This window comes from Centroberyx affinis, unplaced genomic scaffold, assembly GCF_046629955.1.
Source record: "Centroberyx affinis isolate AG114_WGS23_722 - 3 ecotype Tasmania unplaced genomic scaffold, CSIRO-AGI_Caff_v1 ptg004438l_1, whole genome shotgun sequence".
Lineage (NCBI taxonomy): Eukaryota > Metazoa > Chordata > Actinopteri > Beryciformes > Berycidae > Centroberyx > Centroberyx affinis.
The window spans coordinates 113,274-171,576 of NW_027282110.1; the positions used below are offsets into that span (position 1 = coordinate 113,274).

The 58,303-nt window shown below is 42.3% G+C and overlaps 2 protein-coding genes across 2 annotated transcripts; one reads left to right on the forward strand and one right to left on the reverse strand.

The window, feature by feature from the left end:
- Window positions 1-15,049: 15,049 nt before the first annotated feature.
- On the forward strand, window positions 15,050-49,520 carry myo7ab (myosin VIIAb). Its single transcript, XM_071544037.1, has 49 exons — window positions 15,050-15,067; window positions 18,636-18,749; window positions 19,125-19,277; window positions 20,839-20,856; window positions 21,545-21,729; window positions 22,135-22,256; window positions 22,830-22,972; window positions 23,418-23,531; window positions 23,918-24,071; window positions 24,980-25,056; window positions 25,529-25,648; window positions 26,240-26,382; window positions 26,700-26,910; window positions 27,326-27,461; window positions 28,332-28,438; window positions 28,723-28,764; window positions 29,415-29,552; window positions 30,466-30,624; window positions 30,883-30,975; window positions 31,428-31,522; window positions 31,711-31,795; window positions 31,917-32,135; window positions 33,151-33,468; window positions 34,627-34,836; window positions 35,568-35,744; window positions 36,162-36,254; window positions 36,585-36,712; window positions 37,347-37,473; window positions 37,791-37,910; window positions 38,848-39,021; window positions 39,519-39,746; window positions 40,306-40,476; window positions 40,712-40,829; window positions 40,961-41,087; window positions 41,682-41,851; window positions 41,959-42,149; window positions 42,898-43,022; window positions 43,247-43,404; window positions 43,574-43,727; window positions 44,978-45,133; window positions 45,301-45,406; window positions 45,549-45,662; window positions 46,201-46,288; window positions 46,399-46,505; window positions 47,393-47,578; window positions 48,141-48,257; window positions 48,412-48,495; window positions 49,114-49,233; window positions 49,428-49,520. Exons 1-49 carry the CDS (start codon window positions 15,050-15,052, stop codon window positions 49,518-49,520), a joined length of 6,606 nt encoding a protein of 2,201 aa, XP_071400138.1.
- Window positions 49,521-54,167: 4,647 nt separating this feature from the next.
- Window positions 54,168-57,404, reverse strand: LOC139665073 (glycerophosphodiester phosphodiesterase domain-containing protein 5-like; the record flags this gene model as incomplete). Its single annotated transcript, XM_071544033.1, has 5 exons — window positions 54,168-54,318; window positions 54,837-54,916; window positions 55,236-55,318; window positions 55,496-55,643; window positions 57,247-57,404. Coding segments are annotated over 5 exons (570 nt in total), but the record flags the coding sequence as incomplete, so codon positions are not given.
- Between the last annotated feature and the right edge of the window lie 899 nt (window positions 57,405-58,303).

Below are 58,303 nucleotides of genomic sequence, written 5' to 3' on the forward strand. Positions count from 1 at the left end.
CCCGTATTGCACATCTTTCCACTCGTAGCTTAGCAGCCGGTGCTTTCGATAGTGCTCCCCCTTTCCCTCTCGACCCCCCCCTCCCTTCCCAATCCAGTGGAGTGCAAAGTTTCACCCCTGACATAATCAAGTGCTTTACGGGACCAAAGATGAGCCAGGCCCTCCCCTCTCCTAGTCCAGCTTGGACCGGCCTGGCCTGGCCCAAGCCTAGCTACGAACCGCCACCCCCTGTGCCACATCATCTCTTAACGGCAACACCACTGCCTGACGCTTCCTCTGACTTGAGTCACTTGGCCCGGGCCAAAGACTCATGCCACGTGACCCCCAAGAGATAGCAGCTGTGCTTCTGTTGTTGGCATAGAACAGATGTGTGTTTGTGTGTGCGCGTGCGTTCATGTGTGTGTATGTGCGCGTGTGTCTGCGTGTGTCATGCTAGTGCTGGTGCTGCTCTGAATGGGAGCACCTGGGAGTGCTCGGGTGAATGTATATCTGTTAATACGCGTGTCTGCAAGAAAGTGATTATCTGTGAGGAGAGGTGTGAATACTAATGGACAGAAACGAGTCCTTTTGGGGAACACACACCTTTGCACTTTACTTAGTTTCGATGGGAACGAGCGACCCACAACGATGGGAGGAGGATGAGAGCGAGCAGAGGAGAAGCCCTGCCAAACAACCTGTGCCATCGCCTTGGTCCTGGCTTTGCCTCCACAGCAGGAACTCTAGAAAACGACGTTGAACACGGGATGTACTGTTTAGTGCTTTCAGAGGTATTTCAAATGGCTTTTGCATATCGAACCATCACTGGTACAACACAATCTCTGCTGAACCGTTGACAATTCTTGCGTAGATCATGTGGCCATCCTGTTTGACCTTCTGGCAACTGCAGGCTTTTGAGATAGAAGCCCTGACAGTATACATCACACATTTTTTTCTTCAGAAGTGCAATATGATTGCAGAGACTTTTCATTCCAGGTTTTATTGAATATTGGGTGTGTCTTAGTGTCTTTTTTTGTTTTTTAAGTAACTATTGTTTCTGTGTTTAATAAGAATTGGGGAAAAAAACAAAAGTTACAATCATTCTCAAGACATTTCTTTTGAATGTAACACAAAGTGTCAGCAGACTAATTTCTCAATCAAACCATCAAGTCCTTTTTACTCTTCTTAATTTTCAGCGCCTTTTTCCATTACTTGAACTGTCACATATGGCATTTAATTGTCACATTCCTTTGTGTACAGCATCTTTATAAATGTGTCTTGCATGGGTTATTTTCCAATATGTCCATGGCCTTGTATTGTACTGTTCTATTGTTACTATATATTTATTCTTTCTATCTCGGAGTCTTGGAAATGCTAGTTTTAAGCAATCAGCATGTCTACACTAATGCACCTCATATCAGTCTAATCATATCAACAGGTTTGAAACGGTTATGTCTAGTAAAATACAGTGATACATTCATAATGCCTTTAGCATTGGCGATCATTGTTAGCAGCAGTTGTTGACTACTATTTAGGTGCTATTTTAAATACCTGTCTTCTCTGTGCTCTTTTTATGTTGCATTCAGTCTGATAGAGGGACTGAAAATGAGGGAGAGTTATATGTAAGAGATAAAGAGACTGAATTTGAAAATAACGAGTTTAAGGTTAGAGATGGAAGCGTGTGCCTGGAAGGCTGCTGGTTCTAACGTCCAGACCAGGTGGGAAAAGAAAGAAGCACTTTTCCGTCCCTCAGTAACTACCATTGAAGTGTCCTTGTGCAAGGCACTGAACTCCCAACTGCTCCAGTGGAGCCTCTCACTGGCCAACACTACAAGACTGTTGTACTGGGCAGCTCCCAGTTATGAGTGTACATATTTGTGTAATTCTGCCTCTCCAACTTCTCCAACTCCCCCAGGTCATTACTGTGAATAAGAATGTGTTCTTAATCAGCTTGCCTGGTTAAATGAGGGTTGAATTAAAGTGTCAAGGTGACAGAAAAGAGTGGTTGATGGTGCCAAAGGCATGTACGCCACTACATGGACGATGTAAGACTAATAGTATGCAGACCGGGGGGGGGTGACACTGGCATCAACTACAGACTAGCGGTTTAGGCTAGTCATAAACTCAACAAATACCCTCTCTTATCCTGCTTAATGACTGAGCTACCACAGAATTTTGCCTTTCAGCTATGTTATTGCAAGGCCCTGAGACAGTTCAGTCTGTAACAGTATCCATCAACTGTCAACCATAGAAAAAACAAGAGAAATGTATATTTGTACCCATAATCTACAATGCTACGCTAATATACAGCTGCATAGAGAATGAATTGGTAAAGAGACTTTGACTGAATTTAGGATGGTTCTCAGGGTTAGAGGTAATTTTTTGGTTTGGAACTGATAGAGTTATGATTCAACATTGTGTTCACAGTCAGTTTCCCTTTGATTGTCGATGGAGTAGCTCCATGCTGTACATCAGCGTCACAAATACAGTCTCTTTTCTTGTTCATGTACATAAATACTGATTGGACTGTCATAGGCCCTATTAATAACATGGTAACACCTTATTTGAGCTCACAGTTATTAACACATTCATAATACTAAAACAAGAATTTACTGATAGCTACATGGCACTTACATGAATACTGCTTCAATCTTTATGTCAACTTGCACTCAGTGTTCAAGTAATATTCATGCCAGCTCGACAATTAACAATTTGTGTAATGTCTCATCATCTACCAAAATGAGGTACATAGTCAGATCATAGAAAGAAATAACATACACCACAGTAAAAAATAAATCTTGCTGAAGTTAGATTCACTATAGCCAAGGAGAGCAAATATAATGTTAGCGTTAACTAGTCCGGTATAAGAAGCTAGCTTCCCAGTTATGTCCTATTTGAAAGTCTTGGGAATTAGCTATCTGGTTAATTTAATTAACATGCTTCATGAGCTATCAAACTAGTGTTTGCTTAATTTCTTTTTAATGACTGTAATTATTAAGTTATATATACAGTATATAGTGAGCTAACTGCAGTAACGGGAGAACAATTAACAGCTAGTCAAGCAGAAGCTAGCGAGCTAGAAGCCTAGAAGCTAATTGGTTGAACTTGGACTATGAGCACAATACCCACAAAACAGATTCATAACACCGGTTTTAATTGTCACATCTTAAGGTATGTTTTGTTTTTGTTTTTTTAATGTATGTATCAATACATTGACACTGACACTACATCACAGATGGCATACTATTACATGAAAACTTAATTAAGGCTGATGAGGAGGGAATCGTGTTCATGAGTGTGCCATGTAGCTGTTAGCTGTAGCTATAAAGCTCTTGTTCAGTCATTATGAATGTTGTAATCCAGAGTTCTACTAAAGTGCTGCCAGTAACATACATTGAGCTCCACAAGGATTTGGACGGGACTCCTTACTTTTATTACTTTGGTTGTGAAATGACACAACAACATAAAGGCTAAAGCACAAACTGTCAGCTTTAATATGCTGGAATCCATTTTGGAAGAGCTTTTAATATTTTAACATCTTGTCAAAAGGTCTTATAGTGTAATGACTGTTACAAATCTGCAACCCATAAACATCACCACACTCGATATCTTATTGTCAGGTTGTCCTGCCAGCCTTTTTTGCATTTCACTGTTTCTCTATGAGGATTTAGCTGTGACTGTACTCTGCTCTAAATTACAGTACTGTATAGAATACATGGTACATGTACATGGTTGACTAAATGATTCAAAGTAAGCAAGTAAGCAAAGATCTGAGTTAGGCCGTGTTCACGTTGCGGAACGTTTTCTGCTTGAAATTCGCAATCCGCCTCGCTATGATCTTTTGAAAAAAGGGGCAGAAACTAAGCGAAGCGGTAATAGGTGTTGTTCAGTTTGTTGCCAGGCGACCAAAGTAGCGCTGAGTTAATAGTGTGTCATTTCTAACATTTTGATTGGTTGTCTTGTGACAAGTAACACATGATGCGTGGATCTTATCTGTTCAAGTTGAACTAGTTTCAACACTTTGCGCCAGCAACCGCAGCGGAAATATCCATTAGCCGCTTCACAGCTGGCGCTGAGTGCAGAATCCGTGTCCTTCCATAGGAAATAATGGCGTTTTTAGTGGAAAGCGCTCTGCAATGTGAACACGGCCTTATGAACCAGCCTTGAGTCATCATACTCCTGCTACAGAGATTTAGTTAGACATGACTAACTGTTGTTTTATCCTATGATGGAACTGTTTTTAGAGAAACAACCAAAGTTATTAATGTCTGTCTTTATGTTCTGTGTCAGGAGCATGATTAGAGACTGGCTTGATAATTCAGACCATGCACACCAGCAATGTTGTGATATACTAGATGGCACTATTCTTCTATAAAATATCTGCTGAGTCAGACTAAGGGACCAGGAACAATAAGAGCTGTACTTCAACTTCTGAGCCACTGTGGCTGAAAATAGCTGGCAGTCTGCACTTTAACCTCAGGTCCAGATTCATTAACATTGCGTTGCGAAGGCAACCTGCGCATTTCTTTGCGCCTCAGCTGCTTGGGCTAAGAGCACAGAGTTTTTATCTTATTCACTAAGAAATGTATGCAAGTGTTGGCGCGAACAGCCCCTGTAAAAGAGCACTGCACAAGCAAATTGTCCCTTCATCAATGACTGCAGACGCAGCATGTGTGCTTCAGCTTTAAGACTAATCCACCAAGACTGGCCCCCTTGCGCCCTAAAGCCCCTGCATAATTGGGAGCGTTCTCTGATCTGAGATTCTAGGATGGAAAACCCTCTCCCTGGCTTGCCTGGTTTGATGGTGATGATGCATGTGTCTTGCAGTAATGATTGCAGCCAGTATGAACGGACAAACTCTTTGCGCAAAGTCTTCACACCACTTATCAAAGAATTTAGTGTTGCGAAGTGTTTCTGAATCTCAATCTCTAACTGAGATGACAAAAAACTATTACATGGGCGAGATGATGAGATTTACACATAATTTACATATGCATGACCATGACAGGCGCAAAGAGGTTTTATTTTTGACCACCGCTATTAGGCAGCTTTTCCACTCATTGCGAAGGGTCAGTGAACAGCATGGCTTTCTGATTTGGTCATGTTGGTGATATAGCACACTCTTCCCTGCACAAACCTTTAGTGAATCTGGGCCGCAGAGTCACTGTGTCACTTAACAGTCTAAGTAATAAGAGCAAGGAGCCAAAATATCAAACGTCGTCCAAATCCATTTGGGCTCACTGAATGTGAATTCTTAACGAGGTATTCGTCTTCAAGGTTCCACTCATGAAAACTATGTGCCACAGCAGTGCCAAAATCAAGCGACAGATGGGTCTATAGTGAAGGGAGGGTTCTCGGGGGGGTGATGAAGTTGTACTGTACATTGTAAAGATGTTTGCTATAATTGTTGGACAAACATAAGACAATTCAAATATCCTTTGAATTTTTTTCTACCCGTTTTGTTCTCTGCTGTTCTTTTGTGTCCGTCTTTGCCATGAAGTGATGCTGGTTGTAATGTCACTGCATTGCTATCGTTACTCATTGTAATCGTCATTTGCCAAAAGTGTTATGGCTTCCACTGTTAACCGCCACACCTACACACACACAAACACACACACACACACACACACACACACACATACTCTCCAGGAACTATATTAACCGGGGTGGTTGGACTGTACAGACCCTGACTGGTTGTCTGATGGTTGATATAAAGGTGTTAGTTTTTTGTTTCCTTGTTCTGTATATATTTTCCACAGGGCCATGCCAAAGCAGGTTTTAAGAACACACGAAACCATTTGAATGAAGTTGAAATGTTCAGATGTTGGTGACTTTTCTATGAATCCAAAAATGCCAGTGCATGTAGCAAACCGCTTCAAATCTGCTCGCACCATTACGGTTCACAGAATATATATTTTTGGTTCTCAAAGTGTTGTGAACATAATCAGTTGTTGCTACTTTGATAGACATACTGTGTGAAGTAAAAGGCTAATGTTGCACACTTGCATGCATTAAAACAGTATCCAGTTTTCTAATATTTTGTATCCAATAACCTGCAGTATACAGTATGTATATAAAAGTAGCAGCAATTTGAGTTATTATCAGTTACTATAGGATCCATGTTTTGATGGATGTGGTTATGTATCCTGGATATTATTTATTTAGGAAATAGTATGGTATTAAAGAGAACTTTTTTTATAGTGATCAGAAAGAATACTTATCAGTGGATATATGAAACAGGAAATATGAGGGATCCAGAGAGCTCAGAAATGATTTGCAGGGCTCTATTTTCGTGGTGGATGGTGGTATTTTGACTTACCGTGAACTTGAATGCAGCCAAGTGGGAGAAGAGGGGCACTAGGGGGTATGTCAGTAACAATTTTGGTGTCCAGGGTAACAGGGATTTGCGCTTGCACCACCCGCCTGCTCAGACCAAGACAACAAAGGCGCACGGCATGAAGCGCAGCCTTGTTCTGTGCTATTTTTGTGGCTTCACCAAGCGATGCGCACATGAACAGATCCTACTCAAAAGCTTACCCCCAATTTTTGTGGATGATATGTTGGCCAATTTGACTTTGGTATAAATCACTTAAAGAGTAACTAAACCCCACCTAAATCTGTGGTGTAGCCTGACACCTAATGGTGAAAAGTAGGGTACTGAACTGGTCATCTGCTATTGGCTGGTCTCTGTGCCCTGTGATGTCACCCTCTATAGAGTACAACAGGTGGTGACATCACCTGGCACAAAGACCAGCCAATAGGAGAAGGCCAGTTCAGTACCCTACTTTTCACCATTAGGTGTCAGGCTTCACCAAAGGTTTGGAGTTTAGTTACTCTTTAAAGATTAACTAAACCCAAATCTTTGGTGAAGCCTGATACCTAGTGGTGAAAAGTAGGGTACTGAACTGCTCATCTGCTATTGGCCAGTCTTTGTGCCAGGTGATGTCACCACCTCTATAGAGGGTGACATCACCTGGCACAAACAACCAGCCAATAGCAGATGGGCAGTTCAGTACCCTACTTATCACCACTTTGCGCCATGCGCCGTCAATTTCCGAAAGTAGAGCCCCTAGAATCTTTTGCGATTATTTCAAATGTGTTACTTCAAAGCCCGCACAATGGAGACACATTGTAAGTTTATCAGTTGTAAACAGAATGCCGACATGGTTGCAGTTTAGGTTCGCTTGTCTGCTGATCTTATAGCCTCGTCAGCTTGCATACCGCTGCATGTGTCTTGATTAAAAGACATCAGTCATTGACTTTCAGAAACAGTATGCCAGGTATCGTGTTATCTCAATGATAGCATTATGTAGGCTGTATGACATTTGACTCAATTTTACCAAGTCACCGGACACCTTCTGTATTCTCGTCATTGACATTTTTATCCAAGATAGAGTCTTGTCCACTCAACGAATGAGCTTGTGATTCTCTTGTATTTTTCTGCTGATGTTTATTAACTGGAGACTGGAATACCCACTGCATGGTGACACTTCTAGAAGATACTACAGTCTTTATAACAAGTATCTTTTATCAGTATTTTATAACCTTGTTAATTTTATATATCCACTTAACCTTGCGTTCCAAACTGGTATGTTTACTGATAGCTAGGTATCAGAGAGCTGTGCTGTATGTTATGTGTTGTGTGCTTGTCTGTGTGTTCTTTTCAGCGTGAGCTTTCTTTTTCTTTTTCAATGCGTGTTCGTTGAATTTGGTTCTCGGTTACACTGTGGTTATTTTATAGCTACAATCTAAAAAAGATTTTTTTTCTTTTGTATTTTATGTCAACTTGTGGCATGACTTTGAAATAAAAGACAAAAACCTATGCTGGGTTTGTCGTTATTTGACAGAAATGTCTTAGATATGGATTTTCAGGTATTACAGAACATAGATGTAGTTTTGTTTATGATGACTCCATGCGTCAACTTTACTACTCTTCTTTATTGTCTTTTCTATACAGTACACTTCGGATTTAAGCATATAATCTGAACCCTCACTCTGAACCTCAACCCACAATTAAGTGTGCTTTCCACCCACTGTGGGTGCTTTGTGAATGGCATGTTTTTTTCCTCTGTCTTTAATGGCTTAACAGCCGCAAAAGCATCACAGACGTTTTGTGAATTCACCCCAGAGTGTACAAAAGATGACGGATTTCATTAGAGTTCCACCGATACAGGTTTTTAAGGCCGTTTAAGGCATTTTTATACAAAATATTTTTATTTAAAAGTTTTCAGTGTTTCCCTCAGAATTCTAAAACAGCATTTAGACCATCGTGGGACTCTAAAACTTTTCACTGAAACCCAGATAACACTACTACTGTTACGGCCGTGGCCGTCCCCCCCCCCAGAAGATTCCCTAGTGCTTCCTTGTGTTTCCCCTTCCCTGTGTTCCTACTGCTCCCCTGTCTGTCTTTCTCTCTCGGTCTATGTTTTGTTTGTGTGTGTATTGGTGTGGGCGTGGTCTCCCTTCCTCGTTTTCCTGGCTTCCGGCTCTGCTCATCCTGCACACCTGTTCCCACTTCTCATCAGCCCTGCAGTCACCTGAGCTTTCCCTCCCATCTCCCCACCTGCACCTCATTCCCCAATAATCCTTCACTACTTATACTACTTCACTTCCTTTGTTCCCTGCCAGATCGTAAGTCAAGTTGCCGTGTGCTTCATGTTTTGCTCTCTAGCTTTTGAATTTTGTTCTGCTGTTGTCCCGGAGACCTGTTACCTGCCGGTTTTGACCCTTGCCTGCCTCCCCATAAAAATCACTGAACTGCATCAGCTCTGCCTCAGGCGTCTGTGTTTGGGTCCTATCCCCTGTGTTCCTGTTGCCCTGCTAGCACCAGCCGTGACAACTACTACTACTACTACCACCACTAAGAAGAAGAAAAAGAATCACATGGTACATGTATAGAAGCCCATCAAAACGGTGCTTTATAATCAGTTCAAGTTATGGTCTTCATAGACAACCAGTGTAGCATTGATCAATCCTACAATGAATATGTAATCAAACTACATCATATCCAGCCTATCGGACAATGACACTGACTGGCCATCCAAGGCAAACTAATATATCTGTCTAACCCTAGATTTCCCATTATTCATGGGATCATAGCTTTCACTGGGATTCCTATTTTTATAGATTTGCTTTCATGCTTGCTTTTTATAGATTTGCTTATTACTTTTACAGCACTCTGTAAATAAATAAAGTGTATCATTATTGTCAGATGTAGAGGCTTCAAAATTGCTTACTCCATGGTTCAGAGCAACAACCTGGACCTCATGACCTGGGCCGCCTCCCCTCCCACTTCCCAGCCGGTCGCTGTGTCTTCCACCAACAAGCTCCACCTCCCAGCTAATCAGGATCAGCAGCCATGAATGAGACGGAGAGAGGGAGGCTGGAGAGTCACTTCACTGACCCAGACATCAGACTGTAACCGGTCCACCAGCGGCAAACTCCCGTACAGTAGACTGAAACGGGAAGAGAAAGAAAAGAAGTGGAGGGCATGGGACAGAGGAGAAAGGATTGACAGACGGGGACAAGAGTAGAAAAAAGAGAGCAAAACTTAATCCTCCAGCTTCCAGCTTCCTCTCCGTTCCTGTACCATCTTATCACCTGTTGCCCCGGGCCACTTCAGACCCGCCCGGGTCAAAGGAGACTGAAGAGACTGGGAGAAAGGGACCAGGAGAGAGAAGAGAGGACCTTCCAGAGTGTGTTGAGAGGTAAGTGGGGCAGGTGAACGTGGGTCTGGGCTGAGGGCTTAGCCACCAGCCAGGCCGCAGTGCTGCTGCTCTGCTGTAGCTTTAGGCCAAAGCCTCTTACTGCTCACTGCTCACCCCCAAGCCCTTCGTCCTTTGCCAGCACTTAAAGGAACCATTATGCACACTTGACGTAAACACAGTGTGTTTGGCTGCATTGTTAGAAGTGTGGACGTCTGTGTATGTGTGTACGTGCATATACAAAGTTTGGATGGTTACTTCCAAAAATAGATTACTGCTTGTCAGATAAGATAAAACTTGAATGAGTAGGGAAATTGAGTCGATGCAGCAACAGATAGTAATAGGATACAGCAAAGAAATGTAGAATATAAATGAGAATAGGGGGAATGAGGGGTAATACAACTGATAATTACAACACTACAACATCCATAAGTACAACCGTAAGAATGAAAACTATGAATTACAGCATGTCGACAACGGTGTGCGATAGAGTCTAGTGAGACAAAGAGTTAAAAATATGTTTGATGTAAAAATTTCCAAAAGAAATATACTGGCTGATAGATAAGGCTGAACTCAAAAGTTGTGTACTTGCTTGTGTGGTTTGGGCGACAGTACTCTACCTGGGCCAACAACTCAGCGACATCAGAGAAATCTGAATTTGCTTTAAAGAAGGTACTGGTTGAGCGCAACTACCTTTCTCCCCTAAGATTCATTCCTTGCAGTGTGTGGATGAAGGCCGGAGTGCTGTATGATCAGCCTGCACTTTGGTGCCGGTCTGCTTCAATTAGAAAATACTGTTTTAAGCTAAGCAATTGCTGCTGACATGAGTTTAACTTTACTATGAGACTCATTAGCTGCACTTATAGTCACCTTGAACCCAAGTCAGGGGTGTTGGAGCTTTGTTCAATTGTATTCTAACACCGTACAATATGATATACTGCGGTACGTCATATAGTACATATGACCGTAAGCTGCCAGGATTCAGCACAACCTGGCCTATCTCCTAGCACCTTATTCATGAACAGTTTTAATACCACCAAAACAAAACCAGCACTCCTCATCAGACATGTTTTTTGCAGAGAGGCACAACCACAGAACTCATGGAAGACATAGAAGCAAGGCTTTAAAACCTGCTACGTCAACGATGAACATTTCAAAGCCCAAACAATCCCTGCCATGTGAGTCATTATTGACATGCATGCCCATAGGCCTCCCAGCCTCCTTGTTAGAATGGCATTACAGGCCACACACGCAGATTAGCGGCCGAATCCCCAGGCAGCCCTTTGGCATTAGAAAGATTGCTGTCGGTGACCACGTTGACTAGGGCTCTTGTGAGTGTTTCATTGCCCGTGATGACAGAGGATTGGAACTCAGGTCTACTAATGGCCCTGCTCCACTACAGCCTTTACCAGCACTGAAAGATGCTCCACTGCTCGCCTTGCGTCCGATGGCTGCGTCCAAGCGGAAAAATCGCCGAGGTTCAATTCTCGATGGCTGACGCACGCGTTCTCCCTCATTGAAATAAAGTTGAATTGATTGTTTTCTGGTGAATCCATTCAAAAGTCAACACGCTCTGTGGAGCAGGGAGAACGTCACGCTGACGCAACGGTGATGGCAACGCTCTAACGTAAAGCATCTCCTGAACACTTGCACTGGTACTAACGTATTTGGAAGACACTGGGAGCACTCAGTATTCTGAGTTGTCTTAACGATGATGATGATCCCTTTGATTTCATAACCCAGAAAGCGGCAATTTCACTTTTGATCATGTGGTGGAGAACGCGTGTCTTCACTTCTTATGGATTGTCAAGTTAGCCTACTCATGTACGACAACATTTTATTGCCCAGTGGAATGCCTGTGGCTAAAGAGAACGGGCAGGGGGATGATGAGGATGAAGACTCCTTTATACAGTCTGGGGATGAAAGGAGTTGAGAGATTTTGGTCAACTGTGCGGCTACTCTCAATTTGTATTCAAACCACAAAAAACTAGCTTAGTGTTGGTTACATGCTTGCCAGCTGTGAGCATAGTGGAAAATGAGAATATAGCAATGGACAATAACACCCAAATCACCAATAATAGCTTACCAGTACAACTAAACATCTAACCTTAAGGCTAACATACACTTAGCAAAGCCCTTTATGCTAACGCTACATCCTCAACAAAGTATGCCCAGTTTGTTGTAAACAAACTTAAAACTAAATCAAACAAACAATATGCAAAACCTAATTCAAATAATGTAACGTAGAATGACATGACTTACCTTAATCAAGAAACGTGGGAACTTGTCAGGAATCTTCCACTAGCTAGTCAAAGGCTTCCACAGGCAAAATGTGAAATCAAAAAATCAATCTTCCAGTGTATCTGCAGTGAAAACTAGCATCAGCAGGAGCATCAGCTGGTCTATAAAGGTTACTACCACAGGCATTTCAGACATGACAGTTCAACAAGGACCTAATGAAAATCCTACAGGCTCTTTGGCACATCAGTACATTGCCTTTCTGGCAATCCTAAAAATATTGTGTTTCTCTGTTTTTTCTTCCACCAGATGCCACCTTTCAAACACAATCCAAGCCCCAGAGAGCACCAAAATTGCGGCAACTTCGTTTGCTTCACAGGTACTGGAAAATCAGGCACAAGTGGAGACAGCTGTGTACATGTTTTTTTGTACATGTTCTCAGATGTGTAGATGTGGGCCTGTGAGTCATGACCGGCGGTTGTTTTGGGTGCAGGGCATGCCACACAGTACAGTACGGCACAGGCCTACAGGTCCGTGTTTGGGACGGTTGCCAGATTGGCACCCTGTGGTTCTGGATAAGAAGCTCTGTCTTGGCATATGCTGCGCATGCTGTGAGGAGCTACATATGGAACTTGGCTGAGGATATACTGCATATAATATATCTGGAGAAGCAACCCTTTTCGGGTGCAGTACAGTCAGACGTAAATCAGTGGATTTTTTTACATATAGAAATTGTCTTTCATACAGATTGTTTGATTTGTAATTCATATCATTGACTTTCAAATTATCACATCCATACGGTATATCTATAGGGGCTATAAACTCAGTGTTAATCTACTTACTGGACCACTAATGGCTCATTAATACACTAGCGTAACCCCCCCCCCCCCCCCCCCCGTTGCCATCTTCATCACTCATATGCATTGCTTTTGTTGCCCCGAGAGCCATCTGATATTGCCAGCTGCTTTTCATGTCATAAAGGAAATAGCACGATAAAATGACTTGCAGGATAGAGTGGTTTGGTTCGCTCAGTTTCATTTTGATCACCCATCTAAAACTAAATCTTTTTTATTGCTCAACACCCAGACTGCACTTGGACTTACAAATTCACTCTGTAGCCTACTTTGGTTAAAATAGCTAGCCTACATCTAGGAACAAAAAAGGCCACCTCGTCATCGGCATTGCGAGAGAGGCTAACAAAGGAATGACGGCTCAGGGAGGGAGGTGTTGTCGTGGGGGAGAAAATGATTCAGCAGCCATACTAAACTATGGCTTGTACTTAAGCGGTGGGATTAGCCTTTGGAATCCAAGTAAGCCTTGACCAGCCCCCACCCGTCCCATTACCCCCCCCGACTCCTTTCCTTCACCAGCCTCCCATGTCCAGCTGAGCCACATGGCTGAGGCAGACATTGTGATTATCTCTACTCTGACTCCGCAGTATCTGTTATTACTGACCAGTTGGGAGGATAACGAGTAGTATGGTACGAACTAAAATGAATACAACAACTTTCTGAGAGATTGAACTGTCAGTCAGTTTAGTCAGTTAAGGGCCAGCAAAAATATAGACACCAATATCCATGTGTCCCATTGGCTCCGTTGCTCTATGCTAACGCTTTAACATACACTATGTTGAGTGATAGTAGGCTCCATGCTAACACTTTTACATACACTATGTTGAGTGATAGTAGGCTCCATGCTAACACTTTAGCATACACTATGTTGAGTGATAGTAGGCTCCATGCTAACACTTTAGTATACACTATGTTGAACGATACTAGGCTCCATGCAACACTCCAACACTTCAGTATACACTGAGTGGTAGTAGGCTTCATGGTACTAGTAGTAGTACTCTGGGAAATGTCTTTATCACAGAAACACAGAATCATAGACAAGAAATATAGACAAAACTAAAAAATTTGACAAAAATGTTTTGTGGAATGGACCCTTTGTAGTTGTTAGCTTAGAAAGCATTGGCATTGCAGTATGTGCAAGTATTCAGTATGATTTGTGGGGGGGGAATCAAGTTGAAAAACTGAACATTTGAGAGAGAATTGCAATGAGTATGAAGTAGGAAGGAAAGAAAGAAGTTAAATAGCTATTATTATAGGCTATTGGCAGTATACAGGCAGTACTGAACAGTGTAGAATTCAGCAAGTCCAATTAGAGTAATTTTATATTCTGTTTGATGTACCAAGTGATATGAAATTTGAATAGATTTTCTATCATGAAATTAGCAAAAGCTTCAACTGATGCCTAATCTTATGTAAGTACTATAATTTAAAATTAGTATGAAAAAGTTGCATAAAACAAATATGAAATGTAGGCCAAAGAATAGGACAAAATAAAAGTTGAATGGAACGTCATATACAATACAGTATGTAGGAATTTATCCTGCACAAAAGTAAATGAGCATTGACTTAAAAAAAAGATTTTTAGCAGAATACACCATTTAAAATATGAACAATAGGATTTTGACATCAGCCCTGTCTACTCTTACTCACCTGAACATTCATACCATTCGAATCTATGTGAAAATAATGACCAATAAAGAAAAATATTTTAAGTATGGTAAGTACTTATTTGAGTATGGCAAAAATAATTAAAGTAATACGTCACATCCATAACAAGAGGAAGCCAGTTTTTCCACAATAATTTGTTAATGAAAGCTATCAAAACTATCCTTTTTATATTGAAGCAAGCCTACCTCATATTTGAGTTGAACTTGAAAATTTGCAGTTTGCAAACAGTGTGCAGTCTCCCAAAAAAGCTGTAAATATAGTTCTGAATTTTAAGGTAAAAAGGCAATTCATTTTCATCACCTCCTGTGTACCAGAGAAAGAGCTACCAGACACTGATAGTTTAGAACAGAATATGGTTGAATCACTATTGTTATATCAATCAGCGATAGAGAGTAGGAAAACAGAGATTTATTTGTATGAAAATGTTACAGATTGTTACTTTACTGGATGAAGAAAGCCTCAATCCAACCAACCTCATGTTTTGATTTAATTATTATAATTAATTCTAAAAAAAATTGGTTTGTTTCAGCTGCATGACTTCTATGACTGTTTGCATTGCAGAGCCCTCACATGGTGACTTCTGATGTCCTGGAACCAACCAGAGGCTGAACCATGGTCATTCTGCAACAAGTACGTCAGCTTAGTGACCGCTTTCATCTCACACCCTCACAGACTTCTTTGCTCTTTTCCATTTGTTCTGCTTTGTTATTCTCCTTCTTCTCCCTCACTCACACTTTTGTCGACATGCTCTTTTTTTGGCAAACAGTTATGTACATCATACCTGGCAGCTCGGAGGGTTACTCATTTATTTCCCCATCCGGATTTTCCTAGCCGGTCTGGAGATTCAAAACAATGACCTTCCTGTCACAAGCCCACTTCTTTAAGCTTTAGGCCAGTGGTTCTCAACGTGGGGTCCGGGGACCACCAGGGGTCCTTGAGGGGGTTCCAGGGGGTCCCCAGCAAATTGATGAATTGTTGAAGTTCACCATTATTTCATTTAAAAGAAGTTAACACAAATAGAGAATGTAGAAGAAAAGACTGTTTTGAACATAGTTTGACTGTTATCTCTCTACCTACAATACATATAGTCATGGGATTCTGGACAAAATCATATCTAACAATAAAAATATTCTCAGATTTGGGTCAGAGAGACAAAGTCTCATCAAATGGGGGTCCATGGTCCTAATGTGGACTAAATTAGGGGTCCTTGATAGGAAAAAGGTTGAGAATCACTGCTTTAGGCTACCATAACCAGTATATGACCCTTGCAGGTAATACCATAATGATAGTGAGTCCTTTTGAAACCCAGTTTAGCACAAGGGGAATGATATCATCACATATACGATAAAATGAAATTTATAACAAAATAATAAGATACAGCAATGAAATACAGAAGAATTAAGAATATAGAAAAAGGGTAGTATTAAACATTACACCACCGACAATGCCAATGTGTTAAGAACATATTAACTAATTCAATGTATGGAAAGTACTGAAAAAAATTATGAATGACGACGTTAAGATAACCCCAGGCGAACATACTGAGAAAAAGAAAAAAATGAATTAAAATATGTGTGATATGAAAATATACTAGAAAAGATATACTGTATGCACTATATACAAATTAACGAGAATATGGGAATAGAGAGGAAAGAAAATGTGCACATCATATGTATATAAACTGTAAATTCACACATAACCCTGAATTCACCTCTTCTAAACTTCCCAGAGGACACACACACACACACATTTCAGTCGCACACTAAATATAGCAGAATTATTCAGCCACATTCAGCCCCATATCAGGCCATTGATAGTTTCCCCTCAGACTCATTACGCTGGTTCAATCTCAGCTCGGAGCCCCAGCTATGAATCTCATTCCCACGGGAGACATCTGGATGTTGTTAAATGGAAACAAAAAAATCGCCTCCTTAAGGTCAGGGTCTAGACCGAGGAGGAGATTGTGTTTTTCTGCTGCAGTTTTTATGTTTTCTATTATGAAGGGATTTGGCGGTAGCTGCTGCTGTGCTTAGCATCTAAACAAACTGGAGACATGCTAAATGTGTGGGTGTGCTCTCCACTGTTTTCTATGGTATTTTGGCTGGTACACCAAAAAATGGCGTCTATGGTTAGTTTCTATGGTGAAGATGTTTGGCCTTTAAAGGAATAGTTCATCCAAAAATGAAAATTCTGTCATCATCTACTCACCCTCATGCCAAAGGAAACACAGGTGAAATTTGTTAGTCCATATAACACACAGGGAGGCTGCCAGCACAACTTGGTAGCAGCCTTCTCCAAAACAACTGAAGTCAATGGGGACCAGTTCTTTAGAGTTCCAAAACCAAAACAGCCAAACAATCACACTGTGAATAGAAAGACCTATACACCATTATTTGCTGCAAATCAATCAGCTGTAGTTAAGATTTGCACTAAATGATGGTGTAAATATACTGTAGGTTTTTTTTTTTTTAACTCTGAAGAACTGGTCCCCACTGACTTCAGTTGTTTTGGAGAAGGCTGCTATGGAGTTGTGCTGGCAGCCTCCCTGTGTGTTATATGGACAAACTTCACCTGTGTTTCAACTGGCATGAGGGGGAGTAGGTGATGACAGAATTTTCATTTTTGGGTGAACTATTCCTTTAAGACCGTAAAGTGTGTCACACTGGCTGCCACACAGCGTGAGTGTGTTAGCTTTGTAATGTTACAAGACTAACGTTAAATGAATAAAATGTGAAGACTTACCAACAGTAATATAGCGTGATTAAACCCAACTGGTCCAAAAATCCTTGAGTAGCCCCCCACTGACAGCAAAGCGATGACACAGAGCAACGGCAGTTTTCCACTGCCTGGTCCTTGCTGCGACTTGCCGTAAGTCTGTTTATACAGAAGCTAGGCCAACGGTACCAAGGAGGTTTTATTTACATTTATTTACATTTTGAAAGAAGTTCCAGTCACTGTTTCATATTAATGCGCGCATTCAGGAACACCGCTAGAGCCGAGACGCGACAGGAGGGGAGGTCTAAATGAAACAGAAAATAACGCTAGATTTTACACCATTAAAATTACCACCCTCTTCTTTACTGGGATTCCCTCTACCCCTCATTCCCCCAGCCCTCTCTTGGCTTAAATGTTAGTTTCTACCATTTCCCACCAAGTGTGACCGACTAGCCTGGGTTTGTCTGGGTCTGCATGTTGGTGTTGGTAACAATTACCAACACCAACATGCAGACCCAGACAAACCCAGGTCACAATGACCTCGCTGACGAGGCCAATGTCTCCAAAACAAGGTGTGCGTCGTAATCCCGAGACGTGGCAAAGCCCTTTCCCTGGCTGAGCCTGACTTCCTGGATCCCAGCTGATTGACACTTGATAGATAAAATCAGGCTTTAAGCTCCTCCCCGCCAAACCGTAATCCCACTCAAATGCAGCACCACCCTCCCTCGCAACAGTAGCGAGGTCTGAGGTCAGAGGTTACACCGTGCCCTTGGGCTAAGCTCTCATCAGGCTAAATCCTGCCATTGGGTGAGTTGGCAGCTGAAAAAATGGGTAACCTATTTTGTGCATGAGAACAGTGGTGAAACTTGAAATAGTCACTTGAACAAACAATAAGATTCTAATAAAAGGAATGAAATTATGTGAGCAACACGTAACAACCCCCCCACCACACCCACGCGCACACACACACACACCTCTGGCTGCTGCTAATACCTTGGTTGGCAGGTCTTGGTTGGCAAGTCTTACTGGACCTTGTTTGTATCCTGTGGTTATGTAGTGGGTCAAGGTATCAAACAACAATAGTGCCGTAATAGTCAAAATTCCCTTTCTGAATCCTGTTATTTGCTATTATTAAAAAGCCACGCTGATGTTCATGATGTTAGCGTCGCTGTTTATTTCTTTTCCCCCTGCTTTCCTCCTTTGTTGTTGTTGCTATGTCTTCCCTGCTCTGTGGCTGCTAGCCTCACCTTGATAGTCACAACCAGCTCACTGCTGGCCACGCCCACAGCAAATGGTTTACGCCCCAAAACGTCCACAACGTCACTGAAAAGCTAATTTCAGGCAAACAGGGGGACTTGGCATGTACACAAAGGGTCACAGAGACTCAGACTGATAATGTATAATATAAAAAAAAAAGGTTTCATATCGCAGCTTTAAAAGCGTGGCGGTGTCGTACTAAACCATCGCTGCTCTTGATATCCAGGGGGACTATGTGTGGCTGGACCTTAAAACGGGCCGGGAGTTTGGCGTCCCCGTGGGAGCCGTGGTCAAACTGTGTGACTCCGGACAGATCCAGGTCCTGGATGACGAGGGCAGGGTAAGTCCACAGCAGAGTAGAAAGGAAGCTTGTATCGCCATGTTATTGTGTACACACACTAGGTTAGACCAATCAGTTTGCAGATATATCAGGCCGATATTGGCCTTTTATTAAAAAATCAAATGTCGACCAGTCAGTATCGTCCACCTCTGATATGATGGCTATGATGCAGTTTGTTTGATTACTGTATTTATTGTAGAACAATAACTACACTGGTTGTCTATAGGAAGCCCTTAACCTGAACTGATTTTTTAGTGTCCCATGGTCTAAATGCTGTTTCAGGGCTTGGCAAGAATAAGATTCTGGGGAAAACGACAAACTGTCCCTGTGCCTTCTGCTGATGCATATTTACACTCTGTTTCCCCACCCATACAGGAGCACTGGATCTCCCCTCAGAATGCCACCAACATCAAGCCCATGCACCCAACCTCTATCCACGGGGTGGAGGACATGATCCGTCTGGGCGACCTCAACGAAGCCGGCATCCTCCGCAACCTGCTCATCCGCTACAATGAGCACGTCATCTATGTTAGTTCCTCTTAACACACCGCCCATCTCACTATTGCAATCATCCGTTGGAGTGTACAAATATGTTTATCTTTATGATATACCGTCTGTAATAAGGACTTACAAGGAGCAGAGAGCTTTCTGTGCCTTCCAAGCTATAGTTGATGGTTACGGACGCCCTGGTAGATTTCTTACTTTATCACCACCTCTTTGACCTCCACATTCACTTACCAATGGTTCTTCTGCACTGGCTATGTTTAAATGCAGGGAGTATTGGCCATACTCCAGTTGAGTTCTTATTCAGGTTAAGCTGTTTACATGAACCTTTGATACCCAGTGACTGAGTCTCCCTGTTGCCACGAATAAACCAATTAGCAGAATATTTCCTCCTCCCTCTTTGACTGAGCAATAGTAACTTACTTCTAATACAGAGGAAAGAAATGGGAATCACAATTGTAAAAGTAAAAGCAAAAGTGAAAGATGTAAGATGTTTCCATGCTACAGTAACACAGTTTAATATGAGAGTAAACCAGACATCTTAACCAAGTCTCTCATAATCAGAGTATGAGCTTACCCGGTTATGGCATTAAATGTGTCTGCCCAAAACCAGGTTGCTTGAGTAACCAGGTTAAGAAGGGAATTCTCAGTGCATGTAAACGTAGCCACATCTGACCCAAACTGAGCTGATCTGTGCCATGCTGTGCCAGTCTGGTCACACCTCTGAACTAGTTCTATGAAAGCTAGGCCAAACAAGTTTTCCGTAGATATTGTCTGGTTGACAGTGCAATGTGGGGAAAAAAGAGGTTAAAGGAATGCACCAAGTCTTGGGAGAATGGGCAGCTTCCCCATGAGAACATAGACACCAAAATCATCCATGGGTCCCCAACAGATCGTTGGCTCTGGTGCTCCATGCTAACGCTTTAGCATACACTATGTTGAGTGATAGCAGGCTCCATGCTAACTCTTTAACATACACTATGTTGAGTGATAGCAGGCTCCATGCTAACACTTTAGCATACACTATGTTGATGATAGCAGGCTAGTGTGCCATTCTTGGCACAAATTTACATATACGATACAAAAATAACACAGACTTCTTTCCCTGTTCACTGTTTCCATAGGAAGTGAAGGTGGTGGGTGATGGGAGGCTGTGTACAGCTAAAATTCACTGCACAGTGGATCAATATGGAATTGCTCGCCTGAAATAGTTCCAAAAACCTGGCTACATTAGCTATTTGGGGTTAATAATATTTCATTTCTAGCACTCATGAATGTACAGGTCATACAATTACAACCACTGACAACTTTATATTACTGTTTTATTATTATAAAAGGTCAGTCTTCCTTGGATATCGCTAATGACTTACTATCACTCAACATGTATTCTAAAGTGTTAGCATGGAGCACCAGAGCCAGCGATCTACTGGGGACCTATGGATGATTTGATTTATGTGTTGTCATCATTTAACAGCTAAGTTGACCAAAGGACCAAGCTGCTAAAAACTTGGTGTATTTGTTTAATAGTTTGCCCCAGTCGGTTCCTTGACAGTTTATGGTTGTTTTGTTCTCTCTCTCCATGTAGACTAATTGTGGTGGAAGGGTGAGTACAGACTATAATAAGACCTCTCACCCATTTGTGTGACAAGAAAATGCTAACACGGCTTTGCGATGCCAGATCCTCTCCTAACATAGTTTTTGTATTTGTCAGCATGTCACTTCTAATATAGTGCAAAGCTTTCTTGCTTTATTAATGACTGGTTTTAATCCTCACTGTAGCCACTGCTCAGCACATTTCTTTTGCTCCAGCTTGTTAAGTGGCCTTTTAACCGTCAAAGCATGAACATTGTGAACCCAAGATTTTCTCAGAGGGATGTGAAATCAAATCTGGGGGTGGGGGGGGGGGTGCTTTGGAATACACCCAAGATAATATATTGCTGTAATGATTTTAGAAGGTTTAAATGCCTAGCAAGAACTACAATTTCTCGTGATTAGTGAGATTGACGCTTAAATTCACTATAATCAACCTCAGTCAAATATACTGTAATTTCAGTGGTTTAACACTTGAAAGGCCAATGGATTTTGGGAATCCAAGAGAGGGCCAACAAGCTGTCTATGCCAGCAGAAAGTGGGTATGGTAAAAAACATGAAGGGACATATTGAAAAGCTGAGATATTTCAACTCTAAAATTCAAAACAGCCGTCAGTTGCCCACGACTTGGCCTTTCGAGTGTTAAAAACATCCAGTGTGGTTTAGTGATTTTCCTCTCTTCTGGCTTTGGGATCCTGCAGACATATACTGGCTCCATCCTGGTAGCAGTCAATCCCTACCAGCTGCTACCCATCTACACAGCCGATCAGATCCGCCTCTACACCAATAAGAAGATAGGGGAGCTGCCGCCGCACATATTCGCCATAGCAGACAACTGCTACTTCAACATGCAGCGGAACAACAAGGACCAGTGCTGCATCATCAGGTGTGTGTGTAACAGATAATTGTCACTTCATGCACTGGATGGATATGATGCAGTTGATTTGGGGAGTTTGGCACAAAACTTTAAAGATTTTGAAAATTGGCACAAAACATCCATCCCATTAACAGCTTCAATCCCAAAGTATTTGTATCATTATCACAGAGAGAGAGAGAGATTCAGTTTGTTTCTCCACCAAACAGTACGTTTCCATGTATTCACTTGAATCAGACATTGGCAGAGATAATTATTAGGAGGCAACTTACCCACCTCCCAGTTTCATGGGGGATCTGCCCTTCAACCTCAATGTGTGTATATACATATATATGTATTTGAGAGAGAGGGGGAGAGAGAGAGAGACAATTTGAGTGTGTATTATATGAGTGTGTGACAGTGCTTTCTGTGTGACAGTGGTGAGTCTGGAGCAGGGAAGACAGAGAGCACTAAGCTGATTCTCCAGTTCCTGGCAGCCATCAGCGGTCAGCACTCCTGGATAGAGCAGCAGGTCCTGGAGGCCAACCCTATCCTCGAAGGTCAGACACACACACAACACACACTCTCCTACTTCAGGTTGTATGTTATTTATGTATGTATAAATGCAAATCTTCATCAAGAGGTGAATTCAGATGAATCAGGGATGAGACACTTCACTCCTCTATAGCTGAACACTATTAAACTGCATCACTCCTCTATAGCTGAACACTATCAAACTGCATCACTCCTCTATAGCTGAACACTAGTAAACTGCATCACTCCTCTATAGCTGAACACTATCAAACTGCATCACTCCTCTATAGCTGAACACTATTAAACTGCATCACTCCTCTATAGCTGAACACTATTAAACTGCATCACTCCTCTATAGCTGAACACTATCAAACTGCATCACTCCTCTATAGCTGAACACTATCAAACTGCATCACTCCTCTATAGCTGTACATTATCAAACTGCATCACTCCTCTATAGCTGAACACTATCAAACTACATTATGCACAAGTAACTGTAAAGTAACTCAAATTAGATTACACTTCTGAAGTACATTATGGGATGATTAGTTGTTTTCGTTCCCCTATCGACTGACTGTGTGATCTGCTCATCCACTCAGCGTTTGGCAATGCCAAGACCATCCGTAACGACAACTCCAGTCGCTTTGGGAAGTACATCGATATCCACTTCACCAGGCGAGGGGCCATCGAAGGAGCCAAGATAGAGCAGTACCTGCTGGAGAAGTCTCGTGTCTGTCGACAGGTGAGAGACCGGATCGCACTTTACATCACTGTCTGTAGGTATAATACAACTTTAATGGTCAGTGAGGAACATCGTAGAGCCTCTAACACCCCCATCTCGTTTTCTGTTCACTTCAGTTGAGCTCAGTTCAGTTTAGTTCATTCATTTTGCTGTGTTCACGGGAAATATGGTTAATTTTGAGAAACAAAATCCAGTGTTCCAGTGTGAAGGAACTGGTAGCTAAAACTAGACTTTCAAAATAGCTTCTCCAACACTGGATATTCGACATTAATTCATAACAGCATTGTCACTGTTACTGTGACTGTCCCTCAGGCTACGGCATACTGATGCACACATAATAAGCAATTTAGAGTTACAACTCTGCTTTATATGTATAGCACTTTATTCCAGTTAACCTCTCTCTCTCTCTCTCTCTCCCTCTCTCTCTCCCTCTCTCTCTCCCCAGGCTGCAGATGAAAGGAACTACCATATATTCTACTGCATGCTGAAGGGTATGTCTCCAGAGCTGAAGACTAAGCTCGGCCTGGGCCTCGCCACCGACTACTCCTACCTCACTATGGTGAGTGTGTGAGTGGATTCATGCGTATGTGTATTAGGGTTGGACCGATATATGGAGCCGATATTGTCATTTTATTAAAAATCAGACCTGGTCCAGTCAGTGTCGTCCACCTCTGATATGATGGATATGATGCAGTTTGATTGGTATTTATTGTAGAGTTGATCAATACTACACTGGTTGTCTATGGGAAGACCTTGTATATCAGCACAAAATATCAGCTATCAGCAGCTTCACTCCCATAAATATTGTTATCAGTGTTGGCCTTCAGTACAAAAATTGCACAAAACACCATAAGTGCATAATATATATTGTACAATACATACATGCATACAGGTACATACATATTGTATCAGTGTTGCTCACTCTCTGGCTCTGTCCCCCTGCAGGGTAACTGTACGCAGTGCGACGGCCGGGACGACCTGAGCGATTACTCCAGCATCCTGTCGGCCATGAAGGTCCTCATGTTCACCGAGACGGAGAACTGGGAGATCTCCAAGCTGCTGGCTGCCATCCTGCACATGGGCAACCTGCGCTTCGAGGGTGAGTCACACCGCATGTCCACTAGGAGTGCAATTTGTTGGAAAATAATTGAAATCGCAATATTAGTTACCAGGGTTAGACCGATATATCAGGTTGCCGATATATGGGGCTGATATCAGCCTTTTATTAAAAATCAGATATCAGCCAGTCAGTGTCGTCCACCTCTGATATGATGGATGTGATGCAGTTTGTTTGATTACATATTGTAGAATTGATCAATACTAGAGAGTTTTAGTGTCCCAATGCTTGTGATTTTTTTGTATTTTTTTGGCATGAAATTGATCAAATTGAAAGAAAATCAGCACAAAACATCAGTAGCTTCAATCCAAACATTTTTGTCAAAAAATCCAAAGAAGATTGGCCTTCAACTTCGATCGTTATTTTTTAATCCTTTTTTTAGCATTTATATTCCAGGCAGCCTCCTGTATAAATTAAAATCCCTTGCCTACAAATTAAGTTACATGTCAGAGATCCTTTCCATTTTATTCAAGACTGAAAAATACTTGCACTAGCATCTAATTTTTCACCATCCTGCAAAGAATGTCTCAACAGTTCATATCACAGTCACGATATAACTTTTTTGTCAATTTGATTGTGCAGATGCAGTTTCCACGTCTCCTTCTCTTTATTTGCACTGGAAAGAATACACCATTGACAGACATAATTGTTGAGTGTGTGTCCGTCCAGCAGCCATACCCAGATATTAGATTTTCTCTTCTTTCTTAAACAATTTTCCCTCTGTGTAATTTGCCAGCCACTCACTTGCATTTGAAGGTTTTGCTCGGAGCACACGCTGTACCAAATAATTTGCTGACAGGTTTGCACTCATCTGTGATCTAGTCGTGTACCTGTATGAGGGAATGATTTTTGCCTCCTTGTCCACCCGTCCCCCTCCCCCTCCCCCTCAGCTCGTACCTATGACAACCTGGATGCCAGTGTGGTGGTGAGATCCCCTGACCTGATGACTGCCGCTTCACTCATGGAGGTATATGTGTGTGTGTATGTGTGTGTGCATGTGCGTGGGTGTGTGAGTGTACGCACCGGTGCCCCAAAACGAGAGACCATGCCAGCACGATATTGCTGTCAGGAAAAGTAATTACTTGCTGGAAATCAGTTTGCGCTCGATCATCCGGCAATATCTCTGCACTGAGAGACGTGACACGCACCGAGACAGGTGAGAGGAGCGCTACAAGACTGACAACAACTTGCAAGCCATCTAATTAGCTTCAGCTAGCTAACAAAGTCAAAAATAGGAATAGACAAGAGAACGTTAACAATTGCTCTCGAAGAAGAAGACGAGGAGTCCATTGTGAAACACAGGATGTCGGTACACCACGTCCTCCTAGGTAGAGCAGAGCACCGAGAGTCTGATCATCTCATCCAAGAGCTCCGCCTACTTTCTCATGTTGTGTTTTTATTTTGTCCACCCCCTGATGTTGGCTTGTTGTGTGCTGCAGGTGGAGCCTAAGGACGTGATGGTGTGCTTGACCACCCGCACCCTGATCACGCGGGGGGAAAGCGTGGCCACGCCTCTCAGCGTGGAGCAGGGCGTGGACGTCAGGGACGCCTTCGTCAAGGTGCCCGCCTTTTGCCCCTTTATATAGCCCTCTATCATGAAAGATGAAAAGAAGAGCAGCAGGATGGCCGAGACCAGTGATTCTCAACCTTTTTCATTGGGGCCAAGGACTCCCCATTTGATGAGATTTGGTATCTTGGACCCAAATCTGAGAATATTTTTATTGTTAGATATGATTTTTCCAGAGTTCCATGACTATCTACTGTATATTGTAGGTAGAGCAATAACAGTGAAATTATGATCAAAATAGTCATTCTTCTACATTCTCTAATTGCGTTATCTTATTGCAAATGAAATAATGGTGATGTTTAACAATTCATCAATTTGCTAGGGACCCCCTGGAGCCCCCTCAAGGACCCCTGGTGGTCCCCGGACCCCACGTTGAGAACCACTGGCCTAGACTAGTTAGACTGTAGTTACTCTCGTGGCCTAGTTAAACTGTTAGAGTGACCGGCCTTGAGCAAGGTGCTGAACCCCTCACTGCTCACTCGTGTTACGCTGCTCTGGATAACGGTGTCAGCGAAACGTCTAAAAGGTAAATGTTGAAAAGGATAAATATGAGTTGTCATTGACTTTGAGTGGAATGTTCCAGGGGATCTACGGCAGGCTGTTTGTCTGGATCGTGGATAAGATCAACGCAGCCATATACAGGCCGCCGTCCTGCGAGAGCAAGATCATCCGCAGGTCAATCGGCTTGCTGGACATCTTCGGCTTCGAGAACTTCACTGTCAACAGGTGATTTCTACTGGGTGGCTTGATAAAGAATGATGTTAAGACTCTGGGAAAGGCAAGAGTGCCCGAACTTTTTGATATGGAGACTCAAGGAGTAACTTCTGAATTCCTATTTCATGCAGTTTGCAGTTTGTATTCCTCGTAATAAATCAGTTTGAACTCAAAATCACTCCACAAATCAAATCAAGTACCATCAAAACAGACAAAGTAGAATATCTTATCACTCCCCAAAATCCAGAATTTTGTGGAGGACCAACTTTGGCTCCTCTAATTCTCTCACACCAATCCCTCACCGCTTTCCTCTTTGCGTCTCCCCGTAGTTTCGAGCAGCTGTGCATCAACTTCGCCAACGAGAACCTGCAGCAGTTCTTCGTCCGCCACGTCTTCAAGCTGGAGCAGGAGGAGTACAACCTGGAGGACATCAGCTGGCAGCACATCGAGTTCACCGACAACCAGGACGCACTGGACATGATCGCCAACAAGCCCATGAACATCATCTCCCTCATTGATGAAGAGAGCAAGTTCCCTAAGGTACAGTGCAATGGGAGAAGCACATACGACTATCTGCTGTGTTTTTGAATGCAGAAATCTTCACAGCATCAGAAAAAAAGCAGAAAGCAGAAATATTACACATTTAACCTTTAATTAACGTATCCCAGATTTCCCCTACCATAGGTCACCCTGCTTTAAAGAGGAGGAGCTAACCCACCTAAAAGAATTTCATTTGTACATGCTTCAATGGAGAGTTTTAGTCTCTCATGGTCTAAATGCTGCTTCAGAGGCTTTTCCACCCTGTCAAGGACACAATTCTGGAGGAAAACACTTTTGGCATGAAAACGGAGACACTTACAGACGCAATTCGACTGAGTGCCAAATGAAGTCACCGGAGTTATTATTCATGTATTACGAGTTCAAAGCTCATGTCTGTTCTTTGTCCTTCTGTCAGGGAACCGATGCCACAATGCTGTACAAGCTCAACTCCCAGCACAAGCTCAACACCAACTACATTCCTCCTAAGAACAGCTATGAAACACAGTTTGGCATCCAGCACTTTGCTGGTGTGGTGCACTACGAGACCAGAGGTAGGTCCTGTTGCATTGTTCATCTGGTCACATCATGATCTACACCTCCAGTGGAATGGACACTGTGGAACAGTTTGCTCAGACGTAGCCACTCTTGATCTAATGAATAGAAAAGTCTGTGCACACTGCATGTATTATAAAATGGATAGGTCCAGTCCTCAGTTCTGATTTGCTGAGTCACATTTGAAGTCATTGTAAAAACCTGATAAACACACACCTCTGACTGCATAATAGTTCATTTATATAATTAAATTAATGCACAACCAGAAAATCAACAGTCCTCCTGGTACTTATGTGTCACTTAGCAAGCACATTGTTCAGCAGCTACTGTTCAAGATCTAGCTTGGCAGAAGAATAACATTTAATTATTATCGAGATTTATTAAATGTTTATATTCTTTCTTTTTTAAACAAATTGTGTGTTATTGCCACTTTTTAAAAGTAATAAGGTGCTTAACACGATGTGGAAAACCTACTTAGCTGTTTTTAACAGTAATAATCATTACTTCAGTTTCATATAAATACATTTCCATTTTGCTCTTCTCTGTCACCAACTGATCAACCTATAGCCAGTTCATGAAAGCTTTTACATTTGCTGTTCTAAACACTCTGGGGAAAACCCTCCGGCACACCGGAAGTGATACAGCGGTGTGTTTGGAATCAACAGAAGAAGAACTGGGTAGTTAGCATGAGCAGTGATAGCATCCATGGCTGAACACACAAAGAAAAGAGAAACTCTAACTGCAACAGAAAATCCAAGGAAAAAGACGTCACAGTGTTTGATTGACAGGTGATTGACAAGTGACCCCTGGTAATGCCATATGAAATGTCAGAGTGTACCCCCCTTTCTCTCTCTCCTCCTTCCCTCCAGGGTTCCTGGAGAAGAACCGAGACAGCCTCCACACCGACATCATCCAGCTGGTCCACTCCTCCAAGAACAAGTTCATCAAGCAGATCTTCCAGGCTGACGTGGCCATGGTGAGACCGGCAACTGATGCTGTTAGATTTTGCGTTGGCTTAATTGGTCATGAGAAGTACAGTGCTGGTGATGGTGGTGGAACGATATGTCTTTATGACCTTCATTGGGGTATTTATTTTATGGGTTTTAGGGTATTGCCGTCTCCTAGTGATGACGGCACCGGTGGCTTTTGCCTCCCTTTAGCGTTTCTCCTCACGGTGTTGGGTTTCACTAACAGCGCTCCCCTCCTCTCGATCTTCTCTCTCTCCTCTCTTTCTTCTCTATCTTTGTCCTCTGACATCAGTTTCTGTGTGGCTATCAGCAGCCCAGCACCCCTGCTCCCAAGGTAATCAAAGGCCTGTAGCAACGTGTGGTCTCTCCAACCCTGTGTGTGTGTGTGTTCGCTTCATGTAAACCCCAAATACGCGGGTCCTATCACCTTTTCCTTCCGGCTCTACTGAAATGATTTTTCAAGACAGCGATGGGAGGCGTCGGGGTGTTTTTGTATTGATTGCATGTTTAATTTGTGATAATCTGTGTGCACCCTGTGCTTGTGTGTATCTGTTTGTGTACGCTGTCATGTCAAATGTAGGTGTGAATCAACGTTGTGTGGAAATCAATGTGTGCATGTGTTTACCACATACATACCGTAAAAACATGTTTTAGAGTGAAAGCTAAACTAAAATGGGAGTTGTATGATCTCTCCTCTTAGTTCCTGTTAAAAGCAATATTGATGCATCCTGATCTGGTCACAAACTAGAAAATGCAATTAGCTGAAGCAAGAATACTGAGAGAATAAACACTATAACCTGTTGGTAAAGGTGTTGTAGGTCATAATCTGTAATGTATTTACATAAAATATATACACTAGATAAAATTCCAATGGCCTGTTTCAGATAATAAAAGCATTTGGGTTGTCGAAGTTTCATGTTTTATGCAGTATTTACATGTTCTCTTTGTGTGTGTGTGTGTGTGTGTGTGTGCGTGTGTGTGCAGGGTGTTGAGACCAGAAAGCGCTCTCCTACCCTGAGCAGCCAGTTCAAACGTTCCCTAGAGATGCTGATGAGGACGCTCAGTGTGTGTCAGCCGTTCTTCGTTCGCTGTATAAAACCCAATGAGCTCAAAAAACCTATGGTGAGTGCATTTCTGTATGTGTGTGTGTGTTGGGGTTCCTACATATTCTTTGCAAATTCCATGACTTTTCCATGACTGTTCGTTGACGTTTAGCACAGTTGCTTTGACTACTATTTGTCAATGTCCCTGTTCATAAATAACCTTTTTTTTTGATACAAAAGTTAATTCAACCTGTTAGGTATTGTTTTAGGTATTGTTATTTATTTTGTTTATTATTTCCTCAAAGGTAACCACATCTACCAAGAGCTAAGCCTCACGTTAAAGAAAAAAAAATGTTTGAGGTTTTTTAAGTCAGTAATTTTACTTTTACTTGAGTATTTTCTTTTGCTACATTTTAAATTGCATCCATTACAGAGTACACGTTTTATAGGCTCTCCATAAACACAATTAACTGTAACATTAAATGCTCACATTTATCCATGATAGTTTAGTAAACATAAGTTAAAAAGCCACCCGTCCAGCTACTGTGTTATTGGTTTGCGTTAGCCTGGTTGTTGTCTAGCTTGTTTGCTAGCCTTGCTAATGCTAGCTAGTTGGATAGCTAATAAAGAAACATCAATGAGGTAGCTAAATTGAATAATGGTGATGGACTTTTCTTTTTTTTTTATCACAGATTGAGTAATGCATGAAACAGCATATAACAAACAGCATATAAAATGCGTATAATTTCACATATTTAACTTTTTGTTCTATCATCTTTTTTACATTGCATGGTACAGCTATATATAACAGTAGCAAGTCTGTTTTTTTACATAACTGGTTCTCTTTTGAGTACATTTTAAGCTACTTTTACTTCTACTTTCTTCTACAACATTTTCAGCAAAGCAACAGTATGTGTACCTGAGTAGGATACTGTGGTACTGACACCCCTGCATTTCCTGTCGTATGTCTGTCCCTCTGTGTTATTTGTTAGTTATTTGACAGGGAGCTGTGTATTCGCCAGCTACGCTACTCCGGCATGATGGAGACCATCCGGATCAGGCGGGCCGGTTATCCCATCCGGTACAGCTTCGCCGAGTTTGTTGACCGTTACCGGGTCCTTATGCCTGGCATCAAACCAGCCCACATACAGGTCAGCAGCACAACCACTGTCCTTTCAATTCTGTGTCTGTTTACTAATATATTTCTCATTGTTTCTATTTTGAGGAGTTGTATTCCAAAAAACACTATATATCAATTTTGGGCCAAGTCATTACCTGAAGTGCATCATTCAGTATCTTTAAAATATAGAGGATTCAGGCTGTAGACTGGTCTCATTTTTCAGCCAAGGACCTAAGTTACTTGCTTAATCCTGGAACAGTCACTCCTACGGAGGTCTTTCTCATTCCAGGGGGACCTACGGGGGACCTGCCAGCAGATAGTCCTGGCCAGGCTGGGGAAACATGATGACTGGCAGATCGGCAAGACCAAGATTTTCCTCAAGGTTGGTTTCTCATTTAAAAGTTAACCTATTGGGGGCGTCCTGGTGGCTCAGTTGGCTCAGTTGTATTACTGCGACATCCTGGGTTCGAATTCAGACTTTGTCGCATGTCATCCCCCTTTCTCTATTCCAGTCCTTTCTCTCTTTATCTGTATCTATCAAATAAAGGAAACAAATCTTAAAAGTAAGCCTGTGTTTGTATTACAGGTGTTACTCCCAAACTTAAGTGTGTGTACCCTAGGTGTTTGTGGAAAGCTCCCAGTTTATCCATGCATAGTATATATCATGCTAAGTAGCTTTCAGCTGATGTAAATTACGTGAGCAGTTAATGCTTTCCTGAAAATATAATTGATTTTGGTTCATACTGGTGGTTGGTTTCCTTATGTAGATCACCAACAGGTCATAGTTTGGCCACCTTTATATTTATCACTACATCACTGCCTGTTTCTTGTCAGGACCACCATGACATGCAGCTGGAGATCGAGAGGGACAAGGCCATTACTGACAAGGTCATCCTCATCCAGAAGGCTGTGCGGGGACTCAAGGAGAGGTGAGGAAGTTACCTAGGATAGGTCTCGAGGGGACTTCCACTGTACTGTCATATGTATATGATGAATGAACCTCCATGTTCCATGTCATGTTACGTTCTGAAGGCGTGATTGAGACTGCTATACATCTCCTCTGAATCACGCCTTAAGTTGAGATCTTCTTTTCCTGTCACTCCATCGTTCTGCTTAGGACAAACTTCCTTCGAGTGAAGAGTGCTGTGACGCTCATCCAGAAGGTCTGGAGGGGTTATCGATGCCGGAAGAATTACCAAATCGTGAGTCCCTCTCTTCCCCTCGGACACTGACAGATCAGCTTCAGGGACTCTCTGTGGATTAGGGTACTGATCGATGGAGTACGGTAAAAACCTTTTAAAATACTCTTTTGTCCTCCTTTAGATGCAGACTGGCTTCTTGCGCCTCCAGGCCGTCTACAGGTCAAGGAAGCTCAACAAGAGCTACCAGCTGGCCCGGCGGCGCGTCTCTCTGATCCAGGCCCGGTGCCGCGGCTTCCTCATCCGCCGGACGTTTTGGCGGCGCCTCCGTGCCGTGCTGACCATCCAGGCCTACACCAGGGGCATGATTGCCAGACGCCTCTGCCAGAGGCTCAGGGCAGAGGTAAACAGTCATTATATTTACTACTGCTACATTTACCATGTCGCTAACGTGCCAGAGAGTAGGGGCTTTTGGTGCTAAAGGCAGATTTGGAGGAAGTCGACGATCGCGATGTGTCCAAATTAGATTTGGCTAACCTGAAAGGAAACCGCTGTAAAGCAGTGATCAGACAGGAGGCTTTTTCCTCCCTAATTTTGTAGATGTGTCACCCTAAAAGCTGTTTTTATACGTTCTTTTTACAAGCTTGTTTACACCTGGTTGTGTTTCTGTATGTGAAATATGGAAATGTGTGTGTGTGTGTTTTTAATAAATGTCCCGCCTTATCTGTCATTGTCGCACATACCTTTTTACTGTTCTGAAATAGTCAATTGTGAATAAATCAATCACTTTTGAAATGTTTGTTCTATCTCAGTTTGTTATTAAATTGCTAAAACATAGGTAACTTACTAAACACTATCAAGAAATATTCACAAGCAAGTCTACAGTTCCAGTGATCGTACAAGGAGGGAGCCAGTTGGGCGAGGTGGGTGAGCTGTTTGGAGCCCAACAGTGGCGCTGACTGGACCACAGATGTCTACTATGTTGTCAATGGTCTACATGTATATCTACTGTCTGAGTGTTATGGCTTTAACCTTTGCAGTTCTTACTATTGGTTGCTTGTAATGTTGGTATCTGGGAATTTAGATTTATTCTGCTGTTGCACTCTAAAAAAGAGGGTCAACTAAATACCGGAAAGGTAAATGTATGTTGTGTTCAACTTAAAAGAGTAGTAGTAGTTTATGTTCTTTGTTCATTGTTGTCTAGTCACTCATTTCTTAACAAAAAGCCAACTGTCCATTTACACCCCTAATTGCCCCCCTCCATTCCTCACAGCTCTAGCATTGGGTAGACTCAAAAGGAAATAGAAAAGACAACTGATAATCAGGTTAAATGACCCCCAAACCCCCCCCACCCCCCCACCTGCCTCTGTGAACCCTTTGTCTTCCTCTGTCTCCCCTCTCGCCGTTCTCTCACGCAGCTCCAGCACCGCCAGGAAGCGGAGCGCCAGCGGCTGGCCGAGGAGGAGCGGCTGCGCAACCAGATGACGGCCCGGCGGGCCAAGGCCGAGGCCGAGAGGATGCACCAGGAGCGCCTGGTGCAGCTGGCCCAGCGGCAGGAGGAGAGGGACCGGGAGGAGAAGGAGGAGGCGAGGCGGAAGAAGGAGCTGCTGGAGCAGATGGAGCGGGACAAGGAGCGGCCCGTGGACCACTCGGACATGGTGGACCGCATGTTCGGCTTCCTGGGCAACACCGGGCCGCTGCCCAACCAGGAGGGACAGGCGCCGGCCGGGTTCGAGGTAGGGATCCACTCATATGGGTTGTCGCAGTCCGATACAGGTACTGATATTTCTAGACTGAATGTGCCGATAGCCAATATTTTATGTCTCTAACATTTGAATGGGAAAAACGTTTTCCAGAAAGTTTTTGCCAGCAGGATGGAAAAGCCTCTGAATTTATTTAGATCATGGCCATGGGAGAGTAAAATTCTCCATTGAAACTGAGGAAAATAATAATAATCATAATAAACATATTCACGCATACTTGTGTGTAGGGCTGGGCGATATGGACAGAATCAAATATCACAATATTTTTGACCAAATACCTCGATATCGATATTGCGACAATATTGTAGGGATGACTATTGGTGCTTTCACAAAATATTTACACAATGAGATTTTTGATGAATAATCATTAGTAATGTGGATATAATGACAAAGTGGGTAAAGGCAAATAATAGAACAGCTAGAACAGTCTGGTAAGTTCAGAAAATGACATCACTTTACTGTAATGCAGCCTTTAAAAGCAGGAAAAGACACTTATGCCATATCACGATATTACCATATCCAAAATCTAAGACAATATCTAATGTCATATCACGATATCGATATAATATTGATATATTGCCCAGCCCTACTTGTGTGGAATCTGATCAAAATTTCTCATTACAGTCAATTCAGCTTAATGTCTTCTCATAGAAAACTAGTGTAATATTGATCAGTTCTACAATATTACGCAATCATACATTAGGTATTGATTACATCTTCTATGGTTTTCCTCTAAAATATTATTGCAGTTGTGGGGGATGGACCTATTTTTATTAATGGTTTGAACACCTGTAGTTTAAAAACTTGTATTATTTAGATAATTATAGCATGATAGATCATAATCTAAAAATGTAAAATCTACTCAAATAAAACAATTGCTAACATGAGAGTAAAACTCACTATCAAGTATTGTTAAAGTTTTCCTTATCTTGAGGCTTTTACTTACAAAATAGTACCATTAATGGTGTTTTTTAATGAAGCAGTGACCATGAGGAAACATTTTTATAGGGTTCTGGAGCAAAACCAGGATTTATTAAATTTTCATCTTACCTTACCCTATCCTATCTATCCTAATATGTGTTTATTTCATACATGTACTTCTCTCTCTGTGCACCTTCTCCCACCGGTCAGGACCTGGAGAGCGCTCCCCGGGGCGAGGAGGCGGAGGAGGAGGTGCTGAACGAGGCTCCGCCGCTGCCGGAGGAGGAAGACGAGGATCTGTCCGAGTACAAGTTCTCCAAGTTCGCCGCCACCTACTTCCAGGGCGTCTCCACTCACACCTACATCAGACGGCCGCTCAAGCAGCCCCTGCTCTTCCATGAGGACGAGGGAGACCAGCTGGTGAGTTTTGACCCTTGACCCCAAAACCTGAAGCCCTCCTCATCTCTAGCCTCTCTCTTAGGTATTCGCATCATAGATGTTATTAAATCATTATAGAAAACACGACTACAGCAACTGTCTCAACATTTTTATCCAGCTGTAAACCACAGCATATTAAAGGTGCTGCATGTTAGTATTTTAAGCATCAATATAGCATTGTGAAATTAATTATGATCTTGGTATAACTACTGAGACCATGGTGGAGACGATTGGTAGCATCTATCTTACGCCAGTGGTGTTGTTACAGCTAGTGTTTCTCCAAATTAAGACTACATTTCCCATAAACCCTTCCTGTCCTTCCTCCCCCTCCCTGGTGTCTTTGTCTTTACTGACGAGGATAAACATGTTGAAGAGATTTTTCCATCAGCCTTTCACACACACTGTTTTGTGCCATAAAGCAATCGCCTTTGTGCTGTAAAGCAATGCAGCAGATTTCCTGGCAAATTACAGCACACAATGTCAAATGTGCTGTAGAGGCCAATAGAGGCTGTCAGTCTTTGTTTGTTAACGGTAATTATACTAATGCCTCATTATTAATGTGGCAATGATTGATGTTAAAATGCTACATGTGTTACCTTTAAACAGGTATACTGTAGATGGTAGGGAAATAGATTGTGACTGACAGATCCCAAAATGAAACAAATCAATCAGTTATCCTACTGCTGAATTAATCTTCCTCTCCTGTCGTCCAGGCTGCGTTGGCGGTGTGGATCACGGTGTTGAGGTTCATGGGCGACCTCCCAGAGCCCAAGTACCAGATCATCATTAACGACGGCAGCGAGAAGATCCCCGTCATGACCAAGATCTATGAAACGCTGGGCAAGAGGACCTACAAGAGGGAGCTGCAGGAACTCCAGGTGGAGGGGGAGGTGAGAGAGGATGAGCAGAAAGATGGAGGAAAGGCGAGTGAAAAAAATACCCAGTGAGATCAAATCGTTTCAAATCGTTCTTTGAGCATTTGTTTTACTCTGCTGAGGGAGCGCCAGATGGGTGGGGTTTACCACATTAGACCAATCCAGACAATGTTCACAAAGTTGTCACTCACAGAAAAGTATATACTCTTAACAAAAGAAGTATGGCAACATATATACAAACATATGTTGTTATCTAAGGGGGCTGAAACAAACAAAATGTATTTGCACTTTTTGTACTTTTTGGATTCGGTCTGATTGAGCTTGCATAAGAGATAGTAGTACTAGTAGTAGTAATAGCAGTAGTAGTGGTTGTAATATGGCCTACTAACATGAAAAATGTCATTGTCATCCCATGTTTGTGTCTGTCTACAGAACAGCTCCATAGACGGAAGCCAGAAGAGGAACAGTGTGAGACATAAACTTGTGTCTCTCACCCTGAAGAGGAAATCCAAGATCACAGAAGAGGTGAGACTCAGCAAGTCATTCAAATAATCTTCACTTTTTGTCTTTAGCTGGCACTCTAGAGTAGCTTACTAGCAGTTCACCAACATTTGAAGCAACCAATACTAAGGAGGGTCAAAGCCACAGTACCCTGACAACAGGTGTCATTTCCTGTTTATTTAATGATCATGTGCGATAGAGACATTCAAGGTAAAGAAATCAGAGCCATGGATAAAAGACAACCAGTGTAGTATTGATAAATTCTACAATAAATGTATAATCAAACAAATTCATTCATATCCATTTATTGAGTGGTTTTAATCTCATGTTTTTCCTCTTCCATCCCCCCGGCAGGTGACCAGGCGGCTGACAGAGGGGGACTACAGCCTCCAGGGGAACAGCATGCTGGAGGAACGGCCCACCTCCAACCTGGAGAAACTCCACTTCATCATTGGCAACGGCATCCTAAGGCCCGCCCTCAGGTGACCTACGACCTACTGCGGTTTTATTATCCTAACCTCCTTTACTGTCCTCACTAAATTCACTCTTCTAACCCCAGTGGTGTTAGTGCTGGGGTTAGCCTGATATATCAGTTTGTTGATATAATGGGCTGATATCGGCCTTGTATTAAAAATCTGATATCAGCCGGTCAGTGTCGTCCACTTCTGATATGACGGATATGATGTAATTGATTGATTACATATTTATTGTAGGAATGATCAATATTACACTGGTTGTCTATGGGAAGACCTTAACCTGAATTGATTCTTAATGTGACAAGTATGCATGAATATGTTGTTTCAATGAAGGATGGTTGGTTTCAGTGGAGAGTTTTAGTGTCCAGTGGTCTAAATGCTGTTTCAGAGGCTTTTCCACCCCGACAAGAATACAATTTTGGGGCAATACTTGTACATTTTGGGGAATGTTTTGGCATGATAGTGGTCAAATTTAAAGCTGGTGAATATGAGCATAACATACAGGCTATTGGCAATCCAAAAATATCGGCATTGGCCTTCAAAAACCCATATCAGTCCAACCTTAATTCCACCCACAGAGCTTCACTGGACCACACCAGACAAGTACCTGACAATAAACTGATCCTGTTTTCTGTCTCAGGGACGAGATCTACTGTCAGATCTGCAAGCAGCTCACTCAGAACCCGTCCAAGAGCAGCCACGCCCGCGGCTGGATCCTGCTGTCCCTCTGCGTGGGCTGCTTCGCCCCCTCCGAGAAGTTTGTCAAAGTAAGAAGCCCTTTAACTCACTTGAGATGGAAATACCACTCGATATACAGGTGATATTTCACATTTTCACAATAGAGAGGAGTAAGCAGAGATCCACCAGAAACGTCTAGTGAAGAGGTGATGTATCACCATGGTAAATGCTGTAAAACTGCTGTCATTTGCTTTTTTGGTTAGCTTTTACTCCTTTTTGGTGTAATATAAGTGTCAGTCCACTTATATTATCAACTATCCCACTAGTTTCAGTCACTTACTTCTCTCTTTGTGATAACGATTAAACAAAGCTTCTCTCTTTTTGTTTTCTCTTTCCCTTTCCCCAGTATTTACGGACGTTTATGACCAGTGGGCCTCCTGGTTATGCTCCATACTGTGAGGAAAGGTTGAGGAGGACGTTTGTCAACCGCACAAGGACCCAACCTCCATCATGGCTGGAGCTGCAGGTTTGTAAATATAAACACATGCTGGCCTTGGTTACTGTGATGCCTGTACTGTCCATGTGATGTCTGTTCACATTGGTGTTCCCTGCCAAATTATGCTCATTTAAACTGCAAAAGCCATCCCATTTAAGCCAGTCATTTCATCTAGTACTTAAAGTCTTAAAATCTTAAAATAAAAGTTTCATTTGTTTCAAGAAGTTAATATAACAAGTGGCAATATCTTGATATAAGGTGGATCACTCCACCTCACTCTACCTCACTCTATGAAGGTAACATCACTTTTCTGGAGTTGATATGCATTAGAAATAAGTGAAAATGTCTCACCTGACTGCAAAAAAAAAAAAAATACAACTAAAAACCTTCTCTGCATCCACAACATCAGTCTATCGTTCAGTCCAGAAAGTATCTTGATGATGTCACAGATTATTAGTTCTTTGGTATTAGCTGTATGAATTTTGCTGATGTTTGTATTGCAAATACGAGAGAGCTAATCCATACACTCCAAATTCTCCTGGGCCAAAGGCAAGCCACACACTTGTCTAATACCAACACAGCAAAAAATGTCCATCTTAACAAGTCGTTAATTCTAATATTAAGTCATAAAATCTACTTGTTCCCATTCACTTACACTTGTTTAAAGACTTTTCTAGAAACCAGTGTCAATATCTTGAAACAAGGCAGAAAAAGTCAGAGCACTCCACTGGCATCATGAAAATGACACTTGATTCAAGAAAATTCTTGAACAAAGTTAATTTGCTTTGGAATCAGGTGGAATTTTCTTATGAAATTTGAAGACACTATCTAACAAACAACAACATAACGACATAGATAGATAGATAGATAGATAGATATTTCTTGGTTGAACAAACCATTTTGCTGTGGAATATTTTGAATGTTACTAACTACTTGAGCTTGAATCTGATCTGCTTTGCCCCGGCAGGCCACTAAGTCTAAGAAGCCCATCATGCTGCCAGTAACGTTTATGGATGGCACCACCAAGACCCTCCTGACAGACTCGGCCACCACAGCCAGTGAGCTGTGCAACGCTCTGGCCGACAAGATCAACCTGCGAGACCGCTTTGGCTTTTCGCTGTACATTGCCCTGTTTGACAAGGTAAAGGTTTTAGTTTTATTATTATTTTTTATATCAGATGTCTGACCAGAGAAATCATTCCAGGATTTTACTCAACAGGCTGTAAAACCTGCAGTGAAACCTGCCTCACCCTGCCTTAAGGAGCTGGTAACCCTCCTAAAAGGATGTTAAGAGGAAGCAAGAGCTGTTTCAGAGGATTCAGTGTTTCCCAGTGTTCAGAGTTTTAGTGTCATATGGTCTAAATGCTGTGTCAGAGGCTATTCCAGCTTTCCAACAACAAAATTTTTTAGGCATCTGTAATTTCTTGGAATTTTTAGGCATGAAAATTGTCACTTTTAAAGATATCTGCTGCTATCGGCAGCTTCAATCCAAAAATATTAGCATTTGTATCAGCCTTCAGAAACCTACATTGGTCTAACCCCTCAGTACACAGTGTTTGTATATGAGTGCATGCATATACATTATACATTCTCATACTACTTCACAAAGGTATTAAAGAAATTCACTGCTTTGGCCAGGTGTCGTCGCTGGGCAGCGGCAGCGACCACGTGATGGACGCCGTGTCCCAGTGTGAACAGTACGCCAAGGAGCAGGGCGCCCAGGAGAGGAACGCCCCCTGGAGGCTGTTCTTCAGGAAGGAGATCTTCTCCCCCTGGCACAGCCCCGCCGACGACTACGTGGCCACCAACCTCGTCTACCAGCAGATCGTCCGGGGGGTGAAGTTCGGAGAGTACCGCTGCGAGAGGGTGAGGAGTGACAGAGGCAGGGAAGTCCACAAGCCACCAATGTTGAACTCCAGATTTGGGTTAGACTGATATATGACATCGGCTAGTCAGTGTCGCCCACCTCTGATATGATGGAGGTTCCTCCCTGACCACAGCTACATAAAAAAAGTCTAGACAAGCTCATATGACATTTTCATTTTCTTTACACTTTTTATTTTTTCATGTAATTGTTCAGTAGCGTTAGGCGTTAATGTACCCCAGAGTTTCTCTTACTATTGTATAGTTGCAGTGGGTCAGCCTGCCGTAAACAGCTGCAAACCCTAGAAGAATTTCATTAGTCTGGGTTTCAGTGGAGAGTTTTAGTGTCCCATGATGGTCTAAATGCTGTTTCAGAGGCTTTTCCACTCTGACAAGAACACAATTCTGGGGAAAATACTGAATACACATAATTTTTTTTCATAATTTTGAAGACACTGACTATCAGTGCAGCTTCAGTATAAAAATATTGGTGTCGTCCTTCAAAAACCCACATCAGTGGAGCCCTACTCCAGATATTGACTTTGTTTTCTCTGCCCATCAGGAGGAGGACCTAGCCGAGCTGGCCTCTCAGCAGTACTACGTGGATTACGGCTCCGAGATCCTCCAGGATCGCCTGCTCAGCCTCATCCCCACCTACATCCCCGACAGAGAGATCAGCTCAGGCAAGACCGCCGAGAAGTGGGCCCAGCTCATTGTCGCCGCCCACAAAAAGGTATCTGACACTGACATTTTCATCAACTGGGTATTGTGCAAAAAGAAATTGGTAGAAGTTTCACCTCTGTGTATCCAGTATTTAGTGTGATACAGACAGTGCATGCTAAACAAGCTTGTATCTACCCCCAAACAGTGTATTTCTGTTACCTTTGTGGCTTTTTCATATTCAACACAAAATTGAAGCCAGCTGAGGGTTTAACCCTTCCTCTAACTACAACTCACTAACTAACCAGGGATTACAAACAAAGAAGAGGTTGGACACACAGAAGGTGAAGGAGGATGTGGTGGACTTTGCTCGTTTCAAGTGGCCTTTACTCTTCTCACGCTTCTACGAGGCCTTCAAATTCTCAGGTCGGTAAAACTACAGCGTTTAAGCTGCTAACACACGTTCTGTATCTCAAAGAAATGCATTATAAACCCCTTTCTTATTATGTATAATTGTGGGTTATTTTTAAATGGATGCCACACTGTCCGTCCTACAGGGCCTAGTCTGCCCAAGAATGACGTGATAGTGGCGGTGAACTGGACTGGGGTTTACTTTGTGGACGAACAGGAGCAGGTGCTGCTGGAGCTCTCTTTCCCAGAAATCACCGCTGTGTCTAGTAGCAGGTATGGTGTCCCACCTCACTGGAGCAACATTTATGATGAAATGTGTCAAAATAATATTGTTCTGTAAGATTATATGAAGAGTTTCATTTCAAGAGAGACTTCCAACATCAGACAAAAAAATACTCCTACTCCTACCTACTACAAAATGATGCACAGAACAAAATGAAAACAAATTTTGGCTCTTTTTATAGTTAGTAATAGGAAATGCACCAAGTTTTTGGTAGATTGTCCTATTGGTCAACTTACCTGTGAAGTGATGAGTACATAGAAAGCAAAATCATCGATCCGGTAGATCGTTGGCTCAGTCAGCTCCATGCTAACACTTTAACATACACTATGTTGAGTGACAGTAGGCTCAATGCTAACATATTGTCTATGTTCTCATCACTCAACAGGGCAATCTCCCAAATATTCAGTGAATTCCTTAAAGACCTCAATTGACATGTTGAAATGAAAACACTTTTACAGGCTGAATCCTCTGTTTTAGAATTGTTGCACGACAATTATTATTTTCTCCATCATTGATGTGTTGTGTTTTCGTATGCTGTGGAAAAAAAATATGGCTGGTATGATTAAAGCAAATTGCCCTTGCAGAGGGGGTAAACTGCAGGGCCAGAGCTTTACCCTGGCCACCATCAAAGGAGACGAGTACACGTTCACCTCCAACAACGCCGAGGATATCCGGGATCTGGTGGTCGCTTTCCTTGAGGGTCTGAGGAAGAGGTCCAAGTACGTGGTGGCGCTGCTGGACTGCCCCAATCCCGGTAATATTCGCTTTTTTGCCTATCACCGATAAACAAACTTGTTAGCAGGTTGAGTTGAGGAGAGTAGATTTATTTTACGGTCTATTTGTGTACTCCTTATCTCTTAGCGGGGGTGGATTCCACATTCCTGAGTTTCTCCAAGGGGGATCTGATCATGCTGGACGAACACAGCGGGGAGCAAGTGATGAACTCCGGCTGGGCCCACGGCATGAACGACAGGACCAAGCAGAGAGGGGACTTCCCAGCCGACTGCGTCTACGTGCTGCCCACTGTCACCAGGCCACAGTATGACCTAGTGGTGAGTAGGGCTCCAAAACCGATCACCTGTGCAACCTGTAGCATTTTAACATCAATAAAATCATTACCACATTCATTTTGAGATATTAGTTTGATTACAAATGTAAACAAATGACACTATCACTGAGAACATTGGCAGCCTGTACACTGATTTTTACATTGTGAGCCACCTGGTCGGATTTGGCGGGAAATCTGCTGGATCGCTTTACGGCACCAAACAGGAAGAGGGCGCTGTTCTTCCAGAGCAAACAGAGCCAAAGCTTTCAGAGAATCTTCTTCTAGATTATGTTTTTTTTTGTATTTATGTGTTTTTTATTGAGGAAATCGAGTGTAGGTTGATTTTATTTAGAAAACCAGATGACATGTAGATTTTAAACAGAAAATAACAAACTTTCATTCAACAAAGAAATGATACACAGCTTATGTGGTGAATCAAGGACGATGATGTGTATCATTTTAGCTCCTTGATTACAACTGAGTCCAATTCAAATGGGTTTTATTGACAAGAAATGCATCACTGTAGTACATTTCCTTCTAGAGTGGTTTATTTACATGCTTGAATTTGGAGAGGTGTTCCCTTCAGTGTTCCCTGTGGTGTAATTCAGCAGGAATTCTCTCTCCTTGTGGGCAAAGTGAGTGCACTCCAATCCACCCTCATTTACTACTTATTTTTTTCTATCCTGTCTCTGCCTTCCTCGTTCCCACCACACCCTCTTCCTCCCTCCTTTCCTTTTCCCTCTCTGTCCCAGGCTCTTGTGACCATGACCCCGGATCAGAGGAGAGCGTCCGTCACTATGTCCCAGCTGAGCCTTTCTGAAAAAGAGGACAAGGCCAAGCCCTACACACTGGAAGAGTTCTCCTACGACTACTTCAGGTGCTTCCCCTGCTTATTTACATATATAGTACTGAAGATTTTGCTCATAGGAACCAGGGTGGGGAATGGAGGTAAATATAGTTGTAGTCTATGAGGAATAGGCAGGAGTTTGATGCGGCGGATGTTGCAGGGTGCAAACCTGCAGGATCAGGTTGTGAGTTCTGACATCTATGATGCTCCGTCATCTCTGTCCCTCTTCCTGGTTTGACCCTCCGTCCTTCCAGGCCTCCCGTTAAGAGCACTCTGAGCAGGGTGATGATCTCCAAAGCCCGAGGCAAGGAGAGTCTATGGAGCTGCACCAGGGAGCCTCTCAAACAGCCACTACTGAAGAAGGTCCTGGCCCACGAGGAGCTCTCCCAGGAGGCCTGCCTGGCCTTCATAGATATCCTTTACTGGACGGTGTGTGTGTTTGTGTTATTACACGTCATTGTAAGTCATTCAAAACTCAGTTAGGCCATATTGGACATTATAGGCCACTGTGTGTTTGGCCTGGATTTATGTTATGTGATTTACTGTCCAGTATGTTGGCTGGTCCTTAACCATGACTCCACCTGTGATGAAGTACATGGGCGATTACCCGTCCAAACGAGTGCGGTCTGTGAACGAGCTGACCGACCTCATCTTTGAAGGAGCGCTGAAGGCCGAGCCGCTCAAAGATGAGATTTTCTGTCAGATCCTCAAACAGCTCACCGATAATCACATCAAGTAAGTCTGCAGCACACACACACACACATTTACGTTTACCTCGTCCAATGCAACAGTGTGAAAGACGATAATATCACACCACCTTTTTGACAAGACAGGCAGTTTGATATCTCATGTTGGTTCTCCATAAATTCACTTGACACTTAGTTCATTTTACATACACCAATGTGTGTAGAAAGGACCAGCTGCACTCGTCTACTTTGCAGGCACACAGTTAAAGGTGCTACATGTAGCATTTTTAAACGTATTTAAAAGTATATCATTGCCAAATTAATTGTGATATCTTGGTATAATTATTGTAAACTAATGAGACCCTGGTGGAGATGATTGTATCTCACACAAGTGATATTGTAAGTGCTAGTGTTTCTCAAAATTAAGACTACATTTCCCATAAACCCCATTGCTTCCTGTCTGACCCTGTGGCTCACAATGTAAAATGCATGTAGTTTTACATAGTATTCCTCCTTAGCATAATAACATACCTTTAATTTGTGCTTACACATCATTATTTTTGTCTCTCTCTTCTTGGCTCCCAATGGCTAGTATCATTTTGAAATCTTGCCGTTGGATTGCCGTGACTTGCTGTGATTGGCTGACTGGTCTCCTCCATCACCAATTAAATTATTGGGACGGTGATGACAATCTATCAAGGCTACTTTGTATAGGCAGACATTTTTTCATGCTGCAATACTCTCGTCATTCAACTTCGTTACACAATTTTTTAACTGTTCTGTTTTTCCAATTGGTGGGGGCCCTAGGCACACCACCTGATCACTTCTAAATGTAGAGAAAACTGTGCAGTACAACACATTTAAGAAATATACTAGGAGCTCTGCAGGTATCTTCTGCTGCTGTTGGAGGCCAGGAATTGTACTGGAAAGAAAGAAAGGAAATAAAATGATCACAAATATGTTATTGTGGTATAAAGATTAATGTCCAGGCTCTCATGTCTGTTTTAAAGTTAAAAAGCCCGTAATTGGGGAGGGCTAAGACATTCAAAACTCCATCACCCTATGCTTTCATAAGGGTGTATGAAAGCATGGGCAGATGCATGTTTTGAATGGCCAAAGCTTTTTAAATTTCCAACCCACACGAGAGCCTGGACTTGGATTTTTTATGCCACAAGAACACATTTGTGGTCAGAATATTTACTTTCTTTCCATGTTTTAATGCTTAGTGAAGCGTCCGTCTCAGACCATTAACACACACCATTGATTACCGAGTGTGTGTGTGTGTGTGTGTGTGTGTAGGTACAGCGAGGAGAAGGGCTGGGAGCTGCTGTGGCTCTGCACCGGTTTGTTTCCTCCCAGTAACATCCTGCTGCCTCACGTCCAGAAGTTCCTCCAGGCCAAGAAACACCATCCGTTAGCTCCAGACTGCATGCAGCGGCTCCAGAAAGCCTTGCGGTAACACACACACACACACACACATTCTGTCTGTCTCTTTCTTCCGTCTGCTTTATTGGCATGACTGGAAAGAAACTCTGTTATTCTTCCATTTCATTTTTACTTAACTCTCTTTCAAACTTTCCTTTCCAACTCTCTTTATCGTTCCTCTCCGCTCTGTGTTGCAGAAATGGATCGAGGAAGTACCCTCCTCATCTGGTGGAGGTGGAGGCCATCCAGCACAAGACGACTCAGATCTTCCACAAAGTTTACTTCCCTGATGACTCAGATGAGGTCAGAGGTCAACTGAAACCCCAAGTGCTTCCATATAGCATAATAGTTTGTGTCCTATGGTATCAATGGGGTTTCAGAGGTTTTTCTACCTTGCCACCAATAAAATTCTGGGGAAAACACTCAATACTGTTTTTCATTCCAGGCGTTTGAGGTGGAGTCGAGCACCAAGGCCAAAGACTTCTGCCACAACATCTCCGGCCGGCTGATGCTCAAATCCTCAGAGGGCTTCAGTCTCTTCGTCAAGATCACTGACAAGGTAGAGGGCCTCTCTTTAGCCTGGATATCTAGATTCTTGTAAAAGTTTGTTTTTTTGTAGCATTTTAAAACTATTACACTGTATAATGAAGACTTTGGCTCCAAAATGAATATCTGCCTTTTGAAAGAAGTAACAGATACTCCTAGAAAATGACTGGTAGTTCAAAATGAAAACAAATGATTCTACATTTAAAAGGGTTGTCAGTTGAAGGCTACTATGGCTCAACATAGTAGGCTCCATGCTAAAGTGTTAGCATGGAGCCTACTATCACTCAACATATGTTAAAGTGTTAGCATGGAGCATCGGAGCCAACAATCTAACAAAAACTTGGTGTATTCCTTTAAGTTCTGGCTTTACTAAATTAAAGCACTTTTACTGACCGGGTCCTCTATTGTTCAGATTTATTGAATGATGAACTACAGTTAATGTTTTTCTCCAGTATTTTGAAAATGAGCTCTTTCAATGGAATATCATCAAATCTTCAACTGATATCAGTGTTTTTCACAGAACTTCAACCTGTGCTTCTCTGGTTCTCCAGGTGATCAGCGTGCCTGACGGCGATTTCTTCTTCGACTTCGTGAGGCACCTGACCGACTGGATCAAGAAAGCCCGACATGTAAAAGACGGTAAAAAGCTCGGCTCAAGAGTTAGCGAAGATAACGGCTGAAACGTGTTAATTACGCAGCTAGATTTCCTGTGCGGTTTACCTTCTAACCTCTGCTTCTCCCGTGTGAAGGCGTAGTGCCTTCGCTGACCTATCAGGTGTTCTTCATGAAGAAGCTGTGGACCAATACGGCGCCGGGAAAAGACTCCATGGCCGACTCCATCTTCCACTACTACCAAGTGAGTGGCCTCCGTAACAGCAGCACATACCTACGTATATCTCAAAAATGTACACACTGCAAAAACTATCCATTTCAACAAGTCGTGTCATTTTGTATCATTAGTATTGTGTTTTTAAAATCCTCTTTTTCTTTGGAGTGTCATTTTCTTGATACTAATGGTGTAATCCACATTATTTTGAGACATTAACACATTCTAGAAAATTCTTATAACCGATCAAACTGCATTGTAAACAAGTGAAATGATCTCAACCCCATCAGCATATTTTTTTCACTATTTTTTAAAGATAAATGGCATTAAAACTCAATACTAAACTAAATGACTTGTTACAGTAAGCTTGGCATTTTTTGCTTGACTCTCAGTATGTCTGTTTGTACACACTAGGGTTAGACCAATATATTGGATTGCTGATAATACAAAAATAATACAATATAATAATACAATATAAAAATGGGATCTGGTCCAGTCAGTGTCGTCCACATCTGATATGATGGATATGATGCAGTTTGTTTGATTACATACAGTGTAGAATTGATCAATACTACACTGGCTGTCTTTGGGAAGCCCTTAACCTGAACTGATTCTAATGAGACATTTTGATCAAAGTGTGCATTAATATGTATTATTAATTATTATTGATGGAGAGTTTTAGTGTCCTATGATGGTCTAAATGCTGTTTCAGAGGCTTTTCCACAAGAATAATATTCTGGTGAAAACACTGAATACTTCTAATGGTAGAAAGTATCAGCTATCAGCGGCTTCAATCCAAAAATATCGGAATTGGTATCAGCCTTTAAAAACACATCCTGTATCGGTCAACCCTAGTGCACACACACACACACACACACACACAAGCAAACACACACACAGCTGTTTCCTCTGTACAGGAGCTGCCTAAGTATCTGCGTGGCTACCACAAGTGCTCCAGAGAAGAGGTGCACCAGCTGGCGGCACTCATCTACAGGGTGAAGTTTGAGGAGGACAAATCCCACTTCCACAACATTCCCAAGGTCCTGAAGGAGCTCGTCCCCCAGGACCAGCTCCGACACCTCTCCCCCGACGACTGGAAGAGGGTAAGATTGTCAAAAACATGTAACAACAGAGGAGTGTGGGCCAAAAATCCAATGAAGACTAGATGCAAGGGAGTTTTGAGATTAATCTCAGAACTCAGATAAATTTCTCACATCCATAATCCTCTTCTGTAGAATAACAATGACTTTTTTTTATCTTGGTTTGAAAACTAGATGCAAAGGAAGCTGGCATTCACAAATGAGACAAAAAATTTCCAAAGTTTTATCACATACATTTCTGTTTAATTAAAAATGACATTTACAGTTTAGGTATTTTAGTAGATTCTCTCATCCAAAAAATAGAGAAATAAGATCTGGAAAGTGCTATTTGTTGTTCAGTTTGACTTCTGGTGTTGAATAGCTTACTTCAAAGCAACATGAAAAGAGCACAAGTGTGATAATATTGATAATATCAATATTGTATCTCCGCCCAGTGTATTCTGGCTTAGGCTCCAGCCCCTCCATGACCCTGAATAGGAATAAGCGGGTAAACAAAATGAATGAATGTTGTGATATGCACATCTTTTATCTTACTGGTTTGTCTCTGTATGTGTCTTCCTCCCAGTCCATCGTGTCGCTATTCAACAAACATTCAGGGAAGAGTCGAGAAGAGGCCAAGCTCTCCTTCCTAAAAATCATTTACAAATGGCCGACCTTTGGCTCTGCCTTCTTTGAGGTCAAGGTAAAGGATTTAGACCATAGTGAAGAACTTTTACAAATCCAATAATAAGCTGTTGCACATAGTTCTTTTTCTCTTTTTTATTTTTCTTCTTTTGCATCTGCAGTGAAGCTCATTCCTGTGTGCTCACCTATTCTTGCTTTCTTCTTTCTTGCAGCAAACCACTGATCCAAATTACCCAGAGACCCTCTTGATCGCAATCAACAAACATGGAGTCAGTCTGATTGATCCCAAGTCTAAGGTGGGTCTGCATGTCTGTGCACAGAAATGCATTTCAGAACAAAAGCACATCAGTCTGTATTTCAAAAATGATAGAGGATCCAAAATGTGAGTATTTTGCGAACAAAAAACTTAAAGCTGCACAAGACAACTTTGCACTTTTGTGGCCCCAAGTGGCAGCAAGAGTATGTGAATTCTTGGAAGTTTGAAGGACTTCATTACCCAAAAATCCTTTAATGTGGCGTCAGTAAACTACATGTCTTCTTCTAGTGTGTGGTGGAGGTAGAGGTGGTGAAGAAGTTCAGGTATCACCGGTGAGCGCTCACTACTGTTTAGTAGACACTTTTGGATTTCAATTTTAAGTTTCAATTTGTCACTTCTTGTGCATGGAGCAGATTTCCATTGTGTCCATTAACTTGGGCAAACAGTGTCAATCTACACCATCTCGACTAGTGCACACTGTTGCACCTCCACTTTGTGATTTGGACTGATTGGGTGTATTTTTTCATACAAATCTTGCCTAATGCAGCTTTAAGTTACATACTACCCTTTGCGAGAGTAGGTGTCACTTTTGTCTAATGCTGAATATCTCTTTTTGGAACAAAACTCTTCATCCTTCCTCTCCCTGTATGTTGTGCAGGACATCCTGACCACCCACCCCTTCACTAAGATCTCCAACTGGAGCAGCGGCAACACCTACTTCCACATCACCATCGGGAACCTGGTCCGAGGCAGCAAGCTGCTGTGTGAAACCTCACTGGTGAGCTGTTCAATCAAGTCAAAGCTAAATTAGAGAAGAGTTTGTTGTTAGACATTATTTAGTATAGAATTACATAACTGTCTAGGGTAATACCAATGGAGTGAAACCTCCTGATCAGAACAGAATATAGTTTAGAAGAGCAGAACATATGACAGTTTTAGTAATATACTGTCATATGCCCCCCCCCCCCCCAGGGCTACAAGATGGACGACCTCCTGACCTCTTACATCAGCCAGATGCTGACGACCATGACCAAACAGCGGACGTCCCGGGGCAACAGCAAGTGAGCTGGAAACTCATCGATCGTCCCAAATCGATCCCACATTCATTAACACGCGGCACACACGGCCGCCCACACACGCAAAGCGAATGCACTCGTTACATATCTGTGAAACATATAGAGCACGTGTGCGAGAGAGAAAACTCCATATCACAAATAGAACAAAGAAGGCGCCGGTTCTTTTGACTCGTCTGCACCAAGTGGTATTAAGGCAAATCCCCATTCTGAGCGCTGTGTTGACTGGCGACACTGAAATGCCAATGTTTTCATTTGTTATGTTAGTATGTATCGGTCCTGTCTTAAACTCACCTGTTGCCTTTAATTGACTTTTCTCCCAACGCACCACATGTAACATGGCAACTGGGATGGCTTCTTAAAAAGCACAGCTCTAGTCCTCCGCATTATATTATCAGCGAAGTTTCTTGCTTTCTCAATTCTCTCTACACTTGCGAGCTGTAAATAGTTGAGGAATTCTGTCTTATGCGTATTAATTACGATCATTTTCAGATTTTAGAGTCGGAATTCGATGCCTTGACATTTGTGCATTCTCTATGCATCAGTGTTGAGAACTTATCAGTGTTTCTAGTTGGTAGAAGAACCTAATGGATTTACACAAAATGATAGAAAATCGGATTTCTAACTTTGTGGTCCAGATGTGAGCTTTTCATGGCTGTAAACCAGAATCAGTTTGCCTTAGAGATAGTTCCCAGATAGCAAATTGGGCCTGGAACCCCTAAAAAATACCCAACAAGCACTCCTTCGTTGTTGTTTTTTTGTCTTGTACGTAGCTTTGTTTTTAAGATGCATCATTATTTATGTTTCCCAAACCAGCATGGAGGATAGTCTTCACTTTTCAAAAGAATATGTCATTCTGGAACAAATCTTTTCAAATATAGATCAGACCAAAGGCACGCCATCATCCCTTTGCGGATGTATTTTAACCTGATGTTTCAATTTGCCAGAGGAAACAGACCACATTTGTGCCACAAGAGTTAAAACATCACCTCTGTATCAGTTCATCCAGCTAGTCAGACCGCTTTTAGAGTGTCCTCATACGTACTGAGTGATGATTTCATGCACACACATTTGAGTGTTTTTTAAAGTATTAGCATTGATTTTTTGATCATGTTTATGGAGACAGGAGAAATAGTTTCATCTATGATAAGATGGATGGATAAATGACATTATCCGTTGCAAATCAAGGTTTCAGCTGGCGTACATGTAAATAATGACAAAATAGCTTTGACTAGAAACAAATGCAACTGAAACACATGTATTCACTTTGATCCCTCTAAATGTGATGGTGAAACTTAAGACTCTTGCCAGCATTTGAACGATCCTTCTCTTTAATATGATCTGTGCTCCGGGAACCAGGGATCAGGACCGAACCAGTCGCTCGACACCCTGAGCTGTACTGGAGACAGCCAATCACTACTCTGGGTCTGAAGGCATTTTAATCTTAGTTGTCATTTCTAAAAACAGCTTCAGATGCAAGTGGTGAACCTGTCCCGCCGAGCTTCAGCTTTAACATCTGTTTAATAGATTTTAACCCGTGGAGCCGGAAGGGTTTCCACAAAGAGCCATGCTGAAGATTCAAAGAAATGTCACATTTGTCTGAAAATATTATTTTATTCTGATATGCCATATTATACAGTTACAATCTGAGAGGAATCGTTGAAATGGCTTTTACAGTTCTACAGAACAATCTTGTAAATGTCATTCATAGAAAAATCAGTCATTGGTTTGTACATGGTGATTCTTTGGCAAAACATGAAATAAATTGACATTTCTTACCCATTCAAACGATGTTGTTCTTATTTGGTACTCTATGGGCCCTATTTAAACGAAGTGCATTTAGGGCGTGTCCAAATCGCTAGTTAAACGACGCACAATGTGGGCGCAAAGTAAGGCGCAATCGCTTTCCGCTGCCTCAAGATAGCAATGCGCCAACAATGCACCTGACCACACCTCATTTTAAGACCAACACGCCCATGGCCGCAAAGATGGGCACAAGTACGTTTGCTATTTAAACAAGGTGGGTGCAAAAATGAAACCGCGTCGGTCGGCAATGACACTTGCGTTGTGCTTTGCGCCGGGTGTAAGATAGGGCCCTATGTCTTAAATAGCGAAATGTAAAGCTTTGAGTCGAGCTAGTCAACATGACATCCATAACCTCAGCTTATTAAATGCAGCGAGCCATAAAAGATTCAAACAGCTTCCAGAGCCGTTCTTGACATTCATACTCTGCTTTGACTCCAATTAACACTAATGGAGCTAAAAAGACCGGCGATATACAGTACAGTCATTTACTCTTGCCATTGGGCTTTCCATTTAAATTCACTCGTCAACTAAATGAAATATCTCACATGGACCATATGGTATAAATAATACACTTGTTTTTCTATTACATATATTGCACATACACAATAAATTAGTTTTGAGTACTGTAATTGTGATCTCAATTTCCCAACACAAAGTGAAATATCATTCATAGATGTCATATCCTCATCCATCTCAACTAACAATAAGAAAGGAAATGTCCCAGTGTTTGATTCCTACTGTACTAACACTGAACACTGCAAAGGGAATGATGGGAAATGGAGAAGGACCATATGTACCACAGAAGCTAATGCATCTAATTATATACAGCCAAGCCCGGTTTCTCAGTAATGGGGGAAGTGTCACTAAATGTGACTGTGGATCCTGGTTCATGGACGAGGCGGTCCGCCAGCTAAGTGGAGCTTCACCGTGAAAAGTTACAGAATCTGTCCAAGGCACTGAAATGATGCGGACCATATTCCTAAAACAATATACACCATATTCAATAGTCTGAGATTCTTCGTGTTAAAACTGGAAATGGGGCGAGAAGAATATAAGGCGTGGTGCAGCCGACTGAAATTCTTGTATAATATCATTGGCTCTGCTGCAGCTTGCTGAAACGCCTCACTGGACTGTATTTGTTATAATTAGGAGGTGGTGGGATACGAAAAGTGATGATTGATTGATTGATTGATTGATGATCGCATGATTGAATGCTGTTGGGAAAGTAGACTGGTAAGAAAACGAGAATCTCTCCTCTCCAAACTTTTGTCATGAACCCCCGAGAACCTAAACTATTGATGTACATATGACAGAAAGCATCAGAGCATCTCTCATGTGTGACGCAAAGGAGGTGTGAAGAAATTTAAACACTATAGTATTAAGCATTCCAACGAGGAGTGACCAACTGTATTTAGTTGCAGTATATGGGCTTGGAGACATGGCTTCCTCGTTCCTTATTAGGGAATATCTAGAACTGGCAGTAAGTTCCCACACAAGTAGCTCATAATTCAATAAATACGGCGGTAATAATATGGTTCACACTGGAATTGATAGCTGTAAACTTGTATTCTATACTGGGTATGAAATGAACACTGTTCAGCAAGGTACCCTTTCTTCTTTTTACAATCTCTTATTTACACAGTAAATGATGTTTCATAATATGTGACTTCAAGGGACCTTGCACCAAAATAAAACAACAAAAGCCATAGTAAGGGAAATGGTCAATGAACAATGTAAAACAGAGTTAGGATGAAGTATATGAAGTAGAAAGCAAATAACGGGGTATTTTCTGATAAAAAAGTCTGAGAATAATGCCTGGGCCCATTATAGGAGGCCTACTGAACATATAAGTTATGCCAAGGATAAATAAAGTTTTGTTTAGCCGTTCTGTTTTCGCTTTTGGTTTCCCGTTGGGATTTGAAGCAAACAACCACAGCTCTTCCAACTTTAGGGGAAAAAAATCTGTCACAGCCTCACAGCTCCTACAAGGTGCTTGACTCTAACGGAATGAAAAATTCTGCTACTCTTGGAGAACAACTGACAAAGCTTTAAAGGACAATTCCAGTGTGATTTGAGTTTTTGCTCCTTTCGTACAGTTTCCATCCCCATAATGTTAATTGTGACCATTTTTACATGCATGCTTAAAGTTGCCGCTTTGTGTACCTCATCATATATCAGTCAGAACGAGGCACGTATTGATATTAATACGTTTAGAAATGGTTATGACATATATATGTGAGTGAGTGAGTATGTGTTATTTAAAAAGGTTTGACATATGCTGATTGGCTCACTTGTAAAGGTGAGCTGCTGAGTTCGTCCAATCAGCTGAAGACAGCCAGCTACAGTTTCCTACCTGAACTTGCGTTGTTCATTTAGACAGTGTTTATTTCAAAATATTTACTTTGAAAAACAACGAAGACAAAGGAAAAACAGCAAATAGCTCATAACGTGATGAAAGCACTGGAAAAATCAACAGTAATGTAAAACGGTAAGGGAATGCTGGGAAATTAGCAAAAACTCCAGGCACGCTGGAATCGTCCTTTCCTTTCTCCAAGAGCAGCTGAGCTTTGTCACTCCTTAGGTAACAACACTAACATTCCTCTAAAAATACAAATGCTTCAGAAAAAGGCCCAGGTCACTTTTCATCTTAGCCTGACAGTTGATTTGATGACAGTGTAGAATGTTGCTAATACCAACAGGTACTGCTAAGGTGAAGGAATGTTTCATATACTTCATTTCATCATCTGTGGGTATATTTTTAGAGAGATCTTCAGGAAGTATTATTGTCTACCTTAACACAAGGGCTTTGGTCATTCAGAGGGAGGTTGGCAGTGTGGGCCCCGGCCTGCCAGGTGGACTCCTCTCGGAGGCGGGGGTCAGTGGTCAGTGCTCGGTGACGGTTGCCAGGTTGGGCGTGGCGGTCAGCGGGCTGCGTGACTCTCCCTGGGAGTTAACACTGGAGACTGACCATACATCACTCATCTCTGTTATTAGTGCAGAGTCAGAAAGGTACGGATTAACAATCAAACTAAAGACAAAAAGACATGCCCTGCCTAAGGAACATTTCAGCAATCAGACAGTGAGTTGTTGTCACTTAAAAGCGCCCTCTGCCCTATCATGTACCTTCCAATTTACACTTGGCCCATGCATCGATATCTGGACGAAGTTTTTAGTCCAACTCCATCGGGCTGGCTGTGTATTTTTGTCCCAAAAATTGCGAGCCCAAATTCGAACCTCTCCACAATGCCATAGGCAAAAATGGAAATCTGACTGCTTCAGCTGTAATGCTAATGATTAAGGCTCTCGTCAAAAAGCCTGACAAAGCCAGCTTGTCTTGACACTTCTCTCACTGGGAGTGATTTTAACTAAGGCGCAATACCCAAAAGTGGTAAGACATGCAGTTTCGGTGTTCCCTAGGGTCACAGTACTGGACACACGGTTTGATTGACAGGTGATCTCTGGGAACACCACAGCGATGAGCATTCTGCACCAAAGTTCTCACCTGTCCTGAACTTGCTGTAAGTGCCGTTGTCTAGCGTGGCTTTGCTGCCCGAGCAGAAAGCCAGTCCTCGCTCTCGCCACCTGCCGACAAGCGCAAAACAAAACCCCATCAGGACAGCACAGACAAGAGAACCTGAAGCTGTCTCATCCCATCTGGACTCCCTGTATCCCTGCCTCAGCCAAAAGTCACTGTCATGTCCCCAGCTTGATCCGAATGCAGCATAAGACATCAGAAAAACTCACATGATCGAAGGGTCTTCTGACTGTCCCACAATCTAGACCCGAGACTAAAAGGTGATTTTTACCATCAGGGCCTCTAGACTGTGGAGCGCCCCCGCCTGAGGGAATTGGCCTGCTCCGTTCGCTATCACCTATTTTCAACTGAGCGTACGGCATTCACCAGTGGAAGATGAAGATGACGAGGATCAGCATGAGGGACAGGACATCAGTGAGGATCCACATCAGGTTATACTCATCTGGAGTCTGAGAGAGAGAGAGAGAGTTCCGGTTGGTGATCATAAGGCAAAAAACCCACCAATATAAACAAAAATCAATTATACTTTCAAACGAAGAGCTCTAACTAAAGATTAGAGATATCAGTGGTGAAAATGGAGCAGAATGTGGCTTCTAGTGGAGCTTGGGACCGACTCTGTCTCTCACCATGAGGAAGAGCGGTGTGTTCATAGTGCTGAGGAGCTGCGGGGCGTTGGTGGTGACTGAATGGACTCCGGTGCACCAGGCCAGGGAGTAGAGCCACGGCTGGCTGATCACATACAGGTTGGTGGTGATGTTCACCGCGGCGTACTCACTGCACACAAGTCAAATACCACACATGGACACAAGTGATGAGAATCTAAGAAATGACATTCAGAACGGTCTTTTCTCTTTTGCACTGACTGAACATGAGAAGTAGGAGAAATGGAGTCAGGTCAAACTGAAAGTGAGGAAGACTGTTTACAAGTATTATAAGACAGCCTTGCCTTACAGATAACACCAGCAACACTCTGCACCATGTACAACCACATCACAAGGAATTTCCCTGGTTGCACAGAAGTATACTTTATAGGGTCCACAGGTTTATTTGGGGATGGAATTGGACTTACATTTTACTTGAACTGGCATTTAAAAGGTCTTGTAAGGTTTTACATTTAAAGCAGGGTTCCTACACATTTTCAATAAAAAAATCCCATACTTTTTCCAGACCTTGATTTGTTTTGAAGATTTTGTCTGGTGTTCAATATGATTTACGCAGATAGACATCTTGCCCCTGCTAACTAGGTCATATCACTGTATAGATGAAGATTGTTCTTCACAGCCACAAATATCAGAATATGTGAGATGATTGGCAGGGTTCCTACACGGTTTCCATTTTAAAATTCCAGATTTTTCCCAGACCCTATGTTCTTGACCGGATTTGATTTTGGTCTGTATTTGATATAATGCATGCTGACAGCGGCTGGGTAATAAGAGCGTCCCTCTATCTGAACATTATTCTTCACATCAACAAAAACTGTGGACTCAAAGTGGCTCTACAACAGAATTATGTGTGTATCGGACCTGAACCACAACATTTTCCATACTTTTCCAGACATTTTTTCAAATTCCCAAACTATTCAAGACCTGGAAATGATCAAATTCATTTATAATACTTGCGTAGGAACCCTGTTAAAGGCATACTGAGTAGGAATTTGCCAGTTATTGCTTGTAAACACAACTTTAAAATTTGATCCCTCCTCCCTAGCTCAACAAGACACGAAGCGCACGCCCCCTGAACACAGTCGCCTGAATGGTACAAACTCCAGTTACTCTGTGTTAAAGTTCAGGACCGCTACCATAGCCAGTGTGGCTTTTAGATATAAAAAGATTCAGCAGGGGATTTGGTTGCAGGCAAACACACTGCTAAACTGCTAAAAAGGTTGACGCCCGGAAACGTCCCGAACATTCAGAAATAAGGACATCCAGGCAGAAGGCAGAGTCTCTACAGACACACACAGTCACACACTACCAATGGGCCATAGGTCACGATTGAGTAGGATCATTTTTGGATGAGTTTATGCTATTTCAAGGGGGAAAATGTCTGCCTTTAACGTACAGAAATATGTATTCACCCGGTTTATGGTTTGCAAACATTCCCTTTCTGGAACACACACACCTCAAAATGTCATAATATTCCAGGTATTCCATAACCACTGGGAACCCTAGCCTTGCTCAAGGGTACCTCAACAGTGGTTGTTGAGGGAGGGGAGAGCATTACTGGTCCAGAGATTCAAACCTTCTATCAATCATTTTGTAAGAGCAGGTAAACTATTCATATGAATCTAGGAAAATGCTTTGATGCACTGTCTCTGCAGACAAGCACGCGCACACACACACACACACACACACACACACACACACACACACACACTGACCTGACGAGCTCAGGGGACATGGCGCTGTAGTGCAGGTTGAGTTTGACGATGTGGTTGCTCTGGAGCTCCTCTAGAGGGAGCCGGCTGCCTGAAGTTTGCTGGAGCTCAGGGTCCATTTCTTGGACCAGGGAGCGCAGATCTGATGGTAGCCACAGAACCTAGTGGGCAAGCACACACACACAGGTTATGGTTGTACACATGCATATAAAAGTGCATGTAAACACAAATAATCAGTCATCTTTGTCTTTTTTAAGTCCTAATTAATAACAAGCATTTCATTTCCAGGCAAGTCCAGGCACTCTTACTGTACTGTAGGTTAGTACATCTATGCAGTAAAACCTAGTCTGAATAAAGCTCTATTCTCTCTTGTATGGATAGGTCACACCAAACTCCATTCAAAAATCTGGCAATTTAATATTGCTTTGCTTATCGGCAAACATTCATACCTGGTAGAAGATAACTGAAGACATTTGCAAATCATGAGGAACCACTCTTCATTTGGCATGCATCCAATAGACTGAACAGCACTTATTTGAATAAAATCTTAACTTTTAGAACTGTTTTGCCTGTTATTCCCACAATCCTCTTCCACCAAAATACAGCACAGACGGAGGTAAGGAGCAGCTTGAACCAATTCTATAAATTGAGATTTTATTGAAATAAAGCGCTGCTTGGTGTATTATGTATATGCCGAATTTACAAACAGATCCCACTGACTCATACATTTTCTTAAGTCATGTTCTACAGCATACAGTATGTACATTTGCCGATGAGTTTGGCGTGATGTTCTCTTTATACAAGAGAGAACAGAACATATCAGAGCCAGGTAAAAGCTGAAGCTGTTGGAAGCCTGAAGTGGATATCACTGTGGGCAGATAAACCTGATGAGACATGTACACTGTAGAAGTATGGGAGGTTTTCAATCCCACAGTTTGCTTGACATGTCCTCAATATAGTTCACCGAGTATTGGATGGGCAGGACTGAGGATGTGTCAAGAAGTAAGTTCCACCTGTAGGGCTGCAGTATAGAAGAGCGTACTGCCCCCCCTAACCAAGA

Coding starts and splice junctions, on each gene's coding strand:
- myo7ab (XM_071544037.1), top strand. Junction 26,383..26,699: donor GAGAACTTCACTGTCAACAG/GTGATTTCTACT, acceptor GTCTCCCCGTAG/TTTCGAGCAGCTGTGCATCA. Junction 33,469..34,626: donor AGGCGCCGGCCGGGTTCGAG/GTAGGGATCCAC, acceptor CCCACCGGTCAG/GACCTGGAGAGCGCTCCCCG.